The sequence below is a fragment of the Phaethon lepturus genome, unplaced genomic scaffold (genome assembly GCF_000687285.1).
Source record: "Phaethon lepturus isolate BGI_N335 unplaced genomic scaffold, ASM68728v1 scaffold55472, whole genome shotgun sequence".
Taxonomy (NCBI): Eukaryota; Metazoa; Chordata; class Aves; order Phaethontiformes; family Phaethontidae; genus Phaethon; species Phaethon lepturus.
The window spans coordinates 1-51,315 of record NW_010526642.1 but is presented as its reverse complement, the minus strand read 5'-3'; the positions used below and the strand labels follow the sequence as shown (position 1 = coordinate 51,315).

Genomic DNA, 51,315 nt, shown 5'->3' with positions numbered 1-51,315 from the left:
AGCCTGCGGGCGTGCGGCCGGGCCGGCTGCCTGTGCTTAAGGTGGGGGGGGACAGAGCACGAAGGTCCCTCGGGGCTGAGGGTCGGAGGAAGCGAAGGAGGGGGGATTTTTCTGGCTCCCCGGCCCCCCAGCGCTGTTTGCACTGGGCGCTTCCCGTCTGGGTGCTGGGACTTTCGTTTCCTTTGTTACCGTGTTAATATTCGAGTTATTTGATTTGCTTCTCACTCTTTTTCACATTTAGGAGAGTGCATCCTCGGTGACTTAATTTTAACAAAAATAGCAGAGGTCTTGTAGGTATAATTGCCACCAGGTATGATTCCAGACGTCAGAGTCCTGGAAGGTCTTTAGCCTGAATCTGTGGAAACAAATCTGTGCAAGGCACAAGGGCGTCCGCCTGCAGCTCTTTGCTGCTAAAAATGCAGATGTAACCTTATTGCCTTTCTAGTGGGGTTCTGTAAGTTTTCCCCCAGAAACTGCTCTGTGCTTTTTGTGAAAACTTAAAGTTTTCACAACTTAAACTGTAAAAGTATGTGCTTGTACTGAAAGTATAATCTTTCATGTTATCTGAGTTTACACTTTCATGGTCTCTACTCCAATAACTCACTTAACACAGTGTTTATTTTCTTTGAGGCCTACACACATATAAAACAGGTCAAGTGTATCAGCTAATAATGGCTAAGGTTTTTAATACGGCTCTTGTTTTGCTATAGAAGAGTACAACTTCCAAACCAATCTTGTGTCCTTTCATTCTCATTTTTTATAAATTAATGGATTAATTTTTATATATTGTTGGAGTGATTATTGGCATTCCATTTTTGCAGAGTTTGGGCTCACAGCTCCAAATCCCAAGTGGAATTTCAAGTAATCTGCGTTGCACTGAGTCGGATAAACATCTTGGGCTGCTTTCTACTTTGAGGGGGAAAATAAGAATTAAATCTGAAGAAGTGTTTATAGTCATGTATGGGTTGTGAGGCTGTAATGACCTTTGACTAAAGGCAGCTGAAGCCCGGTGGAAGCGGTGGCTATCGGTCGTTTCACGATGGAGGTTCGCAGGGTGTGGTTGTCTGCATGCACAATTATTGCTCATACTTCTTTGCCAGGTAGTCTGTTGGTGCCTTAGCAGGCTGTGTCCGGAATAGTGACGTTTTCTAGTTTCATTAAAATACAGAGAAGTACCTGTAATTGTTTTTCATTAAAAACTATTTTAAATGACACAGACTCATTTGTTTTTATAAGCTTAGTATTAATAGTTAGTTTAAATTAAACTTGAACTCTGTTTCTCTCTCTCCTGTTTTAGTCAGTATTAAGCACAAGCACATTCTTACTGGTTCTGTCTTTGCTTATAGAGTGTTTTTTAATAAGTAAGTATCTTAAGTTAGTTGTATGGATTTTTTACCCAAGAATGTGCAAACTGTTAAGTTAATAGAGATGAGAAGACTGAAGAGTGAGGGTAACCATAAAGTTTTGACCAGTGCTTGTTGCCTTTTTCAAATATAAATTATATCCTCATGTTAGTAAGTGCTCTGAATAACCAAATTACCCCTTCTAGGGGTTTGTTTGTGTAGTCTTGTTAGCACAAGGTAGTACTTACTCTTTTGTTGCTGACCTTAATATTTGTGTCTTTCCAAGAAAGAAAATCTTTAAAGAAAAAGGCTTATACAATTGAAATAATTTTCCTCACTGCAAATCTGCATTAATTCTAATGAAGCTCAGGAAACTGAGTTTATGGGTGTGACTTGAGGATGGGAGGGAAAGAAACAAAACTTTGGAGGTCTGTTGGCTTTTGCAGTGTATGATCCCCTGTACATATAGGAGCTGTAACGGTGGAAACTCAGTGAAGATATTTTTACGTTTCCCAGAGTGCAGTGTATTCATGTGTGCAACCGAGCACTGTTTTTCCCCAACCCTGTTTTTCTTTAATATTTTTGGTTCATTATCACAATGCTTTTATCTGACCTTCAAGATATCCTGCTGTCTGTGAAGAGATTGAAATCGATCATTTGTATTAGGTGTTCACTTATATACAACTAGCATTTTAAACAGTAACTACTTTCGAGGCCAGCCAAAGCCCACAGTCTAGTGAAGACTTTGGTTTGATAGAGTCAGAGAGAATTTCTGGAAGTGCTTCTGCATCTCCTCCAGATCTCCTCCAGTTGAGGAGGTAAGAGGGATGTCTCAGCCCTGTGACACTGAATCGAGAAATCAAGCAGGATTAAAGCAGTCAGTGTAGAAAGAAGGAGAAATTATTCACTTCACGGTTTTATTGAAAGTTAACTTGAAAACGTTTTGTTTCAAGAGATGTCCTATGTGCTATTAAAATTAATTGATGAATATTTATTATTACTAGCCTCCTTATATTTCACATACTAGCCAAGCACTCAGATAGTCACCAGGGTCTATTTTAATTTCCCAAAGTAAAATCACTTAGTAGTGAAAGAGTTGTTATTGGTTTTACTTGCAAATATCAGGGCTGAGGTTTTCAAATTCCAGGCAGTGCTGCATTCTGTGGTTTTGATAAGCACTGTAGAACTCATGGAAGACGTGGGAGATGTGAGAGTCATGCGCTACGATCTTGCAGGCAATATTAGCGGAGGCAAGTGTTTCTGGCACTGGGTACCAAAAGCAGGAGTGAACCATTCAATTTTGTAACATTGAAGAAAAAAAAAAAGTTGCAGTGTGCTTCCCATCTGGTGCTGTTGCAGCCTGCTGCTTTCTGAGATGGGTTTATATTGAGCTGGTGTAACTCCTTTATTAACCTCTTATGCTTGGACAGAATGAGGAACCAAATCCTCTGTCAAAAGGACTCTTCTGGTTCTGTAAATGTCTTGAAGAGGTGCAGTGTTCAGTATTTCAAGACCTCGTACGCTGTTGGGAGACGTAGCAGGTAAATGAGCCACCCCACAACAGAAGCAGGATTTGGAGGAGCGCTTTTGACATCAGTGCTGAGGGGTTCACATACCCCCATCTCTGCTGGCTCACCTGGGGCGCTCGGGGATGTTGTGTGGACTGCCGACTCCCCATTTACCTCCCCTGGGACATCTACCCTTCTATGTAATCTACTGCTCTGTAGGCTGATCTTTAACTGGCTGCTGCTTTTTGTGGTGGTGTATGAGAAAGGGGTATTTTTGTAGTGCTTTTCACTCATTCAGAGCCTTTTTCACCGTCATTGAGGGGTGGGGAGAACAGGCATGTTATCGTGAGGTCAGCAAACCTTGGCTATGCATCAGTGATGTGTCTTACCATGGTTTTGTTCTCCTTAACGAAGGGACAATTAACTCTTACAGTTCAGGATTTATCCTGTTCAGCTTGCCATAGATATAAATGACGCTGCCTTTCTTACAGCCAGCTTCCGAAGGTTGGCATCCTTGGCCTTCTACCACAAATAATGTGACCTAGGACCAGAGAAGTAACACCTTCGCATGAAAAATAAAGAAAGATGGGCAAGAGCTTTGTTAAAGCAGAGGAATGGCATTAATGGGAAGCCTGTGAGTCTGCACGGATACTATTCTATAGAATTATGAAATATATGTAGGAAACTAATTAAAGAGGGCATTGGGAACAGGATTCCACAATAATTAATAGATGTGTTAAATGTTTTGCAGCAATTATCTTGCGGATGTTGGTGGATGCCTTAAGACAAGTATTCAGTCTGCCACTGAGTACTTGATGTATTTTTTTATGTATTTGGCAGATTTGTAAGTGGTGCAGGTGTGCAAGCAAGCATTTCTACTGAGAGGAACAGCTCGAGCTCTGGTTAACCCATAAAGTAAAATATCAATTATTTATCTGCATAAACCTGGAGGAAAGGGGGAAGTGAAACAATATATTTGGCCTTTCATTGAAAACTGGCAATTCAGGCCACTGGTCCCTCTGGCTTTGTTGGCTGCTTCAGAGAGGCCATCCAAGCCTGGGCCGCGTGAATGAGACAGCCTCTGGTTGGGAGGCAATGTCAGAACTTTCTCAGGGCAGTCTTAGCTAGAGTAACGAACTGTGAATCTCGGTGTGTGTTGGTTCTCATGTCATCGTGAAGGATCTCGCGTCTACTCGGAGATAATTCACGAGAAGCAGGGCTGGGGCATGCAGGGGAGTGGAAGGCATGGCTTACAGGAAATAATTAGTTCCACATGAGCTGAATTAACACATCAGAATAAACTGGCATCTTGACCATGACAGATACACAGCTAATCACACAAAAAGCCCAGCTCAAATCTGACTTTGTTTTGAGCTGCATCCAAATTCCAGCATAAACAATTGGAAACAGCTTGAAACTTTTAGTTAGGCTTAAAAAATTAAGGGGGGAGGAGGGACTGGAGAAGAAAAGAATAACCTTCATTCTGAACCTCATGATTTTCAGGTGGCCACTGATGCCTTAGAGGCTATGTGCTGAGATTGCTTTTAATGGAATTTATTATTAATTCCTCTAAATCTTACCTGTTTTGAGGACCAAGGCTCATGCCCACTGAGAACAGTTTTTCTGTACCACACACACATTTTTGCGTGTGCTTTGTCTGGGTAGAGTGTCTTGTAAGGTGGAAGTCCTGGAATAGTTTTTAGTATGTGCTGTACCTCCCTGGTGTGTTTGTACCTTCCCTTGGTATGCTTCATAAGCAGATACTCATTCTGGCAGGTCAGCTGCGTGTTAGGTTCAGAAATGAAAAGGATTATATTGTGTACGACATCAATAAAAGTAATTCTTCAGCTGTCTGTGACTGCTTGTCTTGTAGTTTACATATCCTTTTATAAATTACAAAGGGAGACAGATTTTGATTAGAAGCTTGGGAAGTATTCTGCTTTATAGCTGCAGTCATCTCTAATGAAAATAAACATTCAGAGGTATTGTCATTAAAGGCTTTAAAATGATACACTAATAAGCATTTGAACTACATAGCTAAGTAATTCATGAGAGGAATGAGTCCACCGAGGTGTTTGTATCATGTTGTTTACTTACAGAAAAGCATGTTGGTAATTAGTGACACTTGTTAGACTGTCTAATGATTTTATGTGTTAGGCTTTCCTGCTTCTGGGGACACAACTATCAATGTTCCCATCAATTTCTTTTTTTCATCTTTAAGGTGCAGTCAACAGAGTACCATACAGATTAAAAATTGTTCTAGCCAGCTGGTTTGTGTCTGGTGAAGTCATCTAAGATCAAGACTGGTATACAGGTGGATATACATACTGTCTTCACTAGGAGCGATACTCTGTCTGCCCTTAGGCTGTTGCAGTAATTTAAACCAGGGACGAGCAGATCTGACTAATTAGAATTCTGGAACAGACACAAACCACCATAGAAAGATCTTTATTTTTTTATGCAAGAAGCTAACTTGCTCTAGCTTCTTTACTAGTTTTCCACTGTTTAAATACAACTTCTTGTATACAAATAGGTGTTACCAGGCCCCGTACACATGACATTACTGTGACTCAACAGGAGCATTTGGACATATCTTTTAATAGCTCGTGCCCTGCATAAAAGTTACTATACTAAACTATATTTAGTGTTTCTTCAAACCACTTGGCAGTCTGTAAGACATAAGTCGGAACTGGTGTTATTGTAATGTAATTATTGCATGAAAGCAAGTTATGTTAAAATGACTATTACTGAATGATTGTGTACAGTAAGGAGCTACCGACATTTGATTTGTTTTCCAGCAGGTCTTCCCCTACACAATAACTTTTAGTAATACTCCATGGGAAAAGTGGGTAGTTTGCTGAAGTGTTATCAATTGATTCCAGTCTTTTTCAGAATGGTTCTGTGAATTATTACTTAAGGAAGTTCTTTTACTTCTTTGTCCTTTGTTAATAGTACAAAGAAGTAAAATCAACTTTTTCAAGCATCCAGGGTGGTGAAACAAGAGTGCACTCATCTGTGTTAGATCCAAAACACTTCAATCAATATAACATTAACCCCACAATGCCATTTAATGTCAAAGAAATACTTCTTTAATGTTTTTCTAATTCTTACGTGGAAAAATGTTTTTTTTTTAAATTGAGTATGATGCCAGTGTTTGAAAATTTCTGGTTCACCCAGACATTCTTTTTAAAAAGTTAAATATGATAAGTGTTATTTACTTGGAGTGCTGCTTGTCATTGGTAAAGATACTTGAAAAAGTGGTAAACGACACTGAAATATGTTCATATTTATGGGCAGAGGGAGAATCTAGTTTGTGCTTGGTCTTTTAGGTTGGCATTTATCTACATCTGAGTACCCATGAAAAGAAAAATCTCATTTCAGTGTTTATAATAGTTATCTTAAACGTTTCCTGTTTATCTCCAAATGAAGTTTGAGGACTCTCTAATTAGAAAATTGACTTAGATCTTTCTGGCCGGAAGGTTACTTCAGTGACAGGTTTAAAGAGTCTGAGTAGAGTGAATTAGGGATGGTTTGATCTCCTGAACATGTGCAGACTGTTGGACTCCATGTAACTAACCATCAAGGACTGAAAACGCGTGCGAATGCTAAAGCACTTGTATACTAATAGCAGAGGGAGTGCTTTCTCTAAACACCTGCCTGTTGGTAGTTCGGCTGTTGAACAGGCAGAGCAAGGAGTCTGTAAGCTTTATATTGACTGAAACGCTGGAGGTGGTACACGCTGTGTCGCGTGTGCGTTACCTCCTCGCCGCTTCGAGGCTACTGCGCGGGCTGTGCGGAGGCGCAAAACTTGGCGAAATGGTGTTTCCCCTCGAGACGTAAGCAAGCAAAGAACTAACAGTGACCCCTTCAACACTGCCGCTCGGCCTCAGCAGTGCCAACAAAGTTTCTTGGTATCTGCGTATTTATCTATTTCCTGCACCCTTTGGGGAAAACTGACACAATGTAATGTGTTGTGCAGCTCGGGAATCTGATTTTTCTAACAGTACAAACTTCCAATTATAGAAAAACATGCAGCTATTATGTTTTCAGTTAGGGGCTGCTTCTTGTGGTAAGACTTGGCACCCGTCAGTGGATTTGCCACTGCCATTAGCACAGCAACAAATGGAATAGCTTGTGGCTATAAATTGTGTCCAAGCTGTGGTCTAAATTCAGTTTTGAGAGCATGTTCTGTTAAATCGCGTTGATCCATGTACCCTTCGAAGTGGATTGTTAAAGCCAAGGGAAAAATTACCTGAATTTACCTGAGGACTTTAGTGACTTTCTTCAATTGTTCTGTCTCTGTGGACAACAACAGAGCGGGCGAGGTCTGTAAGTGCCTGCTGCTGCCCCGGAGAAGCTGTATGGCTGTCCTGGAACCTCTGGTAAGAAGAGAGGTTCTGCCTGTGAACAGATGGTCAGGAAACAAAGGGGTGTGTTCTGGCCTCCTTTTAGGTGTTCCCTCTAAGTTTTGTAAAGGCAGTTAATTTATCGCAGTATCTCTTAATTCCTCGGGGACCAAGATGATCTCACGTTGGTTTAAAGTCTAAGTCGTTAGGAATCCTTAAGATTAGAAACTGTTAAGAAGTAAGTTGTGTTTTTAAGAAGCGTGTTTCTCTGCAGAAGTTGTTCACTGTGTGTAATGCTGCGTTCTTACTGCATTGCAGTGTGGTGTTTTCCAGAAAACCACCGTATTAAACTTTCTAGATACAAGCGCAACATGAAGTAGTGCTTTTGTAAGGGCAGCAATGGGCTTTAAATCAATGAGTAAGTGTTTGCTCAGCCCTTGCTTTAAAAAGGCTCATCACTTGTCATCCAACTCCAGACCACATGAAAACCTGGGAATGCCTCGACTGGGCTGCGTCTGCCTTGCCCGGCGCCCAGAAGCAGGTGACGCAGGAAGGGCGCGAGGCTCGGACGTCCCGTGGATTTCCCGCGTGTCTCCAGCTGTGTCTGTCTCCGGAGCTTCCGGCGCGGGAGGTAGCTCCTGCGTGGTTGATGTCTGGGGGCACCAGGCTTCTGGTGGTCTGGGCATTGACTGCACCATCGTGGCTAACGCAGAGCTCCACCTTACCAAACAGCTGAAGAATGTGTTAAAGCTGTAGTCTGCTCCCCTCCTGCTCTGAAAGTCCAAATTTTGATAGTTTCAACTATTTGTTTTCACTTCAAGTGAATCGCGTAGGAGAGAAACACGTTCCTCTGTGCCCACCATGTGTAAGAATGAGCTCCTGGGTGTATTGCCTTATTTTCTTCAGCAGCAGGTGAAGCTTCAGTTATTTTTCTTCCCCTTAATAAATGCAGAAAATGCCTCTCAAACTTACATAAAAATGTCTGGTATTCGGTGGTGAAGAATGCCTTGTTTTAGTTGTGCTAAATTTTGTTGACTTGAAGATACCTTAATAAAATCTTGTGCTTTCTAGTAGAGAACTAGCTAAAGCCTGGTGGTTAGAAGAAAAAAAAGTATTATATAACGTTGCGGCAGACTTGTGTGTCAACTGCGGAGTGGGCAGCGTGTAAAATACTTGAAATTTTTGTTGCAGAAGAAGAAATTAAAGACTCCAAACTCAGGAATTTGGGAAGTTATTAATGACCCTCTTGCATGCATGTCCTCGTCTCCTTTGGCTCTGTTCATAATGCTGCTGCTTGATGAAACAGATCAGAGGACTGATAAAATATTAACAGACAGACAGATACCGAAGGATCTGTTGTAGCTGGATCGCCGTGGGCTTTCTGTTTCGCCGGCAGGTCAGGACTGCACAGCAAGGGTGAAGGCAGCGTCTGCCTCAGGAAAGCAGCGTCTTGTGTTTCCTTCAAATGATGAATAAAATGTCATTTTTCTGTGTGGAGATTTCTCAGGTGGTTTCACAAGGTTTTGAAGGGTCTAGGGCAGCAATAATGATTGTGCCAAACACTGCGCATGCTGTGCTTGTGTCGCAGCCCGTAACCAGAGCCTGAGTCACCATCTCCAGCCGGACCGGCGCGGTGCCTGGGTGAAGCCCCACAGTGAAGCAGAAGAGGCTAAAAGAGTAGGAAAGGATATATTGTCCAGGGGTGTTGGGTGCCTCCAAGGTGGAGGTTTTGATGCCTGACATAACAGTAGAGTAGTGAGTTTGTGGATGGAGCTGTGATTTCTTGATTCTAATTTGATCTGATGGTGGTTCTTTAGAGCAAATTATTTTAGTATCAGGTTATGCCCAGAGTCAAAATCCTAAAATAGTAATGATTTAATCGGCTAAAATAGCCAGAAGTGATCTAACAAGCTGTTTCAACCTGATGCTGTAATGTGATACACTTGGGATTTATGAAAGCAAATATATTTCTTGAATATTTGTATGGTATTTTTAGGTTATAATAATGGACCTGTGACCAGAACTGCCCTTTAGAGGTCATTGTATTAGCAAATGATGAAATACCAAATACATACCATCTTTTTAGGATGTGGTTAACTGAAAAGTATCTTAGTGTTAGAAAAGTTTTCTAATGTTATGTACAGTTTCCAGAAAGAAAAGTTTCATAACTTGTTAAAAGAAGTAGCTCCATTTTTTTTTTTTTGGTGCTTTAGAAGAAGCTCCAGCCCACTGTGTTGGGTCTTACATAACCTAGCAATTAGCTGTCCCCCGTTTGCCAAGGCACAGCTCAGGTCTGAAACCCATGGGAGTTTGATAATGCAAACTAAACTGGGTAAGGTATGGCTGATCTCCTGTAATTCAGAACCAAGTAACTTCACAGCAGTTGGTGGTGACATATCAAGTGATCTTAACAGATTACTGTGCTTGATTACCTCATTTTTTCAGGGCTGCTTGATTGTTGTAGGTGCCAGTCTCGAAAGCAAGGCTAAATTTGATCCTCGTGGATATTGTCATGCTTAAAGCAGCACTTGGTGTCTAGACAAGAAAAAAATAAGGAACTTTCAAGTATCCTTTTTATCTGCAACATTGCTTTGTTGACTGAATTAGAACATTTTGGTTAAAATTTATTCCTTGGGAACCAAATAGCCTTAAAAGCTTTGAGTTTGTAATGGCTATTGCATTGCTGATAAAAGCATGTCAGAATAGTCGTGCATCTTATGCTTGGATGGTCCTGCTGTCTCAACAGGAAACAAGCTTCATAAATACACGCCAGCTGGGTGAGCTCACAAGTTCTTCTCCTAAGTGAGGTGGAGCCTTTTTTCCTTGACACAGATTGTTTTCTTGTGAAGTTAATTGCACTGCAAAATGACAGGAACATCCTGGAGTGACTGCAGCAGAGTGAGACAAAGAGCCAGTAGATCTGCAAAAACTGAGTATGCAAAATACCCAAATCCTTTTTAGGTGAGAAGGATCAATAAAGGAGGAACTTTTTCCTCCTGTCTTACAAGTTGTCCTGTGCCAGAAATTGCTGGACTGAGATTTTTATATAAATATACTTGGGGACTATATTGCATATTTCTCAAGATCCTGATGACACTTCCAGAGGGAAACTTAATAAAAGGAAAACTGGTAACTTGTACAGCTGAGCGGTGCACAGAAAAGGTAGGTCGTTGCTAAGAACTGTTAATGCTCTTGGAGCATGCCACTTGCGGCATGCATGTGCACACACGTCCTTGGTGACAGAGTAAAAACTACTTTAGCCAGTAACAGGAAAATTAAGTTATAAGGCTGTCTCTTTTTTAGAAGATAAATTGCTTTGCATCCAGATTGGAAAATTATGGCTGTGATCTGGCTTTGAAAAGTGCAGCAGTTTATTCAAATGCAAACTTTTTTTGGCATCTGTGAACTAATTATCAAGTGATTGATAGCAAATGTTAATCCACCAGGTGAAAAATTCTGTTTTCTTTAGAAAATGAAGGGAAGCTAGAAAGCTAATACTTTCATACAGGAAAATAAATGTGTGATTTAAACTCTTGCAGCTTGTATTTCAGTCGAATGTTTAAGTGGTTTGTCTTGCTGTAAGCCGATTTAATATGCAGATTAAGTGTTCTGATCTGATATTTTTTGTAGGAATGGAACAGCAGGATAAAGTAATCCTGGTTTTGTAACACCAGGTCCAAGTGTGTGTTGAAGTGCAGTACAGGTTAATAAACCTTGGTTAGACTATTAGTCTGAGGTTCATACTTCCTTCTCGGAAATCTACTGATAGAGTTAACTTTCACTTTCATGCTAGAACAGCAAAAAGCATCGTGTGCAACACGTGGCAGGACGGTAATGGCACCGTTCTGCGTGTTACACATGTTAATATGGTCTTGTGTACCCTGTATCTAAGCAACATAAAAACAGACATCTATAGCCAGTGCCGTGGAACCCAGTCATGGGATGAGTCGTCCAAGTTGCAGGCTAATTGTCAGACTCTGCTCAAACTGGGTTTCCTGTTGGTGAAACATAATGAAGGGTTCAGCCATTAATTGTTAATCATGGCTAGTGATCAGAAAATCAGTGCAAAGGCCTTGTTGTGAAATAGTAGGCCTAAAGAATAATTCCTATTTTCTCACTAGCCTGTTAGTCAATTTTATATAACCTTGGGTCCCCAAATTCCCTTATACTTTTTCTACTGTTATTTCAAAGCTTCCAGCTCCTTTTTGCTTGCTTAGTTTCTGTTCCTACTTCATTGTTCTGCCTTTTCTGTGTTTCCTTGTTTTGCTTCTTGTGTTGATTCAGTTTGGTTCCTTTTCAGAGGCTTTCTCTTGCCAGTTTTGTGAATCCCTGATCTTAAAATAGACCCGTCTGGACAGTATATTAAATTAGGAACATCATTACCTTTGGTGAAACGTTAATTTTTGGACTGGAGTTTTTTGACACTTATGGAAGGTAATATGTAGCTGAAATGTCCTGCCAAAGTGCAAAAAAAGCAAACAAATGTGCAAAAAATGCGCAGGATTTTTTTAGCAGTTCAGTGTATTTTGCTTGTTCCTGTATTGCATGTTTTTCCTATTCAAACGTGTCTACACTGTAAAAAGTTTGTCTTTGCAAAGGGCAGTACGGATTCTTGGAATCTTTTCCAGTGATTGGCAACGCAGGACTGCTGGTAATAGAAATCACAAAATTTTAAAATATCTTGAGTTAGTGGGCAGTCCCCCTGTTTTGTGGCTGGAATGGAAAGTAGCATCTTGTTTGAAAGTTCAGGATATGTTTGAGGGTTTTTGCCCTTTTTTTTTTTATTTTTTCATTCCTCTCCTTAAATATGAAGTTCTCATGTCAGCAGGTGGTTTGGCAAGGGGACTGATCCTTGGCGAAAACTAAAAGCTGCCAAACCCACGTGTAGGAAGTTCATGAGCCATTCTCTTATCCGGAAACATCAGCGGCTACCGTAACGCTGTGGTCAGGATGTACAACTGCACCAGGCTCCGCAGCGGTGCCCGTTCTGCCAGGCGCCGATTCCCCAGCTGCCCTTCCCTTTCTTCCCACCCCTTCTTTGTGCTTGCGCGTCTGATCTCGGCGGCGAAGTCAATCTGACTGAAAAACGGGGTTTCTTCCAAGCAGGTTAGTTTTCAGCCAGGGCAGCCCTTCGAGCTGTTGGCTAGTGGAGGTGCTTGTGCCCGGCACGGCCAGGGATGGTAGGAGGGAGGGCACGACAGCTTTTTTCAGCAGCTCTGCCAGCTGATGTCACCTCTGTGTTAATGAAATGTTGGCCCCAGGGCATGGTTTCATGATCAGCTTAAGCTGATTTTAAGTAGCTGCTGTTGCTAAAAGGGACAATTTCCCCTCTCCCTGCCTGGCCGGCACTGGTGCCGGCTCCCCTGCCCAGGGATGGGGACTGGTGCAGCCATGGGGTGGCCCGGGGAGGGGACGAGACAACTGGAAACCAGAAATTTTTTTTTACTGGATTTAATTCCAGTCAGAGCTGCCTATGACTGCTGCTGGTGCAGGGGCGGGATGTGAGGACCAGGGGTCTGTACCCAAAGTGCGGGAAGGGGGACTGCTTCCCACAGGACGCTCCGGAGGAGAAAGGTTGCAGGGAGGCGCGTGAGGGAGGAATCCGACGTTGGTGCCGCGTCATGGGCTTGATTTGGTGGGACTGCAGCTGGCCCGACTCCGGGCTGCAGTGGTGGGACAAGGTGAGCAGCCCTGGGCGGCCGGCCCGGGGAAGGGCGGTGGCTGCAGGCGGATTTATTGCGGCTGCTTGGCTCGGTTAGTTTTCATCTAGACCTGGTTCTCCGGTGTGACTCTGGTTTGAGTGCTGCTGGAGCACAAAGGCAGCAGGGACAATTCCCATCTTGGCGGCAGCAGCATTTATCTTGGCCTGCAGGGATTTTAAAAGTGCACCTTAGATTAAGGAATAACTAATCCAATAATTATTTAGGTTGCTTTCTGCTCTACGGTCTCTTATATTGAAATTGTACCCAGCTAACTTTAGATACAATTATTTTACATAAGTAGAAGAAAAGGTTGTTGCTTGCTTGGACCAGGGAAGGGCCTTTTGTGAAAATAAACTTTTTAATGTAAATAAATACTGGACAGTTAAATACTAAAAACAGTTCTGTACCAAGATGTTGTGTAAGGGTGTTTGTATACGTTTTCTTTATAAATTGTATGAATAACTGACATGTTTGGAAAGTTCAAGTTCTGTAGTAATATTCAATAGAGAGCATGAGAAATGTATATGGTAATGCTTAAAGGGGAAAAAGCCAGGCATAGAAAATACATTGTGATTTGATCAGTTTAGAAACTTTCTTGTGTAGCTTAACTTCGTCTCAGATTCCTTGGGGGGTTTTTATCGCTAATTTGTGACAGCTTGCCATAGGAGTTTTTACTTCAGAAAAAAACATATGACCACTGCTAGATTTCATCCTGGCTAGATTTAAGCATTTAGAATTTTAATCCCCTGCAGCAGCACTTTGTGAAAGTATTTATACCTTCAGAAGAGAATGTAAATCAAATGCATTTTTTAAAAAGCCACATTTTGTTATATTGACCTAATATACACTGTGTGGAGGTTTAGTTTTTTTGAAAGTTGAAAAGAATACAGGGAGAGCTTTACTAGCCAAGACTTAGTTCATGGCATGAAATAGTACCTTAGCCGTAAGTGTTCAATTTGCTGAGACAGTAGTCAACTGGAAGCACCTTAGTTGTAAATTTTTGTTTGTATCCAGAAGTTTAAAAGCTATAAGACTCATCAAAGACCTCTCACTGGAACATCACTTCCTCTGTCAAGTAAAATTGCTTTAAATTTGATTCTCCATTTGAACCACAGTTGTATTTCTGTCATCTAGAAAGTTCAACTTGCATTCATCTCTAATTTGCAGTGCATGTGGCTCATAATTATTGACTTGGATTTGTTACACAGACTTAACAGTATTTTTCTCAAACCGCACCATATTTGGTTTAATTCTCAATATCTAATATTAAAAACATGTATATTTTACAAGGAGAGGGTTGGAGCTCTGAAGGGCAGTGCAGGGCCTTGCTGCAGTGACTGTACCTCCAAGAGTGGCCCTAAAATAGGATTTGGCTTGAGCTGCAGTGGTTCTAAATAGCTAAATTTACTGCCTCGCTTGGGAGAGGAGCCTTGGATCCATTTCACTTACGAAGGAATTTGAGATCCCCTAATGTGAACAGTTTGTCATGGGTTTCCCTGCAACTGCAAAGGAACACTCTGCTTTCTTTCCAAGATTATTATCTTTCTAAAGCCTGATCTGCCTTTAATTAGAGCAGGCAGGCTTCATTCTTCAACATCAGATGGCTGAGATTATAGAAGAGATCAAAGTTGCAGCTTTTAGATTGAGTGACCAAGCCAACTTCGATGGAGGAACTCAATGCAGAAAGGAAGACAAAGGAGCAGAAATCCATTTATTGAGGCCTGAATTGTAGTTTGGCAGCTGCTGGGGTTCTGAAGATAAAGATGTTGATTAATGAAATGATTTGGTGCCTTGGAGGTGATGCGCCATTTTTTTAAAGCATTTCTAAAGGATTAGAAGTGCAGAAGCTGCAGTAGCCACCTGGGTTAACATTGGTGACCTGAGCATCACTGTAGTATGAAAACGGGTTCTGCGTCGAGGACCGTCCTTAGGAAGTGAGCTGGGGTGGTATCTCCTGCGGACCAGCAGCCTTTGGGGTGATTTCTGCTACTGCCACTAAAGTATCAGTGGCCACCAGGTTTATAAGGAAAGCAGTTTTAATACTTGTGCAGAAGTTTATATTATTAATTTTTGTGAAAAACGGGGATAGTAGGCAAACTCAAAGTCTTAACTGGTTACTGGTTGTGAGTAGTGTTCACTAAATACTAAATAAATACTGAAAATGGTGAGTATCATCTGATAGTCATTTGGAAGTGATTTTAAAATGTTTAAAAATAACTCACAGAATATTGATACTTACCTTGGGTCATGCTAGTTTCTTTTGAAAAAATTCAGCCACATCAAGGATCCCAGTTGGTCACCTTCCTCCCAGTATAAGTGCTCTTTCACGGTGCGGAGTCAAAACAGGATTAACGTGGGGCTTGTGTGACATAATGAGCTTGGTTTCTGTGGTGAGAAGTGTGCTTGGCCAAACACGTTTCTGCTCTGGCTTGTCTTCAGAATGCTGTGCAGGTAAAACCAAACTCCTACAGTATACCCGCAAAGCTGAGTATTGCCACAGGCTGCCAAAGGAAGCAAAATAAATCCTTTGTAATAAAGTGGTTTTGAAAAGTGACCTTTAATATGTGTGTTTGAAGGCCACAGTTGTAGGATTTTTGCTTTCTAGTCGCACAGAAAGATCCTTTCATGTGTTAAGATCTCAGCTTCTGAAAAGCATCTAGAAATGCAGAATCTGGGTAGAATATGGGGAGTGGGAAATGTGTGTGTTACAACCTGTATTGCTTGAAATTTTAGTTCAGGTAAGGAGCCTTAGTGTGAGCCTGGCTGCCTGGGAGGAGGAAGGGGCAGGCAAAACCTTGTGTCTCCCTGCATCACCTTGATTTCGTGAAGTCAAAACCAAGTAAAAATTAGGGAAGATACTGCCATGAACAATGATTTATTTCATGTTTGGGTACCGACTGTGGGAGTCACTTTAAGTGTACAGTAAGTGGCACCTGGGGGTCGCTTCTCCTGCATCCCCTTACTGAAAGGGCATCACTGAGTTTTTCTGGTCTTGTTCAGCTGTTTCAGCTCTTTCCCCGATTGAAATTTTCATTTAGTTTTAAAATTATTTGACATGTTTAATAGTTACGTTCCATAAACTTGCATTATAAAATAGAGGGTTTACTCTGTTTAAAAAGGAAGCCTGTTCCTGGAATGTAGTATAGTGTCTAATGGGGAAAAGTAAGCTGGTAGTCCTGAAACACCTTTAAGTTATCTTTTCTATTAAGTCTGTCTTAGTGAATGGTAAAAAAGCAAACCTTTTGGAAGGGAAATTGTCATCTAATTCTACATTCCTTGTTTTGGAACAGAGCTGCTGATTCTTTCATTTTTCCTGGCAGCAAATCCTGCCTATTGTGTGTGGAAAGCAGGCAGGATGTACTGCCAGCCCAGCGCCCAGCGAAGGTGTTCTGAAGTGTTAACTCGGCAGCAAAGCTAATCTGGTTACTTGTGGCAACAAACAAATGCTTTGTTTGAGGAAAATCAAACAACAGGGAAGGCTAGTTTTAACTTTGTCTCATGTTTCGGGTGGATGTCTCCTTGCTTCCGCTGAAATCTTTCCAGAGTTCAGGAACGCAGACTTGTTTCACCATGAAGCGAACTGCCCTCCCATGGCATCACCTACCGCCAGCTCCACGTCCCGTCCGCAGCGCGTGAGTCAAGGTTTCTGTTTCCATTTTGACATCTGAACTGAGTCATTTGTTCTGTTGTGTATGTCCAAGTTTTTATGGCTCTTCACGTCAGGTTTGCTCCTGTTCCTCCCTTGTTAGCCTCGCAGGGGTGTAGATTTCTACTGGTTTTGTAGCTTTGACCTGCTTTGGCGGTCAGCCCCTGGGTCAGGACTGATGCCCTGGTGGGGGACAGGATGCTGCTGTGAAGCCATTGAGATCTCAAATATTGTTTAGATAAAGCTTTAATTTTTTTAAATTTTCAGGGCTGGTTTGATAGAGCCTCTTCATTTTATACATGGAAATGTAAATTCTTTCCTCATGGAAGATAAACACTTTTATCTCAGGAATTCTCATCTGCTGTTTCCAGATATACGGAGAAGACTTCTGGCCTGGAAGTGTGAAGGAGCTGTAAAAATGAAAAAGTGAAGGGACCAATTTTAAACCTAAGGAGTGAGAGCTGTTCTGCCCACCCTGCTCCCAGCTGAGCCAGGCAGTGAGCTGCAGCAGAGCCCTGCACCCTGGGCTGTGCTGAAGGGCCTTTCCAGAAAGAAGGAAAGAAATAAAATGAATGATACTACAAAACACTTAAAGAGGGGAGGACAACTGGGGGCACATGCAATACATTTTTAAAATATCACAGCAAGCTAAGGAACTGTAATTAACATGTCTAGAATAAAAAATACTGTCTTTCCACTCTCAAACCTCTTGGTTTTTTGCTTGGAGTGAGTTAAGCCAATTACTTTTGGCCATGCCATCCCCAAATAGAAAACGGCACCAGCATTTATGTGGCATGACTTATTTAATGTTGACTACACTATGTACTGTCTTGAAAAGAAAGGAAAAATTGTTTAAAGAATCAGTTCGGCAGGAAAAATTCTGAAAATTGCAGTTTCTCAGTGTTACAATACCAGGAAGTGAAAAGCTAGCTCTGCTGGGGATTTTTGGATGTCCCCAAGGAATCTGACATTCACCAACTGAGCTGTACTTGGAACCTAACCTACTCTTTGCTACCTGTTCCCACCCCAGAGCTGTGTCAGCAAGTGTCTGAAGGGTCAATTTGGGGAGCTGATTTGGCTGAGAAGTAACTGTTTCTGTCAAGGTTCTTTTCAGACAGCTTGGCTGGTTTACACCCTGGCCAAACCAGTTGTATCGGTGCAGGAGAGGGACAGTGCAGAAATGAAGAACTGCTTTTGCAGCCGCTGCCACCGACAGCAGCCCGTGGAGCTCTGCACGGTGGGCAGGATGCCGTGTGAACTCGGCCTGAAAAGCGGTTTCAAAGTACGGGTTTTACGGAATCCAGTAGTTTTGTCCTCTTTATTTGTTAAGGGGATGATTATAGCTGTAACACATGATTGTTCAGTTTTGCTTTTAAAAATGTCTTTTAAAATGCAGTGCTGAATTTTAATTGAAAAACTTTGTACTCATGGATTCATGTAAAGGGTCTGGCCCAACAGGTATCCTGCCTGGTGGTATAGCAGAAAAACATCACCTTCAGTTCTCAGAAACCTTCTTTTCCCTGGGACCAGCTCCATCCCTGTGTCCAGTGGACCACCGCCAGTCTAGCAGCTATTTTGTACGTGGGCAGCCGAGCAGCCCGCATGCCGCTGCCACGGTGGGGTGGGATGCGGAGCCCTGTGCGCTGAGTCCGGCGTCCCCCAGGCTGTTGCTCGTGCTGTGCTCTTCCCCATCTCACGTGAACTCCTCCGCTGTGGCCGGAGCTGTTGGGAGGCTCCGGCCTGGGCAGGTCCCCGTTTCCCCACCGGGTGCCTGCGGATCCTGCTGTTCGGAAGCGTGGGGACGGCTCCTGCGCAAACAGCTCTGTTGCAAACCGATGTGTTTGGGGCCCCCGGCATGCGGGAGAGGCTCAGATGGCAGGGCATGCTTTCCCCATTAGTAATGGCTTGGAGGGACCTTGTTTTGCAACTGAGAATTAACTGTTTGGACTGTATTGAGTTTAGCTGCTGGGAATGTAAACAGCCATAGCTGCTGCAGTCTGGGCTTTACAATCTCGATTTGGGATGGGCTGTGTTCATGATGTCTCGTGGGGGAAGCTTACAGTGGAGGGTCTCCAGGCTGGAGGCCAGCTACCAGCGCTGCTGAGCTTGATAAAGCCCTTGGGAACACTCTCTGCAACTAAATCTTCCAATTCTTAATTGTTTCTTGATTACAGAAGGATTTCTTCATAGCTTTGTGCTACCCACTAGACAAGATACAAATAAGACCTAACAAGGGATGAGGGTGGAACTTGATGCAGCAGTGAAAAAGCAATTCTGTTATTTTCTGTGTTTGCTAATTCTCTAATTAGTCAGCAGAAGGAGTTAGCATCCCATGAAGCTGCAGTTAGATGTAAGCTAGGAGTACCTGTTATTCAGAGCGAGGGAGAGGTACCTTTGATGGTTGTTTGCTTTTTCCCTGCTCAGTAAGGAGATAGGCTGTGCTGCTCTCACAAGGTGGCATTTTCTGTTTCATGGCTGTGGTCACTGAAAAGCAGGATCATTTAGTGGCTCTTTCATGGCTTCCTTGTTAAAGGTGGAATGTGGGCCTGCAGGAAGGGCGAGGTCTTCCCTCTTGCATTTCCGAACGTGACATCATCATTGGTGGCTTTTCTAAATCAGCGCTGGCCTGGGGACGCTGTCCTGCTGCCACCGATGACTGGGGCAAACATCCCTGCCTTCAGAGGAGGAGATCCGGATTTTCAAGCTGTGACTTTAAATCCTTGACAAACCAGTCAGGTGTAAAAGAGTGCTAAAGATAAATACATGAAAATTGTTTTGCACTTCACATAATGATACGCAGTCTGCAGGTAACCGTATTTAAAATGGAAACAAACTTCTGCTAGCACATTACTGACCCATCTTTGCTTTTCAGTCAAATGGACATAATGTCCTAGGAAAAAGGAAGAAGAAATCAAACTTTTAATGAATCTAAAGTTGTATGGAAACTCTATTTTACTATTCGATGGTTTAAATTAATGTTGTGGCTAAAGCCATTCAAAAGCATCCAGTAACTTTATAGTAGTATAATGAAAGGTTCTGTTGAACACTAATACAAAGTAATATTGGAAGGAACATTTGTTTCCTCTAAAGATAATTTCTACAAAATGCGTTTCATGATTCCCAATAGCTAAAAGTGAATTTACAAAATCTTATACTAATTTTATTATTGCTGCATGGGTGGGGAAAAATTCTGTGAACTCTGAGTCAGTCACTATTCTTTTGGTTATAAGCAGTTCAGTGGCTGTAATGCTGTATACATATCCAGTTATAAGTACTCTAAATGTTCTTAGAAGTTGTTTTGAATTACGCCGCCTGAGGTGGCTGTTTTATTTCCTAAAACTGCCAGTTAGGTTAAGGTTCTGTGTTCTCTTCTGGTACATCAGATCTTCACTTCTGTGGTGTCTGTTCCGTATCACGTCAATGTGTGTCAGCACCCAGGGTGAATGAACTGCTGAAACGCCTTCGTCTAATCTAACTTTCCCTTCCACGGAGCCAAAGTAAGGACTAGAGATACACACGGGGGAGTCAGTGCAAACTTCAGTTGTGTAACGTAGAAGTAGAAACCAGTTACATTTTTTTCTTAAACAGATTTCTAGGCAAAAGAAGGAAACTGTGACCTGCATATATGTGAAGATGAAGGCGGCTGCTCTCCCATTACTTTTGCCATAGTCTATTATGGCATGTGAGGGTTAGCTATGTATATTTGTGGCACCGCTGCTGTCTTGTTCCTTTTCCGAATTACACTGGAAAGATTGAGTCCACTAGCAGTCCAGCTGTTGGAGCTCTAGTAAACTGCCATGCTAATCTTTTGTCAAATGCAGATTACTTTAACTAGAAAAATCTTAATATGGTAGGAACTGCAAGTAGGCTATTCTTAAATATCAAAATTAAATAGTTTCCCGTAGGCAATTTTATTCATAAACCGCTGCATCTGTTGTTGAAAGAAGTCTATGTTTTTGCAGAAGACACCTTGAGCTGTATTGTTTAGCGAGCTTGTGGCAGGTAAGCTCAGCCTGCTTCCTTCTCAGGGCTGCACTCCTTGATCTTCAGTCTGTTGATCCTGGCATACGGTGTGCCGCCTTGATCAGGATGGGATTTTACCCAACAGGTATTGGAATTTGTGCTTTTTTATATGCATTGCTTAGGCTGACTTGGTATTTAAGATGAGCAGTTGGCTAATATGTGTCTAGGTGAGGCGCAAAGCTAAAGTGATACGCCATTTGATAGCATTCTATAGATTCGTGCCATACAGTCTGCCTTAAAGGTGGGTAAAATTTAACTTCATGAAAGCTGTTAATGTAAAGCATCCATTCACCTGTGGAAAACAGGACTGAGAAGAAAATGGTGTTTGAAACCAAAAGCCATGTTAGCCATTTTAAATACAGCCCCTTCTTCATGAAAGGCATGGGCACTATCAAATTGAGTTTTAGAAAGAAAGAGGTGGCTCATCTCTTACGCAGTCTGTTGAAGGACAGAAAACGCTGGTTGCTGAAGAATTTTATGCAAAACCATTACCGTGCACAGCACTATGTTCCTGCAGAATATTTAGTAGCTCTGTGTGATCCTATCAAATCGGTTAGCTGATGTGTTATGGTTGCCACTTTAGATTAAAATCTGCTTAAGAATGTGATGCTCTAACTGGAGTATTCTTACACTGTAGTTCTTCCATGTAATTGCTGGTGGAATTTTGCAAGGCTGAAAAATAATTAAAAGTAATCGAGTAATTGCTCTTTAACAGGATATAATTCTGATCAGACATAGCATTTGTATATGTGTGGAATACAAATTTGTTGATCTTGTATGTGTCTTTCTAAACAAATAAATATTACAGTGCTTGCAGTTTATGTTGCTATCAAAGTATTTCAGTGACTTTTGTCTTAGTCTTGTTGAGGTTTTGAGCGTTACTGTATTCTGGTACTTAATTATTTAACACCTTATGGGTCACAAATAGTTCAAGCAGATAATGTGCCATGAAATTAAAGTCAAATGCCTTAAAAAAAACCCAACCAAACAAAACCCCAAACTTCAAGTGAATAAATACTGTCTTTGGAGGCATTTCACATGTTCAGCTGATGAAGCCTGATCAAGAAAATGGACTTTCTGTGCGTGACCAGTCTTGCAGTAGGTTATTAAACAGATTGCAGGATCAGAAGGAAGTCAGTGTAGTAGAGGAGGAACTCTGACAGCAGTGGGGGATCTCTGAACAGGAAAATAGAGTACTGGAGTACCTCCAAGTCCTGTAGCAATAGACGTGTAGTAATGGTGAACAGCCAAGTAGAAGAGATAGTGGGTGAACTAAATTTATCTTTCTCTATTTTATAGACCTAGCAAAGGTAGGATAAAGCGGTGTTATAGCAAATGAGTTAACACCAAACAAATCTGTGTCAACATTAAACAATTCAAAGCTTATGTGTAAACTGGGGTAGGAAAAAGGTGTGGAATTGTACATGTGGATGTTTGAGTATGTTTGTAACAACTGTTAATATTTTGTTTGGAAGTATGTGTAAGTATTCAGATACTATACTACTGAGGGTAAACCTTTACTGGGAGTAGTATTAGCTTGTGGTGATCATTTCAAGTAACAAACCTTTTCTATTCTTTTAGTATTATGGAAGTCAGCAAAATGAGGTAATGGGAGATTTCTGATGAAGGGTGTGTGTGTGTAAGGTTAAGGGAAGGTGTTCAGGCTACCATTTCCACCAGTTGCTGATTGATACAGCTCTGCAGTGGTAAAATATAAAAAGCTGAAGTTGGCTGTCCTACTTCTCTCATGTCTTTATATTCCTTTACACTCAGATGCATTGATAACGTTACCTGATTAATGGCATGGAGTTGCTTCAATAGATCTTTGCAGTTAAGTGAAGTTACTCAGGATTCCAGTTTGCTTTGTGTTAAACCGTGTGCAGTCTAAAGTATCATTAGAGCTTGGTGCAGTGGATTCGTGCTGGGGGCTGGGAGTCCAGGAATGTCAGGCTTTCCCAAGCGCCCTGTGCTGGGCAAGTCACCCGAGGCCGGGCGCCAGTGCTACATATGACATCGTGAACACGGTGGTGTTTGCAGCAATGGTCATAATGGGATTATAACTTGAAACTGAACTGGTTTTCTTGAAAGTGTTGTAGCAATCTTTGACCCTGAGTATGCTAATTAGCCTGACAATGGTCTTTTTTTCCTCCCTTAGGGCTGAGAAAACGGAGGTACTCAGTGAAGACCTGTTGCAGGTATTGTAACACAGTTAATATGTATTTTTTAAAAATGTTCTTAGTGAAGTTTGAGCCTTCTGAGTTTTGTGGAGTACCTAATGTAGGGGAAAATGGCAGGGATGAGAACAAGGATGTCTTTGGCTAACTTCTCAGCACGTGAAAAAAATGATACAATTTGAGTGGAAAAACACAGGTACTTCTGTTTCTGAATCTGATCATATGGCTTGAGGAGGAAGCATTTTTGCTTCTAATCAGATGAACTAGCTTGTTAAAGTTATGAACCACTAGTACTAATGCCAGTCTGTCTGGTGGAGGACCATGGGCTGGGAAGAAACTATGATTGGGCACAGCTGGTTTCTGTCTTCTGTTCCTCTTGAAGAGGTCAACCTGGGCCTTAAGAGAAGTGGCAAAAAAAAATGCCAACTGCTCGCTAATAGACAATGTAATTTTTTTCTGAAAGTCTGGAATGCTTCTTGTTTGGATTGTGGTATTTTTTCCTCAAATTTGTCACACTGACATTTGATTTGTTTGCAGACTTGTCATCTTTTTGAAAGTACACCACCTAATGAAACATTACTTTCATGGTGGAATTTTAGTTGGAACTGTTAGATGAACAAGGTTGACTGATTACATGGAACAAATTTACCTACAGACTTGTTCTACATAGTTTTCTTCTTCTGGTTACTTTGTGAAAGACTTAAAAAAAAAAAATGCAGAACATAAATTGGCAAGGGAAGTCAGGCTAGCTGCTCCATGGGACCTTGAGTGTGATGGTTATTTCAAATTGATTACAAAGTATTTTAGTATGCTTAAGTTCAGGACCTGTATATGAAACATGGAAGCCAAACAAATTATGCAAGTACTTTTTATTTCATATCTCTCCAGCTGTTCAGATTCAAGTGCAAGATGAAAAAAATGTATCAGTCAGCCTTAAAACTTGAATACAGCACAAATACATGAAATATTTTGAGTAATGGTGAAATGACCCAACCTGAAACATTTTACCCTGTTTTTCAGGGGACTGCTTTATTTGAACCATAAATACCTTAACAGTTTGACAATACTATTTTTAATTTCTGAAGAGATGTGTACAATTAAATGGCATAAAGGATGTTAAAACACCTTGATAGCCTTCAAGGGCCCATCTGTTTTCTTGGTTAGCTGCAGAATAGTAACAAGAAGTGAAAGCCAAATGTACTGCTGCTTGTTGCCAAAAAAATTTTGCAAGCAAGGCTTTCCCAGGCACAGAGCAGACAGGCTACACCCAAGTGGAAGAATTTACTCACTTGTTTGTTTGCCTTTGGGGGCTTGTGGAGGGGAGGGAGGCTCTTATCTAACTAAAGAGCTTAAAAGCATGGTACTGTTCACTTTATAAACATGTTTCAGAGTGTTCTTCTTTATATTTAGCTCAAGCTTTGATACAGGATTGCCATAGCTTTTCTCTGTTTTCTGAAGTGCAATACTCCATTTCAAGTATCTCTCTTAAATGTGTTCCTGTCTGAAGACAAGGAATATAATTCAGTACTGGAAAGGCGTCTACAATGGACCCACTTTCTGGCATGCTCTTGTAGTGTATAATAAAGCAATTGTGTGATGTTTTGTGCACTGAAGCCGCCCTGCGGGTGCAGACAGCATGGCCTGTAGGTCACATTTCAGTTCAAAGGTAGCTTAATGGAGATGAATGTCCTTCATGGTTTGCCTGACATCTTTGAACTAAAAAGCAGATCAGAGAGGAGAGTATATTATCGTGAAGTTTTGGGGTCATGTTCCTCCTCTTGGTCTTCTGCCCTTTGAGTTTGGCATTCAGACTGCCTGGAAAGAGGCTGTGGGGAATATATGTGCTCCAGAGACTTTCTAAGAGAATGTAAGCCACCACGCATGGCTGACAAGGGCTGCCTTAATCTGCTGGGATCTGTAAGATGGTCCAGTTACAGGAGGTCACCATGTTTCAGGTGGTGGGGAAAAAAAAGTGTGCTCAGTATTTTAAGAAGTCTAAGCTATGTGACCAAGCAAAAATAAATGCTTTCACAAATAGCGGATGGTTTAGAATGTGTTGGTGGTATTTAATTTTGAAGATAACACAATAGAAATGAATTGTCTTAGCTGCAACAGTAGACCACAAACACTACCTTCTTCATATATCTTCCTTCGGACTTTTTTGAAGTGGACTTAATTTTGAGCCTGTTGATATATGCTCTGTAGATAAAAGGCAATGCCCTGTGCTTTCAGAGCAGTCCTCCTTGGGCAGTTTCTCTGCACCTTAGTCTACCATAGTAGATTTTTACTAAGCTTCTTGAGTACCTTAACTTGGATCCATCTTGTGACTGTCAGGAGCTTTTAGTCCCTTTAGTGCCTCAGGTAGTCAGTGAAACTTCAAGTCTTCGTACACTGGTCCTTCAACTCCCCAGCCCTCCTATACCAGTTTTCTCACCTTCCCTTTGGACTTGCAAAGGCTGCTGCTGGGCGGCCCAGCCCCAAGGCCCAGCTTTGGCTGCTCCTCCAGGCCACAGCTTGGCAGAAGTGCTGCTCCCCTCTTCTGAAAGGAAACGGGGACCCCAGTCCTGCACTTGCTTGTGGGTTCAGGACAGTACTCCCACGTCCAGCAGCAGTGATTCTGCGCTGATCCTCACCAAGTCCCCGTCTGCCTGTGCCTTCCTCCACTGGTATCTCCTTCCTCGCAACTTCTCCCAACTCACACCCCGGAAGGCTCCTCTTCTGTTGGATCTGCTGTCCCTTTTAGTAGCTGTAGCTTTTACTGTCTGCTCCTGTTGGGACCTAATAACATCCTACCAGTTGTAACTACTTTAGGGATACACATATCCCATCGAAGTAGTGCCAAATAAACCTGTTGGGAGGAAAAATCATGTCATTCTTACCGGGATGTATAACATTCTAAATGAGAATTTATAGCATTTCAGAACATAGCAGCCTGCCTCCTCTGGCCTAACCAACAGTATATCTCCTGCTTTAAATCCGGGTGCAGTGCCCTTAACAGAAGCTAACGCAGGCCATAATAACTTAGCACTAAAATTACTACTCTGTCAGCTAATCTGTATTTATGATTGATAGGAAATCTGGGGAGAATTATTGCCCTCCTGAAAATGTAATAGGAGTGATTTTAGAGCTGTATCAAAAACTGGAGTCTGTTCAGATTATTTCTACAGATGAAATCTACTTTTTTTTTTTCCTTGCTTTTTAAATAGAAGCCATTCCAAAGGGCCTCCTTTTATTCTTGGTGAGTCATCAAAATGCAGATAAACCGCATTCTTTTGGTGCTGTGCATAGAGAGCTCCGTTCCATAAGCAGTTCTGTCCCAGTGCTCATCACTTTGTTTGCTTTTGATGTCTCTGAAACAAAATAGTCCAAATTCCTTGCTTAAAAGCCCTCTAAAAGAACTATTTATTAATGTGTATCTTTGTCATATTCACAGTAGTTATTAAGCCGTGTTTCAAATACACTGTGATGAACAGAACTCTTGTTTGTGCGTTGATGCCTATTTTTTTCATATCACATCCCTTTTCAATCCCATTAATCTCTCCCTGAAAATATTATTTTGTTTAGCATGTAAGAACTGTGTCCTTGTATTTAATGTCCAGAGAAGGAAACGCAATAGAAAGCTTGCAGTACCTAGGTTTGGTCTAGTGTAGAGGAGTGCTCAGATATGTCTTTAGCCTTCTACTTACAAGGTCACAGTGAAAAAATATGAGAGCTTTCCCACAGTTTTCTCCTGTGGGAGAATTAGTGTCTTGGATATCTGCATGTGCCATTCATCTCAGACAGCAAGTATCAGCCTGATTTTTCTTTTGCTGAGACAAAAAGTAGGGGCAACATTTTTCTCCCTCTTCACTCTCCAATCTTGTGAGCATTGTGAGCTCTGACTGAATTGCTGTGCCACTGAGGAAAAAAAAAACAATTTAAATCTCTTTCCAAGCACTTCTGCTAAGCATCTGAGCTTCTTGTAAGCTGTAGAACTTCAGAAATATGCAACCCAGAACTAAGTGTGGTACAGGAGGAAGATTTTTCTGCTGAGGCTGGGAAAATAACTTCTGTTTTTTGTTTTGTTTTTTCTCTTCTTCCCCGTCCTGCCGACTAGATTGAGAGACGTCTTGACACTGTGAGATCTGTTTGCCACATTGCACAGAAGCGATTAATTGCATGTTTTCAGGGCCAGCATGGTACAGATCCTGATAAGAGACATGTAAGTACAATTGCTCTTTGGCTTGTCTTCTGAGACTAGTCTGAATATAGTCTGGCCTTCTAAATGCTGATCAGCTGCTATGCCTCAATTTATCCAAGAGAAGAACAACTCTGTAAAATCATCTCACATGTTGACATTATTTGGTAAAATGGTAGCTGTAATCCCCATCCAGATACAGTAACGTGACCTTGGAGTACCTTAGTAATATCAGCACTCACTTGTTTCTGCAGTGTGCTGAGTACTTAGAGCTTTCGTAAGACCTGACTAAGAAGAGAAGATACTCTGCAACTCTGATCAAGTTACTCATATTTAGAATTACCTTTGTGTACTGTCATCTCCAATTAACTGTAAATGTTTTTCTGTACACGTTTGATTTCTGTCCCGCTTCAGCAAAGCCATACGTAGGTTTTCTTAAAGTGTTAGAACCAGAAATAATTTAACATTCGACTTTTTCTCCTTTTATTGAATGAGACCTCCTGAAAACAGGGGCATACAACATGAAGCTCTGCAGAGAGACAGATAAGCTAGTAGCTTAGATTTCAAGTTTCAAGCTGTTTACTTGAACAGTAGTTGAGATTACATTTGGGGCCAGTCATTCCAACTAAGGCTGAGAAGAAAGTGCTTTTCAAAGTATCTGAGAACAGGAGTCTTGAGGCTTGAAACTTTTTGTGACTTGGCATTTTCTTAAAGTCAAAGAATGAGCTGCATATGTGCATAATAGAAACCATATGGAAGAAGAGAAAAACCTTAGAGGGGATGTACTAGGAAAGCTGGAAAGGGTGAATAGCACTAAGCTAAGCACTGTTCCTTCTGTTCCATAGAAAAAGCTTCCTCTAACAGCTCTTGCTCAAAATATGCAAGAAGGATCTGTCCAGCTAAGTGATGAAACTCTGTTGGGGTAAGTATTTGGCTTTAGAAGTTGCACTCTGTTATTTTATTGCCTGCAGGGCCCTAATTAGAGACTTTGGGCACATAAAGGCTGTTTTCAATTTAATGAAACTAATATTTCTAGATTCCTTCTCTAATCCAATCGGAGAAAAAGTGAGCAAGCATCTCTTCTTGAGTGATTCTGGGGGCAAGTTTTAGGCTTGCTCTGAATTGCATTCCAGAGGATTCTGATCCTCTGCTATCTTAAAAGCTTTTGAAAATGGCTGTTCTCCTTCTGGATTAGTAAAATTATTATCTCCATTCAAAGTTTAAAATACAGTGTAAATACTGCATTCTGCAGTTTTGCATTAATGACTTAAAATAATGCTAGTTCGCATTAATGGCATCTAGTTTAAATTAATGCTAATTTCCTTATCCTGGCAAAGTGCATATTTGCAACTTACAGGGAAGTGGCTGAAACAAATGAATGTAAATATGTTGAATTCCTAGAGCAAACGTGTTTCCTTGTTGCTGATGGGAATTCTAATGGAGACAGTATACAATGACCTTAAAAACCTTTGTGTGCATTTTTGTGAGCTGTTGCAGGAGATTTAAACAGGGATAAAAATCTTAGAGAATAGGGTTTTTCCTTAGAGCAAGCTTAAAACAAAGGCCAAATCAGGGTTTTGGAACCCGAGACTGCTGCATACGTGATTGCTTAGCATTACGGTGTTAGGACTTTTTCACATTGAAGGGGCTTAGGAGGAAATTAAATACTGCATTGAGCAATTTTCCTGCATCTGGTGAGATGGAAGGATGAGCTTTGAAATGAATATTAACTTCTCTGCCCTTAGGGCCAGTATAATCACCTAGATGACTTAAAGCCTCCAAAAATGTTGTAATGGCTAAGGAATTTTAGAAGACAAAGGTTGAATAACACTCCTTGCCTATCCCAAATTTGCCCATGATGGCAGAGAGCATCTTGGTTTTATGCCATTAAGTAATGCCTTGCTTTATACAACACAAAGCTTTCCAAAAGGGTAGCAGATGGCGAAGGGCTACGACTGTTTAGTTTTGAATCTTTCCTTTTTAGTCAGTAGTAATTCACATCACAACTTCCTATAATTCTTAAAGGAAAATGCTAGATACATGTGGTGATGCAGAGAACAAACTGGCGATGGAGCTCTCTCAGCATGAAGTACAGATTGAAAGAGAAGTTTTAGATCCACTCTGTCTACTAACAGAGGTAAGTCACTTTAGCCTGACTGAAGAAGTAAATCTGGATCTATGTATAAACGGAGCAAAAAGGGCTTACCTCATTGCTAATAATGAAACTGTTTTAAGGGGTCATGCATTAGCCGTGGAAAGTAGATACAAAATCTAAAATCTACTTTATTACAATACAAAATTTAAAAATAAATGTAAGCCTTGAATTCTTGTTTTAGACAGAGATCCCAAACATTCAGAAGCAGAGGAAACAGCTTGCAAAGCTGGTGTTGGACTGGGATTCTGCAAGAGGAAGGTAAGAAATAATTTATAATTACTAGGTCCTTTTCTATTCGTGTTAACTTCTTGTTGGCATCATGCGGCATATGATTTGATGCTGGTACTTGCTTCTGAAATGCTACTGTATGCATGTTGATACTTTGCTGAAAAAAGACAGTTACGTTTAAGTTACTCAAAAAAGGACTCATGACTACTACATTCAAACAGAATCAAGACTTTGAAGCTCTTACATGCCTATATATAATTGGAAAAATGCTGAAAACTCATCTTCTTTCCAGTTCACTTAAGTTGGCAACTAGAACAAGGAATAGGAGTCTAATTTTGTAATCATGCCACATGCTCTTACAGCATTGCTAGGTTGTTCAAGTTACCCTTAAATGCCTTTAAATGGTCTTAAACTGTGGTCATAATTTATGTAGCATTTTCTGGGATTGGTGCTTCTAACATATTATACACCCAGGCTATAGACTGTGGAGAATGCAGGATTTCTTGTGGATTTTTATAGTTGTTTAGCTGTTTGTGAATTATGCCAGCATGTCCTAAGTGGTGTGTTTTGCACACCTTCCTTAGTTCTATTGGAAAACTCTGAAACTATGTTTCCTGTCTAAAGAAACCAATTTGACAATCTGACAGGTTTGTTTCCTGTCAAAAGAAACCAATTTCAGAAGAGCCATAAATGCATATTCTTGTTTAATATTAGTTTTCACCAAATGACTGAAGCTTTTCTTACACAGATACAACCAAGCCCACAAGACTTCAGGAACAAATTTTCAAGTGCATCCTTCAAAAATAGAATCTCTTAAGGAAGAGATGGATGAAGCTGGAAATAAAGTAGAACAATGCAAGGTATAGGATGAGTCTCTATCATTTACATACCTCTCTTTAGCAACAGCAGCAATGAGAATATGACTGCTTCTGTAAGCCTTGCATGTGGAACTGGCTGTCTGATTACTGCAGTCGCAGATTATGTGGCTGTTAGTAGACTGTATTTCTTAAAGGTATATTCATGCTAGCTGAACTCTGAATTTAATGAGGATTTTTTTTAAGACAGGTATTTTACGTTATTTTCTGGTTTAGTCTGAGATAGTAAAGACAAGGAACCGTGTCTTAGCCTTGGCTGAAATGTTCAGGGTGTCCATGTGCTTCAAGCCACTGAGTAGCTGTGTAGTGTGAGCTACCTGGATGAAATTCAGGCTGCTGACATAAAAGGAACACTCTGACTACTACAGCTCTGAGCAGTTCCCATTCAGTCTCACTTCTCAATTGTCAAATACTACATTATGCTGCAGTTGAGCTGAGGACCAAAAACCTTTCAGTAGTACTTGTCTTTGTGTACAGGGATTGGCTGTAAAGAGCGTTACCATACAATGCAGTTGTTGGCTTATGTAGCAAAGCAGTTGCCTACTTAAAGTTAAGCGTATTGGAAGAATGCACATAGAGTAAGTGGATTGCTGGTGTCCTGTACTGCCTGAATTGATAGTTCAAACTTACTGCAGGCAAAATCAACATACATATTTCTGTCTTTGTAAGTTGAAATGCCCCTGTAAATTTGATGTACTATTTTGCATTCTTTTTCAAAGGATCAGCTAGCAGCAGACATGTATAACTTTGTGTCCAAAGAAGGGGAATATGCTAGATGTTTTGTTATGGTGAGTATTTTTTTCAATATGACTTTGCAGCACATATGTGCATAGGTACTCCGTTTTCAAAGATTACCTTTGTGTGCTAAACCTTCTAGTCTTGTATTATGTGCTCATCAGAAGCTAACGCTCTTTTTGTTTTTAAAATGTGGCTTCTGTTCTCAGTTATTAGAAGCACAAGCAGATTACCATAGAAAAGCATTAGCAGTCATAGAAAAGGTCCTACCCGAAATTCAAGCCCATCAAGGTAAAGTAACCTGTGCTCTGGCTGATGCTTCTCCTTGCCTGTGCCACCTATGCACAATATTCTTCTCCTTTATCTTGATTCTCTTGCATGCAGACTTATTTAATAAGGCCATTTTGATCTACTTTAACAATTTTACATTCCCAAGCATAATTCCATCTTTGTGTTTTCTGGAGTTCTCCAGCCATATTTTAACACACTAATAAAATATTAAGGATCTGTCTGATACCCAAGAGAGCAAAGGAAGGATTTTTATATTTGCTTGCACTTTTTCCTTGGTATCATGTGACCTTTGCTAATTCACACCTGGCTTTTTAGGCCAAAGAAAGTTTCGTTGTGATTTAGGAATTTCTTAGGGTCCTTGCTTCTTGAATGATTACTGGACGATTATCAGAAAAACTCTCCTTATTCTAAGGAGCTTGACTACTTTTTCCTCCTTGTGTGCAATCCTTTATCCCAGTGTGCACACTGCACTACAGCTGGCTAATGGAGTGTTCAGATTGTGTTGAATATCAGCAGTTAAGAAAAGCAAGTAATAACAGCTTCATCTCTTCCCAATGCTACTAAGCTTTTTGTTGTCAACAGGAGTTAAGGTGTATCATTAATGGTTTGGTATGCAGGTGCACTGTGTGTTGCTGAAATTGCTGTCCTAAATACTGGCTATACTGTTTCTTAATCTGCTAGTTGCTTTGAACAAGAAGTAGGCTGAACAGAGTCTGAGAAAAACATAATCTGAGCTGAGCAAGACTCAAGTATCTTCAGGTGTGGACCACATGCAAGTTGTAAATGATGAACCATTAAACTAAATGCATCCAGAAATATGAGCATCTTGCTGAAAGATGATATAGAGTATCTCTACTCTGTAGATCTGATGGGAGACAAGGTAATGCAAACAAATCATGCTTGCACAGCATCCAGCACTATGGCTGTGTGGAAGGTTCTCTGTTTACGGATATGACTGCTTTAAATTTGTTGTTGCTTAGCTGCTTTGTACAAACTTTTGATATAACAAACACCTCAGAACAGACTAGCCTTCCTACAAGGTGGCCTAGGAAGGCATGGTGTGTAAGTGGTCCGGTGTCTTAAGTGTAGGGCGTTACTTCAGTTGGGTTTCTAGCTGTAGTGTAAATGACTGTGACTTTGAACAGTTACGAAGATTTCTCTCCCTAATGTTCGCTGTAACTTGCAGAACTGGAGAAAATGACATGTGCCTCTCGTGGTGTCTAATGAGTGAGCCTTATGAGGGATATAGTTGATGTGGTTTTGTGAACAAAAAGGGTAAATTAAATCCTTCGCAGAAGCACATTGTGTCTTCAGAGGACTCTTTGAAAGTCTTTGTCTGTCTTGACCTTTTTTCCACATAAAAGGAATAATGCATCTGTATGAACAATAACCTTTTACATCTGCATTTTTTCAATTAAAACATCAGAAATGAGTGAAAAAATAAATTATAGGAAACAAGAAAGTCACATTCAATTTGGAGAAACTTGTGCCAATTTTGACTTTCAGAGTTAAGCAACAGTTGAGAAATTGAATTGAAAATTTGTGCAAGCGTTACACTGATGGGCTGTTAATATGGTAATTCTAATGTAAGACATTGGGGCTGTTAACATTCATTTTAAATTGCTGATTCCTTAAATCAGCAATAAACTTTGTGTTAGCAGCTCAGTTTTTATCTACCTTAAATACAGTTAAAACGAAGATCTACCCAGGTCATGCAATCTGGACAAAATCTTTCCTCAAAGATTCTTGCAAACCTAAGCTTTTTGGTGTCTTGGCAAATCAGAATTCATGTGACTTAGAGCCATGTGGTGGCACTTGTGCTGGGGCCTACTGGGACATGCACTTCCAGTTACACAAAGGATTTGTATGTGGTATTCCATCCAGAAAGATGCAGAAGTGTTGGTTGTTTGGCTTTTTTTCTTGAACACGAGCAGGCTCATTTTCTCTTTACCCATGATATAAGGGACTTTACCAATCAAGGGCTGTAAAACTCCTACTGTATTCTGAAAATTTCTTTGCTGTACTGGAGGCTTTCTTCTTTTCTTGTCTGGGACATAGTTCAAGTGTTTGTTAGATATTTTGCTCAGTGTTTTGATACTCTCCAACTAGACAAATGGACTGAAAAACCAGCTTTTGGAACTCCATTAGAAGAGCATCTCAAGCGCAGTGGTCGTGAAATTGCAGTCCCTATTGAAGCCTGTGTAATGATGCTTTTGGAAACGGGAATGAGAGAGGAGGTAGGTAATACCACATCACATGCTATGAAGAACAGGAAAAAAGAGCTCAGTGAAACTCGTGGTGGACTGGTGTCTGTACTTTTTTAACAAGTTGCTCAAGTAATTTTGTTCATTAGTGTAGATGATAAATCTTTTGCAACAGAATAACCTTGAGTACTATCTGAAGTATCTTTGAGATGAATGCACCTAGAATGAAAAAATAGGAATGGGCCAAGTGTGAGTGGTAACTAAATCATTATCAGATGGCAGTGACATATTAAGAGCCACCTAGGTCATAACAGTGTAAGGTGAAGACACCAAACTTCAAACTGTTCTGAAAGAGACTGTCACAAAACTTCTATCGTTTCATGCTTGTACTAATGTGTTGTTACCAGTCAAAAACTTTTGATTTTTATTATGTAGGGCTTATTCAGAATTGCTGCTGGAGCCTCTAAATTGAAAAAGCTGAAAGCTGCCTTGGACTGTTCAACTTCCCAGCTTGATGAATTTTATTCTGATCCCCATGCTGTTGCAGGTATTGTGAATGTTCTGAATCAAAGCTAGGTATAAATTGTTACAATGCAATTTTATGTGGTTCATCTAACTGTTGACTTGCTGCAGTGTAAGGTGCAGATAAACTATGAATGAAAACAAATTAAAAGTTCGCTTCATTGTGTAGCTTAACACAGATAAGTATAGCTCATCACGCTGGATGTATTCATGTCAGCATGACGGAGTGTAAAATTCAGGTGATCATAGTAATCCGAATATATTTCCTTTCATGACAAGGGTGTTAACATGATCAAGGGAGATTAGAGCCATATGTAGACCTTTAATAAGGACTAGGTCTTTTTTATGGAGAGATGATTCATAGTTTTATAGTACACATTTCTGTCAAATTACAGTAATTATTGGAAGACCTTTTGTGTTACGTGTTGAGCAGATATACTGTGGATGTGTCAGGTCTTCGCACTGTTTCAGTGGAACTTGGGTCCTATTTCATAGAGGACAGAATTTTAAATGAAGATTGAAAGCATTGGCTAAGCAGCTTGTCTGTTTCTGGTCTGCATTGCAGGTGCCTTGAAATCCTATTTGCGAGAGTTGCCAGAACCTTTAATGACCTACAGTCTGTATGAAGAATGGACACAAGCTGCAAAGTAAGCATACCAAAAATAGTTAGATAGGAAAAAATTCTACATATTTTTATCAAATTTGGTTCTTCATATATAAACTCATAAGAAAAGACCAAACTCTCACAGTTTACTTTCTCATTTCTGCCCTAACAGGTAGATTGTGCAACAAATTATCTTAAACTTGGTAGCTTAATATTAATTGCACAAAAATGTGGTGAAATATCTATTTTACATTTAATCATAAGGGCTGCTTCAGACTATTGGCTGCATAATATTGATGCTTAAGTAGTTTTCTTTCATTGTAGGTAGAGATAATGCAGAGATCTGACTAGTAGGTTACGGAATTACTGAATACAAACCAGCTCGTTTATTTGGCATAAATGGAAGGTCATGCAGTCATCTCTTTGTTCACTGCAGAAACAACAATTTTCTGATCTGAAAGTAGGATGTAATGGAAACTTTTTTCTTTTCAGTATTCAGGACCAGGACAAGAAGCTACAAGAGTTATGGAGAATTTGTAACAGATTACCTAAGCATTATCATGCTAACTTCAGGTGTGTGTGAACTGTTGACTTGGAGTACAGACGCTTTGATGCTAGAGTACTACATTTCAAAGCTGATTAACCAAAACTCTAATCCAGGTTGGGTTTTTTTCTGGGCCAAATTCAGTTAGGTTTGTAAAAGGACATCCTGTTTTATCAAGTAGTTGGTGTGCATTGGTGGTGGTAGACTTTTTCAGTCAAATTAATTCACTATTGGTTGTAACGAAATAGTGATGCATAGAACCCTTCTACTTAAGGGTCATGCTGTTGGCAATAGTGCCTGACTTTTCACCAGCTGTGCTCTTCATTGTATTTTTCCAGTCTTAGAAATCACCTGGGTGTATCTTACACATGTAACTTTCACTTTTAGTTTTGCCTTTTGGGAATGAATAGGAACAAAATTAACTCTGGTGACTCCTAGAAGTGTGGAAGTTCCATTTACAGGCCATGAAAATAGCTGTCCAGTAGGCATTGTCCATCTAAACGTTTTTTTCTGAATAGTACTTCTGTAGTTCCATTTTCCTAAGGTGGGAAATGCTTTCTTTTCTACCCAGTTCAACTTTTATGATTCATGAGTAGAAACTTAGTAGCCAGCTACCAAGCAAGAAGGCTTATTTTTGTTTTGTTGGGAACTGTCTTTGTGGTTGTTGAATTTCTACTTAGTTGCTTTCAACAAGAAATGCTCTTAGTTCCTGCTGTTTAATTATTTCTTTCCTTTTTGTAGGTATTTAATCAAATTTTTAGCAAAGCTTGCACAGAACAGCGATGTTAATAAAATGACACCCAGCAATGTCGCAATAGTCTTGGGCCCCAACTTGTTATGGGCGAAGAATGAAGGGTAAGTTGTTTCAGGAAAGCTACAAAACAGAACTTCCATGAAGCTGCAGAATTTTTTGTCAGATTCATGTAAACTATTCACAGCAACAGACTATTTGCCTAAAAAAAGTATTTCCAGTGTCCTTTCCACCTGTGCCTCCAGATCCTTTTAGGTGTGCCGCCTCTTAGGAGTGTTTCAAGTGCCGTGGGTGTTACTGAATAGTCTAGATTTCATCAAAGTGTGAAGTTGCTCCTTATGTGGTACTCGGGAGTCTTGATACGTCATGCTTGGCATAATTTGTCATTTAGGTAATATGATTTTTTTTTTCTTACTTTGATAGAACTCTGTATAAGTGTTCTGCAAATTTCTTCTGCAGATCCCTTGCTGAAATGGCAGCAGCAACTTCAGTCCATGTGGTAGCAGTTATTGAGCCAATTATTCAGCATGCAGACTGGTTCTTCCCTGGAGGTAAATTCTTGCCATAGTTAAAAGAATTTTGTGTTTGTGATAACCCTATGCAGGTAAACCTACAATAGCTTTTTGCAGTGAGGCACCATTTGTATATGTATGTCTTAGGATGCATTCTGTCTGTCTCTCAGATCAAGATTTTAATGTGTCTGGGGCATTTAATTCAAATCACTTGTCACACACTGGGAATGAATATGAATCTGGGACACTGGAACGGAAGAGGCCTGTGAGCATGACTGTAATGGAAGGGGATTTATTGAAGAAGGAAAGGTATGTTGCATTCTCAGGTTAACTTTCAATTATTAGCCCAATCCCAAGAACTGGACTACTGAGGCGGCTGTATTCGGACACACTTTTATTGGTCTTGGGAGGAGAATTTAATGGAAATACCATAGGTAACAATAGTGATTTATTTCCCCCCCATGTTATTGCAGCCTGAGGAAGGTTCAAAGGTAATGTATTGGTCTTTGCTTCCAGTTATACGCTATGCATGATAAAAAACAAGCAGATAATTACTGCTTCCAGTTACCATTTTCCTATTACAGATTTGGGGGGTCTAAAATCCACTAAAACAGAAGTGTATATAGTAGCATCTATCAGTATCTAACTTCTGATATTCCATGGCTTCTTTTTCAAAGCCCATAAGCTGAGGTGGTGTTACCTGGTGCCTTCATGATAAGACTTCTGAGTTGATGATGGTACAGTATACCACAGCAAACAATAGAATGCTAAAAAATAAAAATAAAATGTGCTGTTTTCCCATATAACATGTAGTGTAACATTCATTTATTATCACTCATATCATAAATATTCAAGTGATGTGCTGTTTTGTTTTTAGCTGTTTAGGCAAATGTTAAATTGTTTCTTGGACTATGGCTAGCCATGTGCAAATTTATCAGCACTGAGAGAGGACGAAGAAAATCAATTCAAGATTCACTGTCTTTAACACAACAAGAATAAAATTAAATTCTAGAATGAATGTGCTGTATGCATTCTAAAAACTGTTCAAATTTTAGTCCGTTTATCCATAGTTGTCCTTTAAATGCAAATTATAGTGTATATCCAGTGGGGGTTTTTGTCTGTCTTGAAATCTCTTCTGCAACTTAGTGTGTAATAGAAACAAAATTCATGTGGCAAAATATATTTAGTGAGGAGATACTCTGGTATGTAAGGAAATGTATGTATTTACATGTAAAATTACTGAGTGGTTTGACCTCATTGTCATCAATGTCTGTCTTCAAATGTAATTGAGTAGTTTGTTCCACTTACGTTTAGCTTCTCTCTCTGTATGGATAAGCCAAATAGTGTTGCATGTCTTAACATTAATGGTGTTATATGCAGAAAGTTGAAGCTTTCCTTGTTGCTGCTTTGCATGCTAAGCAACAGGGGTTGCATTTGTCTTTGTGGGTTATAACATCCAGTTGTCCTGTTGCTTTAATTACCTGGTGTTGGCTGGCGTGGTGTGTTTACTCTCTCTTCTTTCTGTAGCTTTGGTGTCAAGGTTATGGACTTCCAAGCGAATCCTCGGAGATGTGGCACTATAAATAGAAAGCACACATCCCCAGCTTTCCAGCCACCACTTCCACCCACGGAGGCTGGCGTGCTGGCTCAGTCTGGAGCGGAGCAGCACTCACAAGCTTCTGTGGCTGAAACAAGCCCAGTGGGTGCTGGTTTTGCTCTCTCTGCTGGCACAGCAGAACAATTACAAAGTCAAGGAAATGAGGATGTCAGGTAAGAGGCACAGCTTCTGCTGGCAGTGGCTTAGCAGGCTGCTTCAGCAGCAAACTGATGGTGTCAACTAGTATCTGCTTCACAAGGCACCTCTTCTAACTGGAATGCACATTGTCATGTGTGAAACTTTTTCAGGCGTAGGCAGAAGCGCTATGCAGGAGTTCTCTTGCCACACGTATTGTTCCAGAATTGATCTTCTAAAATAACATACATGGTTTTGTATGTTCCAGAATTGATGATCCAAAATAAGAGGATTCTTGGGGAAAAAAAGGATTATGAAAAATACTAAAAAAGACTGTACTTCTTCTACCCATGTTGACCTTTCCAAGTTATACTCTACAGGTGTCCGCACAGTATGACTATCAGTTTGCTGCTGAAAGAACAAAACCTACCATTGGCAATACTAGAAACCTGTTGGTCTTGTTTGTTTCTCATACATGTTATCTGGATATGTCTCTTTTTGTCTGTATCAAGTGTTAGTGATGAGCAGACTTGCTAGAAAACTGAAGTCGATTTACCATACTTCAATATTAGTTTCATTAGGGAAAGCATGTATACATGCTACTTAATTACTGTTGAAACTTTGTGCAGTCATATCCCCAGGATTAGTGTACATGGACTCCAAGACAATGGCAGTAGCCTTGACTCTTCCTTTCATGTATGATGAAAGCAGCACTTTGCTTTCAATTTTTTTGTGGTCTCAGAGATATAACAAACCACATGTAAAGGCCTGTGGTGCTCTCCAGACATCAACCTCTTGCATAGCATCTTAGGGTAAAACCACTGTGGCGTTCAATGCAGCATTGACTCTTTTGCATATAGCTTTTGGTCTCAGGTGACATTTTTGCAAAAACAACTTCTCATTTGGAAATCCCCTGCAGACTAATATTTCCTCCACAGATGTCTTTTGTGGCATAGGCAGCTAAAACAAAACCTTGAGGGTAGTGTCAAAAAGCTGCATTTAAAATTTGCCCAAACTCTGCATTCAAGTGTTTGCAATTTTTTAACAGGATCTGGAGAAATTAGGATTGCAATGTACCTGTAAAAGTGACTGAAAGGTGTTTAGTCCTTTTGCGATGAGTAAGATGCTGCAAGAGATTATAAAGATAGAGAGATGAGTGGAGACTGCAAGTGCATGGTAAGAGGAGGGGGCACTGCCCAGTACGACCTTGACTGGTACATGCTCCAGTGCTGTGGTTCTCCCCCCCAGTTCTTTTGTCTTCATAGCCAAAGGTCAGGAGGAGCTGAGTTGTCCTGATCGGAATCTCAAAGCTTTTGCAGGGGTTGCTCCCTCAAGACAAGTTCTGGTCTCCTAGCAAGGTAAAAGCTTAATTCCAGGTGGGGTGGAGAGAAGACTCTGCCAATGACCTCTGCTCTCTCCAGCCCAGCTCTTGCAGTCCCTGGGCCCTCCCAAGGGCTTCCAAAAGCTTCAGGGACTTCAGCAGGGAGGGCTACATCTGCCTCGCCCATATATTATACGTAGTGAGTTGGTTCGTGTCCTTTGGGTTTTCTTCTGGTGGAGCTTCACAGATTGCCATCACTTGTTCTGTAGTAGCTCGATCTACCAGATAACTGCCAGTGAATTGGATGACAGGACACTTTGAAAAGGCTGACGGTTACAAGGGTATATTTGAATGAGGACATTGGAGAAGTAATTCTATAGGAACTTTCATGTTGTGAGTCTGTTTTTAAAGGATCTGCAAATGCATCGAGGGTGTGTTAGCATGGAGACTGTACTCCTAGGTATCAGTATTGCATTCAAACAGGTACTGTGACACTGCAGAACCACTTGGATTCCGGATTAATTTTGGTAATTACTTGTTTGTACAGGCTTGCCTAAAGCCTACTAGCCACTTGTTTGAAGAGTTGTAGCACTGTTCAGTCTCGGTAAATACCAGCTGGCACACAAGTTTTTCTGAAGCATTTGAGGGTCAGAACTATAGCACAGTTCATGACAAACCTGAATGGGTACAGCTCATCTGGGCAAGGTGTTTTACAATCATCTTCTAATTTAGGATTTTTAATTTTCAGTACCTCAAAATCTAAGGACAACACATCTTCAGCTACTCCTCCACCTGTGAGAAATGGCGGGCATGCGGGCACTGTCCAGAACCAGTCAACAAGTAGCACTAATCAGCTTTCTGTTAATCAGCCACAGAATGCAGCAGGTCCCAGTCCCCATTCAATGAGGAGAGGTGTGTTTTTCATTTGGTTTTCAAGCCACTAAGTTCCAATTCTTTATGTACCACAAAAATGCTTGCTAAAATAACTTCAGCAGTATCTCTTCCTTTATTCTAGACAACGGTTTAATTCACTTGCATTTCTAAGGTCTAGCTAAATGTGTCTTTGGGCTTTTGGACTCTTTCATGAAAGCTGGTAGTAATGTTGCTAACGCTGTTTCACGAAATCACTCAAATGACTATTGATTAGTAAACCTGTGTATGCATTTCTGTAGCTTCCTATTGATACCACTTTTATTTGATAATGCACCATTTCATTTTGATAATGGACTTGCGTATTCTTGTGTGCTACTAATGTCTTTCTTTCAGGAGTTTGGTTTCATGATACACAACCATGAAATCTCACCTCTTTTCTTAACAGCTGTTAAAAAGCCTGCGCCAGCCCCTCCCAAGCCAGCCAACCCACCGCCTGGGCAGCCAGGAAGCCAAAGTTCTGCCCCAGCTGCTCAGCCACCTTCTGTGTCTCCAAAACCACCTGCTAGAAGTTCTTCTCCTCCTGCTCAACATGCAAACCAAGGAGCAACCCAGACCTCTGCTTCCCAGGTTTCTGCACCTCGGAGATATTCCAGCAGCCTTTCCCCAATACAAGCTCCCAGCCATCCACCACCACAGCCCCCAACACAGGCTACTCCTCCACTGCAGCCCAAATCAAACAGCCAAGCATCTCCTCCTGCTGCACCCAGCAGTGAGCATGGACCAGAGCAGCCCTGTTACACTCCTCCGCAGACTCCAACGCCACCTGATACTCCCCCTCTAGGAAAACATAATACTAGTTTCCCATCATCACAGCCATCTACTCAAGAAACCTCCCAGTCTCACTCTCCACCTCAGGGTGGTACACTGCCAAGGCCACGGCCGGTACCAAAACCCAGAAATAGACCCAGTGTTCCCCCTCCGCCTCATCCTCCTTCTCAGCTGGCTGGAGATGGTATTATTGCAAATCCCATGCAAACAGCTTCCAAAATAGTCACAGGTGAGTGGATTCTTCCATGTTTGGTGTCTCCTCAGGGAGTGGAAATGAAGAAAATAATGCCTGTAGCTGTAATTGAGGGAGGAGTGGGGGTGAGGTGGGACTGAAAAGCACAAATAACAGCTAAAATACTAAATTGCTTATTTCCAGTTAAAATGCCCACCCACCTGTTCTGTGCATGAGGATTTGGGCACCCTCCTCAGTGAAGGTTTTCTTTCCTGAGGCAGAAGGGTTTGGGGGGGAAGTGTAGATTAGCTTGCTTTATTTTTTCCTGTTTTGGAAGCAAAACACTGTTATAGCAACCATCTCTCTAGGGCTTTCTCCAGGCTCAGCACCATGGCAGTCTCAATTATGTTTGTACATCTGTTGCCAAAAAGCAAATATTTAGTGGAAGGAGAAGATGTAGCCAAGGATAGTGTATTTCAGCACATACAGAAGATAATAAAATGTCAAAAGTGGCCACTAATACATGTTTTAATAGGCAAGATACTAAAACAGTGAATGTTTTACCTTCTGAGAACAAAGTCTTTGAGACATTCATGAAGTAAAGAGAAGCTGTCTTCTCACAGGAACTTCATGAAGCTTGTAGTTTCTAGTTTGATAGGGATAATGTTAATTTAAATCTTGGCGAAGGAAAAAAGTAGCTGCTGAAGACAGTAAAAAATAGCAGATTTTGAAATGTTCTCCTGCTGAGTCTCTGCTTGTTTTAGGAAATTCTGAAAGAAGAGAGAATGAATGTAGGAGACTAATGCTTTTAAATCAACTTATATTTAACAATGGTTAAAACTTTCCAATGACACTGCAGCTTCTCTAGAATAAGACTAATGTATTGGAATGCAAAGTAAAAATTCTGTTGCCTAACAGCTTTACCCCGTGATGCCTTCACAGGTGGGGATGGTTACTGCGAATAAGGTTTGTACTTACCAGAAACATGCAATATAAGCTAAAATGCTCCTGCACAGCAATATTTTATTTGTAGCTTTATTTTGTATATGCGCTTTGGAATATGTGCTCTCTGTCAACTCTGTGTTACCTCATTACTACACATCATTCTGTTTGTAAGAGGTTTGAAGACCTATGCTGCTTAATTTTAACAGTCCTGTGAACATTAAGTTATTCCTTAAAACAAATCGTAAAAATAACTATAATCAAGTGAGTAACACTTCACACAGTCACCAGAACTACTAGTCCACAAGTCAAGTGTGAAGCAGTGGCCCACTTAAACAGGTTTGTTCCTATCAGTGCAGGCAAATACTGAAGCTCATGTTTTTTCCTACAATTCAGTGTTCTGTGGTTGCCTTTTAACATGGCTTTCACTTTAGGTTTTCAGTTATTTTTAACTACTTGGAATTTATTTGGCAAAACACATGTTCATGTGACTAAACCCCTTTGCAGAAAAGCACCAGCAGCATCTGCATTCTGGCATGTTTGCATTTGCATTCTGTCAGCTCCAGCCTCGCTAATAGTACTAGTCTGTTCAATTGCAGCTGCCACACGACACATTAATAATCTTACTATCCGTGTGTGATGGGTTAGAGATGCTACCTTTTTAAGGTAACAACTGCATGACAGGCTGAAAACAATGAGGCTGCATTCCTGAATTATCTCAAGATTTGACTGCTTATAGGAAGGATACTGAAATTAGTATTGAATTGAGAAATTAAGTTGGAAGTACAGTTTTCTTGAATTTGAGAGACTAGCAGTAAATGAGCTGCTTAAGCAACTAAACTTTGCTTTTTAAAATAACAGACTTTTCCTTATTGCACTTCTTTTTGTCAGTATCTTTAAAAGACAAGAGCAATTTACTTCAAATAATTCAAAATTGAGGCTGGGGTCTGGATCTTTGCAGCACTTACAGATAAGTTAAGAATGGGAGCTGTGCTGATCAGTCAAACTTCAAGGAAAGAATTAACCTTAATTTCTAAATCCTGTTTCGTAGGTTGACCATGTTTGTTTTCATCTGGGAATTTTTCTGTTTCTGAGGAAATTGCTTTAATGATAGCAGACAAGCAGGATTTGTTTTACCCCCAATGTAACTGGAGAAATAATTATCTTTTCAATAATACCCAGCTGGTATGTTGGGGGCTGCTTCATCAGTGGGGGAGTTCAGGTTACACAAACGAAGCATCTGCCGTAGGGGAAAGATTGGCACAACTGAGGCTGCATATGGACTGTGAATTACAACCTGGTGCTGACTCCTCTTCAGCTAAGTCACAGGCGTAACGAGTACACAACTGTAGCCTGGGTAAATATAAAAAAATACTGACATCAACAGTGTGGAAATGAAACAGTGTTAAAACTGGAGAGACTTAGTAATGTTCCTTTCAAGTGCAAACCGTAGCGAATTGGCCATGTAAGTTGTGTACCATAAACAATAGCATGAAAGTTGCTGTGCAGGAAAGCCAGTAAAAGCTGGTGATGAAGGATTCTCTAGCAAAACTGATGAAGGAACTTGGAAAATCCAGTATGTTTTGCAAAAAAAAACCCCCAAAAAACCCCAAAAACAAACCCACCTGGGAAACAGTTGAAGTGCCACTCGGGGTTACCTACAGCAGTACACCCAGTAGAGGATCATCCACCTTTTCCAGATCAATCCTTTTTTTAAAGGATTAATATTTGTTCTGAATTAACACCACTGCATATTACATAAGAGTATCTGCTCTAACATTTACACGTGCACATGTAAGCACTTATTATAGACTGACTTATCTAATTCACAATGTTTTTAATTTTAACCTTAAGTAGTGGAGCAAGGGAAGACAGATGGGAGTAATGGAAGCCAAAATTAAGTTGCCAGCAAACTTCATAATATCAGAACAGGAATTCTGAATTGTTTTCAGGATACTGTTGAATTCCATTGTCCATGTACTGGACTTTAGTAATGCCTCAAATTCTATTTATGGTATTAGAGTAATAAGCCCTAGAAAAGAATATTCTAATCAAAAATTTTATTAAATAATCTAGATGTTTGACCTGCATTCAGTAGGAACTGTATTGGAAAGTTCGATGGTAAGGAAAAGGCATATGATTGGCCAAAAACGTTGCTAATTCATAATCATGTGTGTGCTAATGCCCACTACTAACCTGTCACAAATAACACTGCTTGCTTGCATTGTCGTTAGCGTGGCATGCGAAAAGAATGGCTGTTTGATGCTCGCTCTGACATTAACGTACTAAAAGTACTGGAGACTAGAATGTGTAAAGTTGCTCATGTTTTGACTGGCCAGTTTCACATTGCACTTCCTCCGCGTACAGAAAATCCTGTCTAGAAATCCATGTGTGTTATACAGAGTTTCACTTTGTATTTGAAGTAGCTGTACCAAATACTCCTTTCCTGTGTCACCTCACGCTTTGTTACCTCCTTTTCCAATTCATCCTTCAATATGCAGTTGTGGTAGGGAGAACTTCCATGCCTGCATCTGAAGTTAAGTACACCTTTTGAACCGTACCTTAAATAAAAGTTGAGCAGTACAGTAGGCGCTGTTAGGTACTAGGGCAAGTGCAGCACCTCTGCTCCTTGGTTCTGCGCTCATCTCTTCTGTGGCCAAGCTCAGTGTGGAACATTTTGAGTAAGGAAAAATGCAAGAAGAATTTGGGAACTCACACGATTGCGACTTATTCTTCTGGGTAGTTTTGCTTCTGTTAACAATAGTAAAAATGACTGGAAAAAAAAAAAAATCTAAAGTTTAAATCAACTTACTTTAAAAGTACTTACATTTTTATCTGTTGTAGAACCAGCAGTTATACAGTATAGTGGGGATAAAGGAGAGCTGCTGATGTTATGAAACTTGGTTTCATGGATCGGGGACTTATTTTAAACACATGAATGTGAGGCTAAGTGAAAAGGTTTGGTTTTAAAATAGCCCCAGGTAATGACTTCTTCATTGCTATCCAAGGTCTGTTGAACAGTGATGGTCTGGTAGGTGCCACAAGGCACCGGTCACTGGCTATGGCCCACTGAACAGCACACTGACTTTCAAAATGACAAATGAGGGCTGGGGGGAGAAATCTATTTAAAAGATTCCCCCAGATGATGGTGTTTAACAAGCCATGACAGTACTGATGGTTTGTTCTGTGCCTTCTCGATGATTTCATTTACCACTGTCTCAGCAGAATGTGGTATTCCCCAAGACTTTGATACGAGACTTGGGAGAAAATGGGTAGTTCACACCTCACAAGAAAACACTACTCCTGGAACCACGTTTTCGGGAAAGTTGCTGCAGCAGGGGTGAGAACGTTTAACTGTCCTGCGCAAGACAAGCCTGGCATTGGTGCCAGGCCACAAGATGATGGAGTTCCACTACGTTAACAGTATCGCTCAATACGAAATTACCGCAAATTGCGCGACGCCGGCTGGCGCTCCAGCGACGGGCCGAGAGAGAAGCAGGGGAGGCTGCACTCGGCCTTCGCTCTGTGTCTGCTTTTGCCTCTTCCATGTCACTTCCCTCAGAAACGTTCGACTTGAACATTTATGAAGTAACTCGTGGGCTAAATTTAAGACTTCAAGCTCAAGATATGAGTCCAAGTCTTCATAGGATGCCTGTCTATGGAACTTATGCTTAAAAGCAAGGCATTTATTTGGATTCTTTATTGATTTAAGTGACCTAAATGATTTTCTACTTTGATCTGCTGCTGTGTTGCAGTAAGTGATGTCATGGCATATTATAATTTAGCTTTCCAAAATACTGACTTAATATTTTCAATTATGTTTTTTGAACTGTTACGGATTTTTCCGGTCTTCTACTTCCCAGTGCAGTCAGTCACCAGAAATGCAACTTTTTCAGGGCTTTCTTGGATATCTTGGCTTGAACAAAATCCTACACTTCCCCCCCGCCACCCCCCACCTTGGAAGAGGGCAAAGAACACGATCTTCCCTGTTATACACAGGAAAGGGATTTGATCTGCATTTGGTTTAAATTTCTGCCTCCTTTTGACACCATACATGTTCCTTTTGCTTCTGAGAGTCGCAGGTGGTGGTTACCTGGCAGATGATTTAGGTGCCAAATTTTTTTGCTGAGTGGCCGTTCTGTGTTGATGTGAGTGTCTGGAGTAAAGTATCACTCATAAGGGGCCTTGAGGAATCAGATACTAAATCGTACTTGCTGTCTTCCATTCTTCAGAGAGAAATGTTTTTCTTTATTATGTACACGATTAAAAAAAGGTGTATAGGAGAAGCAATTCAAACATAAGCTTTTTAGTTTGGCTTAGCCTTTTTGTGTCCACGTGTGCACGTGCACATGTGTGCCAGCCCTCTGTTTGAAAAGTCTTTGTTGATCTTTCCTTCCCCTTTTCTTTCTAAGGAAACGCACCAGAAATACACTAGTGAATGAGATGTCACTGTCCAGACTGCTAAACTTGCTATTCCATTTTTTGTGCAGACTCTAATTCCAGTATTCAAGAACCACTTCAAAACCCTCCTTCTGAGCTTCTTGCAGAGCCAGCGAGCAAAGAACTGCACAACCATCTCATGCTCGATATTGACAACGATACAGAAAGCACTGCTCTGTAACGGAAACCCTCGAACTTACTAAAGGTTCCTCTCCTGGTGGGAAAACTAACAGACCTAACAGTGAAAAGCTTCTTTTGACGATATGGCAAAACTGTAGAGTTGTGACTTGTGCATCACGGAGAAAGTCATTTTTTAGCCATTCAGAAGAAGTTTAATGATCTGTGTCTCGACAACGGTTTTCTAAATCTTGGATGGAAGGAATTAATTACTGCAGAAACTTGCATAGGAAGCCTAAGTGCTGCTAATACAGATGGTATTAGCAGAAATTCCAAAAGAGTAAGAAGCAGAACGTTAGTTATTTAAAGTGCATGTATTATGGAAATAATCTTTTTAATGTCACGGTTAGACTTATTTCTAGTTGTTAGACGTTACAAGGAGATGCCTTGCAAGAGACATTCCCTCACTGATTTGCTGCAGATTCTTTTTAAAACATGAACCAAAAACACACCGGAGTGCTGGTGGCGACTGCTGGTTATCAGTCGCCTTGTCAAAACTGTGGATGTATTCTAGTGCCTTGAAGGATGGTCATACCGTAGAAGGAAACTTACTGTATCTTTAATCATTTCATTGCTACTTAATGATCAGTACTTAATACTTATTTCATAGTTATTTGTATTAACCAAGCCTGCTTTTGTTTATGTGAAACTTGCAACTGTTTCAAGATGAAACTGTGGAAGTGTTTTTTGTGCTTTCATTGAAAACGGTTGAACTTTGAAAGAACTTTGAACAGCTGTTTGGATTTGTCAGTTGGGTGAACATTTATAAAATTAAAGACTGTCTTTTGTCAACCTAAGTCATCTTTATTCAAGTTTGTGAGTAACATTGCTTCCAAGGGACACTGATGGCTACACCGTGATTCCCTGGGCTTTGTAGCTCGTGAGTTGCTGGCTGCTCTGCTGCTTCTTTTAAGGACTGTAGTGGAAGCATACTGGGAATGAGTGCATCTATTCGTTAATGGGTAGATTGATGTTAAACACAAATGAGTCCAGCTGCAAAGAGGGGCACTGGATACGGCCTGCATCATGCAGAGAAATGAGAGGGAACAGGCCATACCGTTTCTGCGAACAAGAGAGGGGGAGAGGAAACTAGTCAGTTGAGATCACATTCATGTAACTAGTTGAATTAATTTACTTAACCTGTAAATTCCTTAATACTCCATAATGCGTTTTGTTGAAGTTATTAAACTAGACCTCGGGCTTAACTAAAAAATAAAAACTGCATTTCGTAAAGGCCTTGACAAGACAGTGCACAGAGTATAGTTGCTATCTTCTTGATGCCCCAGTTTGTAATCCCAGTGGCTGCCCAGTTGTTTCCTGTTCAGATATCTTTTAATAGGGAAGATGACCCCTATCAGTGGGTGAGTCCTGCTTTCCTCTGTCACTACAGCAGCACTGTAACAAACTTCTGTAACTCAAAATTCAGTGTTAGGAGCCAAAAATTCTAGTTCTGTTACTAAATTTTATGTTTATCTCTTAAACTATATGCGGTGTACCTGAATCCAGGGCAGGCTGTGAAGGACTTAAATAAATTCTCAGAAAATCTTCTGGACTTGAGCACTCCTCGGCGTTACACAAATAGCTAATTGTCTCTGCCGGGATTAGCAGCTCAGGTGCAAGAGTGTGTACACTCCCATTGGTATCCTCACTGTCATTCTTGATAATAAAAGAGCATATTTTAGTGCAGTAACAATTAGAGCACAGGGCTATGACACAGTTAAAGTTGAGGAAATTTGCTGGCCCTTCTTTACCAAAGGCAGCTGCATCCTCTGTTCCTGAGAGCGCTCAGCAGTGGGCAGCGGGAGGAGGCAATGTGACTGACTTCACCTGGCTTTATGCTAAGGCGCTGCAATTGATTATTTAATCAAATGGATGCACAAAATAACCCTACAGAGGTGTGGGGAAAAACTTGGAATAAAATAATGCAGTTTTGTAGTGCTTTAACACCACTTTTAGAGTCCTCTTGGGTGTATATGCTTGTAAACTCTGCTTGAAAGACAAGTGCGGCTGCTTGCTTTTGTGGTTTGGGGGGTAAACTAGGTATATTTCTTCCAGCCCAGTTATTTGAACTTTACCTCAAATTTGCTAGGACCTTTACCTCATTACTCTGAATGCAAGCTGCCACTTTGAACAGGAGGGTAAGGCACTCGGTGACTGCCTCTACTGTAGACTGTGATTGGGTCGAGTCTTGTGGACAGGTCACAGGAGACGTCGCTGTTGCCACATACCAGTCTGGGAACAGTCTGGTGGGGATGTTATGTGCCACCACTAAAACTTTAATTTCCTGGAGTAGAGCACTGAGTGGAAAGAGAGTGAATTCCATCCTAAAGTACATCAAGTTTTTATCAGATGGTCCAGCTTCATAAACTAAGCAGTGAGTTGTTTGCATTCCTAGAGCTGTGCCGGAGCCCTGTATGCATCCAGCATGGGGCACCCCTCCCACCCAGCCAGCGAAACCTCTTCTAATTGTACTCTAAGGTACTGTGCGAGGGTCATGAGCAGACTGGTCAGATGTGAGGGTAAGAAACGAGCAGAAGAGCAGTAGGGATTTAAGAAGCAAATGTGAGAGTGTGATGGTAGCTTGCTTTGCTAGGAATTCCACCCATAGCAAAGAAAATGCAGCTTTCATGAATATGGATTTCAGTAAATTAATACAGGGCCCCAGAGAAACACTCAGGTTAAGCTAAAGGCGATAATTGGCTGAACTCTGTGGGACCGGTTTCGTAGTGTTGAAAGGGCAAACAGCTGGCTCGAAGGCAGTGACTAATGCTCCAAAGAGGATTTTTGGAATTCCAGTGCATACACCTACAAATGTTTACAAAACAGGGCACTGAAACAACAACAGCCGATTCCTAAGGAAGGAGTTTTCCTACTTTCTGAAACCTATGAAGGCTGTTGGCAGTTGAAGTCTTGGTGTCTTGAAGAGGGACTCCAATGCGGAGGGCTGGGCAAGAGCTTGCTGTCAGCTGAGTGTTAGCTGGAAAACGTCAGCTCCTCTGTAGTCAACAAGTATCAATGGCAGAATAAAAGCCTGACATAATCATAGCTAATGTTCAGTTTAACCTTAAGGAGGCATTTTACCACTTTGGCTAAAATTTTGTTTCATCTAAGTCATGTGAAACACTTACCTATGACCTTGATTTTGGAGAGAAGCTAAATCTTGGATGATGAGATGGATTGTGCTACTGCAAGACTGCAGAGGAAAGGGTAGAGTTTTTACAGTATTCTATATCACAAACTAATTTGTGAATATAAATATAATTCATCAGCTGCCCTACGTGGGCTTTCCCTTTGAGTCACAGGCGCTGAGGGCAACGCACATTGTTCCTATTAACGTCTGACAGAACACTTCATCTAATTCTGTCAGAATAATGTTCTGGGGCAGTTATGTGAAGCACTGGCTGGGGCAAATCCCAGAGGTGAGCTACCGAACCCACCACAGCATTATTCAGGTCTTTAAGCCTAAGTATGGAGTAAGAGTTGTTAGACATTTGTAGTTAGCTGGATCTTAGAAGCCAAATTTGTACGAAGATGAATGAAGGTGACTTGATCCCAGTGGGAATTTATGTAACTTACCTCTACTACGTGGCAAATATAGCTGGAATAGAGAAGTAGCAGACCTGAGACTTGTTCTCCTGAGTGGCCTTCTAAAGCATTTTCAAACAATCTTCTGTGATAACCTTGTTTCAAAAGAAAAACTGGGAGTTTGTCAAACAGTTTATAGCGGTAGTTCCAGCAAGTTAGTGCTGTGTGGTCTGTTCTGTGTTCTCTCTGCTGCCACAGGCAACAGATTCACAGATCGTGCTTTTATTGTTCAGAAGAAACGTGAAAGCATTGCTGCCTCGGGAATCTCTTCTTGACGTAAGCACCAGTGCAATTCACGTTAGCTCCTAAAACTGCACCCAACCTGCAGTAGTTCAGTAGCTGAAGTCTAAAATTCCTACTAGCATTTGTTTAAAGATGTGGTTACGTTTTGTTGCCGTAGATACAAATGTAGAGCACTTCAGAAGTCTTGCAGGTGCAGTTGAGCCCTTGCCTCCACTCAACACTGGCACTAGCTGATACGGGTGTTTAAAAAAACAATTGTCTTAATCATCTCATCAGACAACACATTTGCTACACCTTCGTTGGCTGAGTCATACTTAAAAACTGGCTGCAAAAATAGTATCAAACTTGAAAGTCTCTCCCTCCCTTAGGGTTTCTAATAGTTGTGTTTTACTTGCTTAGGAAGGATTCCCAAGTGACAAAACTCCTCATATAGCTTAACAAAATGGTATTTTCTCATTTTATGGGCTACTGCAAGGCCTCCATCACTGCTCCATGCCGCCCGTTACGTTACTCGGAGCACAGCCAGCGCCATGGCTGTCGTGGGCGATACCTGCCTCAACCACTCGACGTTTGATGGATCCCAAGAAATAGCAGAGGGATGAGCAGGGGATGCCGGCCCAGACGGGGGATTCCCTGAACCCCACCGCGCCGCCGAGAGCGGT

General features: G+C 40.9%; 2 protein-coding genes across 2 annotated transcripts; one reads left to right on the top strand and one right to left on the bottom strand.

The window, feature by feature from the left end:
• The first annotated feature begins 12,818 nt into the window (after positions 1 to 12,818).
• Positions 12,819 to 46,921, top strand: ARHGAP17 (Rho GTPase activating protein 17). Its single transcript, XM_010283115.1, has 22 exons — positions 12,819 to 12,878; positions 17,660 to 17,827; positions 20,142 to 20,227; positions 22,724 to 22,763; positions 26,839 to 26,943; positions 27,765 to 27,841; positions 28,945 to 29,056; positions 29,256 to 29,332; positions 30,051 to 30,162; positions 30,897 to 30,965; positions 31,122 to 31,203; positions 33,313 to 33,440; positions 33,843 to 33,954; positions 34,495 to 34,576; positions 35,026 to 35,106; positions 35,819 to 35,932; positions 36,288 to 36,379; positions 36,511 to 36,649; positions 37,868 to 38,110; positions 40,142 to 40,305; positions 40,712 to 41,323; positions 46,699 to 46,921. Exons 1-22 carry the CDS (start codon positions 12,819 to 12,821, stop codon positions 46,827 to 46,829), a joined length of 2,886 nt encoding a protein of 961 aa, XP_010281417.1. The 3' UTR covers positions 46,830 to 46,921.
• Positions 46,922 to 48,301: 1,380 nt separating this feature from the next.
• On the bottom strand, positions 48,302 to 50,505 carry LOC104615896 (chromosome unknown open reading frame, human C7orf62; the record flags this gene model as incomplete). The annotated part of the gene is made up of 3 exons (XM_010283113.1): positions 48,302 to 48,481; positions 48,924 to 49,109; positions 50,402 to 50,505. Coding segments are annotated over 3 exons (470 nt in total), but the record flags the coding sequence as incomplete, so codon positions are not given.
• Between the last annotated feature and the right edge of the window lie 810 nt (positions 50,506 to 51,315).

Coding starts and splice junctions, on each gene's coding strand:
- ARHGAP17 (XM_010283115.1), top strand. CDS start 12,819: ATGGGCTTGATTTGGTGGGACTGCAGCTGGCCCGACTCCGGGCTGCAG. Junction 33,441..33,842: donor AAACGGGAATGAGAGAGGAG/GTAGGTAATACC, acceptor TTTATTATGTAG/GGCTTATTCAGAATTGCTGC. Junction 34,577..35,025: donor GAATGGACACAAGCTGCAAA/GTAAGCATACCA, acceptor TTTTCTTTTCAG/TATTCAGGACCAGGACAAGA.